General features: G+C 43.3%; 1 pseudogene; it reads right to left on the minus strand.

Annotated features, from left to right (window-relative positions):
• Positions 1–924: 924 nt before the first annotated feature.
• LOC132482898 (ubiquitin-like modifier-activating enzyme 1) lies at positions 925–37,633 on the minus strand (annotated as a pseudogene).
• Between the last annotated feature and the right edge of the window lie 34,456 nt (positions 37,634–72,089).

Genomic DNA, 72,089 nt, shown 5'->3' on the forward strand with positions numbered 1-72,089 from the left:
ATTCAGGCTGTGTTCACACTGCCAACTCCAGTCCTCTCCTTGCGCTTTGACCCAAGCCTGAGTCTCAGCTCCCAGCCCCTTCATGCCCCAGCCGTTGAGCAGACCAGCCTCTTGGTCTGGTGAGTGCCAGTCGGCACCGATACTCTGTGTGGGAACCTCTCTGCTTTGCCCTCTGCACCCGTTGCTGTGCTCTCCTATGTGGTTGCAAAGCTACACCCCTCCACCACCAGCAGTCTCCTCCCACGAAGGGGCTCCTAGTGTGTGGAAGTCTTTCCTCCTTCAGAGCTCCCTCCCACTGGTGCAGGTCCCATCCCTATTCTTTTGTCTCTGTTTTTTTCTTTTTTTTTTTCTTTTGCCCTACACAGGTACGTGGGGAATTTCTTGCCTTTTGAGAGGTCTGAGGCCTTATGCCAGTGTTCAGGTGGTTTTCTGTAGGAGTTGCTCCATGTGTAGATGTATTTCTGATGTATCTGTGAGGAGGAAGGTGATCTCCGTGACATACTCTTCTGCCATCTTCCTGAACTCCCCCTCTATTTCTTTTTAAACAGAGAGGACAAAGGAAAAAATAGCAAACCAATGATTTACCAGAAGAGGTGGATTTAATCTCTTCTCATAAGCTTGGATGTAAGGCAAATTCCATGCTGGTGGGAGCGGCTGAGCCTTTTGCACTATCACCTGTACCTACAGAGCTAAAGAAAGGCTTGTCTTTCCCACAGACAACAAGGTACGGGCCTTTGACAAAAGAAGGATATGACACACTTGGATTAATAACTCTTTATTAAGAATTCCAACTCCAAAGAGTAGAAAGCAGCAACAACAACAAAAAGTCCTCAGAAGAACTTAAGGCTCAACATTTGCAACGACTATAAGAGAAATGGAAATAGATTGACTTGACTGAGAATGAGGTAGATGGGTGTAGAGGGATCAGCGAATGGTGTATCGTACATAGGGTACATCCAAATCATTGCCGCTCTTGTTTTTGCAGCACGGCTCAAGAAACAGTGCTTGAATGAGGTGTCCCAGCTTTTGCTTTGATACTCGTCTCACTATTGCTGTTATCCTGGGGTGAGGAAAAAGAGGGTCTGTGAAGAAGAAATAGAGGAAAGGACTTACAGAGACAATGTTAGGGGAACAGTGAAGGTGTGTTGCATAGCTAGCTGATGCTTCCCACCCCAGGCAGGACCTGTTTCTGTTTGCACACTGACCCAACTCAAGCTTGAATTGATCTTTGATCTTGCTTGCTGTCATGCAAAAGGAGTAGAGCATGGATACACCCTGGAACAGCATGGTGATCTCTAACTTGTGCTCTGGCTGAAGAGGGTGGAAAAGAGGAGGGGCAACAGGGTCACTGGGATGGACAGTACCAGTAACCTGGGCAACCACCACCACAAGTGCAGTGAGTGAAAGGCCCTTACCTTAAAGTAGTCAAGGAATTGCTTGAGGGCCATCTCTTCACCATTAGGCTGCAGCCCCTGTACCTCAAAGCAATCCCACAATGTCCACTGCTGGTTATAGTACTGTGGGACAAAGCACAGAGTAAAGCACCAAGAGAAAAACGGGAGCAAACCCTAATCATATGCTCCTCTTTATTTCACAAACATGCCAGTTCCATTCCTACTTTGCACAGGTTCAAACAATGAACATAGGATACGCAAAATTAAACAAAGCCTCTCACCTGGTATGATGAAAACCAGAGCCAGTTCTACAGAGATAAGATACACACAACCTCTACGCACACACACATACACAAAGCATCACTCACTGATGGGTAACACAAAAGATTTCTATACCAGCAAGCCTTTACCTGGTGACGGTGTGGGGCAAGGGGCTCAGAGAAGCTGAAAAAGGCAGGGCCAAGTTGATGAATCTGTTTTTATAGGACTCAAGCTATTGGTGTCCCTGCACTACCTTGTAAAGCTCCAGACATGCAAGGCCAAATGTAGCTGCTGTGGTTGTGGCAATGGCTGGAATGATCTTCCCTGAAATCAACTTGCTGTGTAACACAGAAGGTGAGGCATAGATGTAGTGGTTAGAGACATTCAAGGTGTACAGAAGAGGCCAAACGTGGCAGACTCAAACTTGGAAAAGGTTGCAAGGTTAGGTTTAGACTATTGTTACCTTATGCCCGTCAGTGGGGGGAATGTTATAGTTATCTGCCCGGAGACTCAATACAGCCACAATGAAATGCACATGAAAGTTGCTGTCATCATCCTATTGTGAGTGGAGATAGAGGAAGAACAGAAGAGACAGAATTAAGGAGAAAAAGTTTTCTTGGATACTGGGAACTGAGGTATATTCACCTCAATTACCTGCGAGACCAGCCAAATACTAGCCCAGACCACAAAAGATACTTGGGCCATTCCATGCAGGAGAAACGGGTCCGTGCACAGGTCGTGGAAGATCCCACCTGCCAGGGAGCATCTGGGCACAGGAGCCATGTTTGCTGAGCCTTCACATCAGGAGCCTGTGCTCCAAAATGGGAGATCCCACAAGAGAGAGAAAGCCACGTACCACAAAAAAAAATTAAAAAAATAAAAAATAACATAATTACAGTCAGGCCTGTAATCCCCAAAAAAGCTTAGGGTGGCTCAACCATTTCTCATACACGGTTGAGGTCCCCATCACAGCACCTTCTCAAAGCTGATGGGGTAGATCTTGAACCCAGGGAAGCTCTCTGGTTGGGCAGCATGTCCTTGAGCTCCTGCAGGTAATTATCAACTGCAGAAAGGGAGGAAGTACACGTTAGTCCTTAGATACATGTTAAATCCCAGTTCACGGTCTGAGGTGCAAGCAGGAGTCCAGGGTGGGGCAGAGATGTTCAGGCAGATAAAGGATTTGAAAAGGAGAGACATCGTGGGAAAGAGAAAAGAAGGGGGAAAGATAGGGCAGAAAACACGTCAGAAAAGTAAAAGATAGGTGTGTGGGACATGGAGATATGTAGAGACACTGAGGGCAACAGGTAAAGCCACTAAGAAAGGATATAGACAGCAGCACTAATCATCACAGACAAGAGGTGAAAGCACAGAAGTTATTCACTGCTGAATGAGTGGACAGAAAAATGTGATCTATCCATCCAATGAAATATTAAGCCTTAAAATCCACTCAATTAAATATTAAGACTTCCAAACTGGAAGTCTACTATATTTAAAGATGGTAACTCCTTTGGTTTCTTACCACAATTAAAAAAAAAGGAAGTCAATGAGAAAATACTGCAAGAGAAAGACATAGAGAGAGATGGGGAGACATGAAGGAAGATACGAGGGAAAACAAGAGACAGAGGGTTAAGAGATACAGAAAGGGGCATAGGGGGAAAGTATACAGACAGCAAAGAAGAGAGTAATATGAAATGGGATAGAGCTGAAAAACTTTGAAGAGGGAGACCAAGGAGAATAAATGTGAAGATTAAGAGAATGTTCAGAGAATGAGAAAGTACAAAACACCTGAAATGGAGACACGTAGAGAGATAAATAAAGAAAATATACAAAGAGGAACATGAAAGAGTAGTTATTTCGGAAAGGAAATGCAGGAGATACATCAGGAGGGGAGAGATATACAGACGAAGAAACTGAAGGATATATACAAAGAAAATGAAATGTAGAGGAAGACTTACAGAGCATGAGACAGAATACGGTAGAGGGAGGGAAATTTGAGTTGGGGGGTAGTTAGAGATGGAGAGATGAGGAGGGCTGTCTAGAGAGGGAGATGAGGAAGATATATGGAGGTTAAAAATAGGTGAGGCTTCCCTGGTGGCCCAGTGGGTGATAATATGCCTGCCAGGGCAGGGGACACGGGTTTGAGCCCTGGTCTGGGAAGATCCTACATGCCGCAGAGCAACTAGGCCCATGAGTCACAACTACTGAGCCAGCGTGTCTGGGGCCTGTGCTGTGCAACACGAGAGGCCACAACAGTGAGAGGCCTGTGCACCGTGAAGAAGATAGGCACCCACTCACCGCAAATAGAGGAAGCCCTCACACGGAAACAAAGAACCAACACAGCCTAAATAAATAAATAAATCAGTGAATAAATAAATAAAAATAGGGTAAACAGGCATACCAAAGAAGGTGGGGAGGTGGATGAGGAGATCTATAATGAAATGAAACAGGGAAGAAATCAAGGCAGAGAGACTACTGGTAAAGATCATATCCATTTGTCCCTGTAATGGACACAAAAAGAAACAGAGAAAGAACAAAACAAAGCAAACATACACACAGTAAAGAGATGGACAACTGGTGCACCTGAGGGAGAAACAGTGGGAAGAACAAAGTAGTAGCACATCAGAGAACTTGCCTCAACCAACTAACCTTATTTTAAATTGGAAGAAGCAAGGACCAAAGGACAGTGTGGATTAATCTCAGGCCTGAGATCTCAGAGCAGAGCCAGTAGCAAAACACAAGTACAAGGGAGGCTTGCATAGGTAGGTGATAAGTAGGATGCTACCTTAGGCCAACTAGATAAACATCCTCACCAACACACGTAGTGGTCTGCAGCTCCCGGTCAGAAACATGGATCTTGACACCAGACTTCAGGGTGAACTCAAGGACCTGCACAGACTGAATGAGTATTGTCACAGAAGCTCGGTCCTGAGAACCCCTCAGCCCATAGGCCTGGGCAAATAGGGTGGCAGCCATTATCACGTAGTCCAGATGCAGGGGCTAAGAGAAGGCTAGGTATGGAGGGGTAAGCATATCAGTACTCACCTAAGGAGCTGCAGCCTCCTTCCCATCCACGTACCCACATTTGACCCAACTGTAGGAGACGTGAGGGAGGAGACTTCATTGCTGACATCAGAGATGAGTGGCTGTGCACAGACAAGAAAGGGGCTCCTGAGCTTGTAAGCTAGGAAAACAGAAAGATGTGGGAGAGTGAGACCTGAGAGGAGAGGTGTTTCTCATAATTGTAACTCCTCATTTACAAGCCCGGACGTCCCAAATTGGTATATCGCTGGGCATTCACTTTGTGCCAGACACAGAGCTATTTATGAAACTTTTATGGATTGCCAGTCGTGTACTAACATACTTAATTTATTAACTTAGTAAATATAAATTAACCCTCATAGAACTCTCATGAAATTAGGTCACCATTATTCCAACTTCCTACATGAGGCTACTAAGGCACAGAGAGGAAATACATGATTAGTCCCAATATCAAATGCAGTTGAGTCTTGAAGCCACATAGGTCCTGTGCTCTTAACACCAAAATTTCTCTTCTACAATCTCTATAGCCCTGACAGGGAATCTGGAATGACTCATGTCATATCTAAGGGAAATAGGTACCAAGTATCTTGCTTGAGAGAACAGGGCTGGGCAGGTAGAGGAGAGAGGTCAGGAGGAACAGGTGTTTGACTTCAAAAATCACTTGCTTAATCATTTAATGAGATCTCTGGGACTTGGTGGTCTTTCCACAACTGGACTAACTGCAATGATTCATGTCAAAAGCGTGTAGCAAACTGCTTCCAGTAAGCCTATTCTGACAAATGGACCCCACAAGAGTGTAATACCTGTTTCGGAGGAAAGCTGTGCAGCAGCTGTCTGATGCTGTTGGAGCACTGGGTGTGCCAGTGCTAGTAAGCCCACGTCACACAGTCAGCCCATGTATGTGGCCGCTGAAGCACCAGGCTGAGCTGAACAGCCTCCAGCACCTCTAGGGTTTGGGTGCCTGCCAGGTGCAGTTTTTGCTCCACAAACTTTGAATCCCTATCAAGAATTAGAGGGGACACAAACTCAGAGTTACACAGTGATCCCAGAGGGAGCTTAACAGCATGAAAAGTCAGTGCTGACTCCCAAATGTATAAGGCCCAAGGAATCATTAGATTATTTGAAAAGTAGGCCGGGTCCTAAGTGTTACACTGGTTACAGAATGCTTTGACTGACACGCAACGGACACGGTGAACGAGGAATGGATAGAATTACTCACATTAGGTACTGGTTGACGTTTTCTGCTGGCTGCTTGAAGAGACCTTCAAACTCATCCAGAGCCCACTGCAGACAGAGCAAATCAACACTACGTGGGTTATGGGAAACAAATAAGTTTCTGTAGGCCTTAGGAACACCATCAGGAAATATAGCAAATAGGAAGAGCATGGCTGTTATGGGAGAACAGAGGAAGGAAACCCTCCCAATATATCTCCTCAAACTTGTCAAGCCCTCACCACTTCAATGTAAAAAACAATGATCTTAATCTGGGAAGAGGTTTACACACAAGTGTACATTCATGCAGAATTTATTAAGATGTACACATTACCCTACGTATGTCATGCATCAATTCAAGAAAAAGTTCACACCAAGAATAAAACATGAACGATCTCTATGCAGGTTCTGGGGACTGGGAAGAAAGTAAGATAGAGGTTTGACCCCTGTGAATTCGGAGGTCGATAAATAGTCACTGGTGAAGTGACCTGGAGCACCTTGATGCTCGAAATCCAGGTTCAAAGGCCAGCTGTGCCACAGTCTTGTGACAATCAGGTATATCTTTACTTGTGTTTCCTCATTTTAAAGACAAACACTGGAACAGTAAAACTACACCTCATGGAGTTAATAAGAAATCAGCAAACATGTACACATTTAAAGCTTAGTTTGAAAGTCACAAGGGCATATTAAGTATACATGCTTTTCAGAATTCCTGTGAGAGTTACTACTGTCATTCCAATTTTACAGATAAGGAATCTGAAGCATGAAGAGGTTAAGTCCAAGGGCTCATAGTATATTAGTTTTAAAATCCTTTTTATTGGGCGTTCTGCGTACTGGGTAGAGAGAAACACAATAATAGAGCCATAACCTAGTAGAGGTTTTATATGTATAGAAATGAACACACACACACAAACACATCACCGTCTCTCTGTATCTACACATTCACACAGACACACACACACACACACACACCAACATGGGATGCATGGACAGGGAGAAAGACACATACTGAACTGAGTCCACAAGTATAAACTCATCCCTTCTGGAAGGAAAAGTGACAGACTGAACTGTTACTGCTCATTTTCTTCCTGTTCCCATACTTCCTAAACATAGCCTCAAAGACTGGGTTAAGAATCATTTTGATAAAAGGATGGTTATTTGTGGTTTGAAAGGGGACTGTAATTAGGTCCAAGTTCTGAGGGCCAGTTAATGGGGAGCTTTTACTTTGTCAATCTACATGAGAGGTATGCTGTTTTGTATGTACGTGTACTATATAAACAGAACTATGCTGACAAGCTATTAAACATATTTTGGGAAACAATTAGAAAATTATTCCTAAATATGGACTTAATATTGGAGATATTTAAATAACTAGCAGGGATGATATTAAGTTAATTTTGTTCAACAACAAAATAGTATCCTGTACACAAAGAAACATATCCTCACCATTTAGATATACACTTCTTACATAAAGTTTTTCACATGGTATAAATAATACTTCCCTGTATGTTTCCAAAATAAAAATTTCAAGTTAAAAACAATCATTTTGCAAAGCATTAGGCTCCTAGGTTTAAAGTGAGTGAAGGAGAGTTAAGGAAAGGGCAGATATTACATACACTGAGGCTTCATCATCGGAATAACAAGAGTTTGGCAACTGAGACACTGTCCCAGTACATATCTGTTCCACCTCTTTCTCCCTGCAAGGCTGATCACCTGCAAAGTGTGCTCGATGACATTCGGGAAGTTCTTCAGTGTGCACCTGGGGATGGACTTGTCAGGAGGGTCCTGGCTGGAGCTGTATGACTCTGTCAGGAAGGGGATAAACCCTTACACATTACCCTTGGTACACAGTGTGCCTGACTCCTGAAGGGGCTTATGGTACAACACACAGCAGCAGTCCATATATGTGCCTGTGAGAAAGTTGCAGCAGGTGAGGGTGGGGAAAATAAACTCAGGATAAGACACGGTGACACACACTCCCCAAAACACACACATTACTCTCACCTCGTCCTCACCCACCCCCAAAACTCACGGGCATCCACATTGTCCGAGGCATTGTCCACACCATCCAGGTTTTGGAGGAATTTATTATTCATACACATGCTCTGTGTGAGGGCCCACACAGTTCTGATGGCTCATCACAGGGATGTGTGCATTTATCTGGTTCACAGCTACAGTCTGTATCAGACTTCAATTTCTGTGTAGTGATGTAGAAACAGAACTGTCATTCACATAATCACCCAACAAAACTTTAAAGAGCTGTTCTGAAAACTGATTTAAGTAATGATGCACAAGACCTAGGCTCTGAGGTCAGGAGGCTCTGTGGTCTATGACAAATGCCACACAGCTTGGGCTGGGACAAATGAGGAATAAGGTGAATAAAAAAGGAAAACATTGATACAATAGGAGACAATGGGTTGAGTATCTGTTCTTTTGTCTACCGAACATCCACTGTTTTTCGTTACTAGCACCCCGAGTTGGAGTGCATTCACGCAAAGAAAACCAAGGTCCTCTGAACTTACAAAAACAAAAAGGATCCTCTGAAAGTCCAAGTCAGATCACATTCCTCTCCTCAAAGCCCTCTATTGATTCCCACTTTCACTAAGGGTGAATTGAGCTGGTCCCTATTCCTTTGACAACCTTCTCTCTTACCATGATCTGTCTCTGTCTCTACTCCTTAAACATAGCAGTCATATTCCAACCTCGGGGTTTTTCTCACACTGTTAACTTCACCTGCCATACTCTTCCCTGAGATTTCTTCCTGTTCTCGTATATCATCTTTAATTCTCTGTGGATATACCACCTTTCCAATGAGGATTTCCTTTACCACACTGCAAACCGCCCTCTCATAGCACTTCCAGTTCTATATCTTGATTTTCATTCTTGCCCCTACACAGTATTTTTCACCTTGTTATGTTCTAACCACATACGGTGCTATTGTATTTATTATTTGCTCTAGCAGTTGTCCAAAATGATGTTAAAACAAAGTTTGTGGGGGTTTTTTTATGTGATGCAAAGCTATCAAGATTTCCTACATTAGACATTTAATCTGAGAACATTTAAAAACATTATTACTCCATTTAAAATTGGAGGGGCTTCCCTGGTGGTGCAGTGGTTGAGAATCTCCCTGCTAATGCGGGGGAAATGGGTTCGAGCCCTGGTCTCCGGAGATCCCACATGCAAAGGAACACCTAGGCCAGGGCCACAACTACTGAGCCTGCGCATCTGGAGCCTGTTCTCCACAACAAGAGTGGCTGCACTAGTGAGAGGCCCGCGCACTGCGATGAAGCATGGTCCCCGCTTACCACAACTAGAGAAAGACCTCACACAGAAAGGAAGCCCCAACGCAGCCAAAAATAAATAAATAAATAAATTAATTAATATGGAATAATTCCATTATATAGTACAAACAGTATGAAAGAATCTCCAATACAAAGCGTTAATGACAGGAATCAATCTGTATTTATACTTTTGCAAATTTTACTTATATAATGTCTTAGAAGATAGCTGAATTTTCATTATCTACTGACTTTAATGTTATACATGTTTTGCTTGAAAGATGTAAGTGATATCCAGCCTCACAGAAAAAATATTTCAATAACATTTTCAGATGACTGTTGATTTTTTTTAAATATATCAAAATTTGACAAGTGATATTTCTTTAAAGTTTAGTTGGAAGGTGAAATGATGATCCACATCAATACCCACTGTCTTTCTCTGTATTTTGAATGGCTCTTTAGTTAATGCACAGTTCTGTATCATCATGAATTGGTCTGGTTATTTGGAAAATACTGTGTTTTTGGGTTACGGACAGCCTCCTAGAACAGAGTGGAAAATTACTCTTTCACCTGATAAAATGAGGATAAAAAGGACATAATGTCTTAGTATTCTTAAAAGAGTTGTGATCTTTTGGACTTGAGGAAAGAGTGCTGCCAACCTCCACTGCATTAGAGAATCTCTCGTTTACTATGTCTTCTCACTAGACAAAAGCAGAAACCTTTTATTTGCTATCTTATATATTCTAACTACTTATGTAGTACCTAGTATTTGCATGATAAAATGAAAGGAAAGATAAACACTGGGCAGGCAAAATAACACTGAACTTTACAGAGACTCCCCAGATAGATCCTTCTATAATCTAGCTTCCAGAGTTCCACATTAGCCGTAATCAAAAACCAAAGAAAAAAAAAGATGGCTGGGGACAGGTTTAAACTCACAAAGGAAAGATGTAACAAGTTTTCAATAAATATCTGCTGGAAGAAAGACTGAGTGGTAGAGAAAAAGAAATAAGGTAAGAACTGAAGGAAAGAGACAAACAAAAAAGTCCTATGGTGGGCTTCACTGGTGGCGCAGTGGTTGAGAGTCCACCTGGTTTTTCGGGGACATGGGTTTTGTCCCAGTCCAGGAAGATCCCACATGCCGTGGAGCGTCTGTGCCCATGATCCATGGCCGCTGGTCCTGAAGTTCCAGATCCTGAGCTCTTCTATGGCAGAGGCCACAACAGTGAGAGGCCCATGTACCAAAAAAAAATAATAATAAGTCCAAAGGCAATAAGACAAATAACCAGAAAAAGACAGGAGAAAACTGAAAAACAAAGCTCAACTACTTACCATATCCATTCCACTCACCTTGATATCCCAAGGCCGGAACAGAAACTGTCAATTCAGATTGGATTTTATTATGGTGTCCATGTCTGTAATGGTGATTGCCCCACTCTCCACACAGCCTAGTCCAGTCATGGCAAAGGTCTTGAGCAGCTCACAGCCAACAGCCCCTGCACCCAACTGGGAGGTGGCCAAGAAGAGAGACAGAAGATGGTTAGGGTCACTGGGTAACAAACCCACTCCTCAGTCCTCTCTCCCCTTGGAGATGGCAAGAGAGGGTAAGAGGATCTACGACTGCATATTTAAGTCACAGTGTCATAAAAATCCATGGTTCTCTAAGGAAAGAGGCACAAGACCAGGATATAAAGGACCTGGTGTGAAGAAAATGGAAGAGGGATGAGATGAGGGTACAAGCAAACACCATCCCTTGTACACCAAGAGGAGACTCCAGAAGAGGTGGCCAGAGCCTAGGGGACCTAAAGGTAGCTTTTGACCACAGGGTTCTCTCACCAAGAAGTATCTCTGCTTGCCCAGCTTCTTTTGCAGGCCAGAGCCAAATACAGCCACCTGCTCATCTTAAGGGTTCTGGCACTGAGTCATGTGAAGGGAAGAGAGGGTTAGGGAAATGCCAACTTAAAAAGATCCACGATAATGTCTTCTCCATGGGCCCAAATCACATACTGGAAGACACGTGTCCTCTGTAAAGGCCTCTTTGTCCTCAGGGAGTCACTCAATGGCATCAAAGTACAGCTACTGTATAAAAGGCATAAACTTTCCAGAGCAGCCCTGAGGAGGCGGTTAGAAAGAGGATGTGATCACTGGTTAATCAGAGCTGGACAGCAAGCAGCAGGGCCGGAAAGGAAACTGGCTCACGCCCAGCACTGTCCGTCTCCACTCGCGATGACCTTCATAAACTCCTGGGCAGCTACGCAACCAGTGAAGGAATTGATGGGTGCCAGATCCCCAGGGGCCATATAAGCTGGCTTCCGGATGAGGTCTTCATCCAGACTGTTTTGCTGCACTGCTGGCAGAGCTTGAGAATTCAAGCCTGTGCTAGGGTCACCAGTTCTGTTGCGTCCTCCTGGAAAGAGAAAAAGAACAATCACACAACTGTGGGGAGAGGGAGAGGTAGAAAAACTCAATAGATGAAAAGGCATAGAGGAGCTTTGGTTCATGGACCTGGCTTGCTTGCCCACCCATCTACCTCATTGTGGGGCTGATGGGTCTGGTCATGCTGGGCACAGAACTGGTGCAGGGCCTGGAAGCCAATGTGTAGCTGAGGAGAGTGAGAATACTTGGGAAAATCTGTTATCACAAAGTCCGGCTCTGCCTGTGAAGACGGCAAGTGTTCTGTGGAGAGCAAGATATCAGAACCAAAAAAGTAAAAAACGCAGAGATGCCTGGAACCCTACAACACACCCTCCTGCTCATACTCACAAAGCTTATCCTTTTAGTTACTTTCACTTGACTGACAATGCCTCCACAGATGTAGTCAGAGAAATTGGAGGTATCACAGATACTAAAGGTGTAGGGACCTGGGGGATGAAAAGAATGAAGGGTTATCTGTCAATTCATTCCCTCCCAAGATCAACAGCACTATCAAAACAGGAATATGAAAACCTCCCACCTTCTTCCTCACCTAACACCCTCCCCCATACAGTGGGAGTTTGGAGTTAACAGATATAAGCTATTATATATAGAATAGGTAAACAACAGGGTCCTACTGTAGAGCACACAGAACTCTATTCAGTATCCTGAGATAAACCATCATGGAATAGAATATGAAAAAGAATGTATATATAGATAACTGAGTCACTTTGCTGTAAAGCAAAAAGTAACTAAATATTAAATCAACTATCCTTCAATTAAGAAATGAAAATAATGTATCATACATCATAAAACAAAAACAAAAACAAAAACACAATGCTGATTTCTTCAGACAGCACAGGTATTCTATGTCTAAATGCCACTCTAGAGAAAAAGAAGTAAGCCCTGAAAGGATCAGATGGCAACTACATAATTTCTCTAGAACAGACTCAAAAATATTAAAGGAACACAAAACGCAACTCCAAAACGCTAACATTCACAATTACCTTCCATCCATCAACACTTACCAGAAACTTACCAGCAACATCTGTGGCTTTAGTTTTCATTAAATTTGTAATTATTTGGCAATTATTTCTTCAAAAACTCTTTTGGCCCACCCCTTTCTTGGGAATTTCTTTGAAATGTGAAATATATTTATAATAGATGTTTTAATGTTCTTGACCTGTGATTTTACATAACAGATGTGATTAACAAATTAACACACAAGAAAAAATTAGGAAATTTAACAAAGTAGAAGAAACTATGCAAAATACAACAAGTTGGGGGAAAGTCAAACAAGTCTAGTCCCTTAATATACATGTACTTGGAGTTCTGGAAAGAGATAATGGGGTGGCAGTGAGCTCTGAAAGTAATATTTTCAAAAAATATGTGCGCAGAAATTTTCCCAATTTGATAAAACTATAAACCCAAATTTAATATATATTCAATAAACTGCAAAAGAGACATGGAGAAAACTATACAAGTGTATATAATGTATTATATATATATATATATGTATGTCTATATTCCTCTGGGTTCTGCTTTTGCCGAATCCCATATTTTGGTATGTTGTGTTTTCATTTTCATTCACTTCAGAGTATTTTCTAATATGCCTTGGACACTGTTTGACTCTTTTATTACTTTGGAATGTGTTCTTTAATTTCCACATATTTACAAGTTTTCACAAGTTCCTCCTATTATTGATGCCCATTATTCTTTCCTTTGTGGTCAGAGAACAATTCGGTGTGATTTAAATTATTGACACTTGTTTTATGGCCTAACGTGAAGTCTATCCTGGAGAACATTCCTAGTTCAAGTGAAAGGAGATTGTATTCTTCTGTTCTTGGGAGGAATGTTGTGTACATGTCTGTTAAGTGCACTCGGTTTATATCATAGTTTTGTTTAGGTCTTCTCTTCCCTTGGTGATCATATGTTTTGTCATTTATTTGGATATGCTGTTGAACCTATTTATCTCTCTCTCAAATTTTGTAAGTTTTTGATTCAGGTATCTGGAACTTTTTTGTTAGGTGAGCATTTGTTTATAATTCTTGTGTATTTCAACAGATTTACCCTTTTATCAATAATATATTATTAATCTAATATAATAATATAGTAATATATACTGTCCTTTGCCTCATAATTTTTTTTTATTTAAAATTTGTTTTGTCTGTTGTTAGTATAGTCACTATAGCTCTCTTTCGATTTTTGTTGGCATGAAACTTATCTTTGCAACATTTTACTTAAAATCTATTTGTTTCACTCTAAGATTTGTCTCTTTAACAACATATAGGTGGTCACATTTTTAAAAAATCCATACTTACAATCTGCTTTCTAATTGGACATCTTCTAGTGAACCACTTTTATGGTTATTTGTTATTTCTTTTACTATATACATTTTAGAGCCATTTTATTAGTGGTTGCTCTGGAGTTAGGTTGTTATAAAGTAAACTGACAGTTTCTAACAACCTAGTTCACATTAATACCAACTTAATTTCAAAATATGAATTTTTGCTTTTATCTAGTTTATCCTTTTTCTTGTGCTGTTCTTATCATAACTTACATCTTTATACACTTTATACATCAGCACCAATTAATTTTTTTTTCCTATGGAGTAATGTTATAAATCGGGTAAGAGAAACAAGTAACTGCATTAGTTTACTATTGTTGCTGTAACACATTTTCAGGAATTCAATTTTTTAAAACTTTACAAATTGTTCTTTCAAAATACTACATGTTACAAACCCCAAATCCATTTTACTGGGCTAAAGTCAATATGTTGGCAGGATTGGTTCCATCTGGAGGTTCTGCTGGGAGAATGTATTTCCTTGTCCTTTTTTTGCTTAGTGGTTGCCAGTATTCCTAGGCTAGTTACCCCTTCTACTACCTTCAAATACATCAGTTCATTTTCTACTTCTGTCATCACATTAACTTATCCTCTGTCACTGAAATCTCCTTCATTCCTCTTATAAGAAACATTTTGATTAGATGCACCTAAGGTAACCCAAGAAAGTTTCGCATCTGAAGACTCTAATATAATTATATATGCAAAGTTTTCTGCATAAAATAACATACATGCCCTGGGAATTAAAATGTGGGCACATTGGGGGACTATTATTCAGACTACAAACATACACACAAAAAATTCGTTTAAATTATCCTCTGTATTTACCTATATAATTACTTTTACTGATGTTCTTTCTTTCTCTGGATTTGAGTTATCATCAAAGTGACTTTTATTTTTGTTTGGACTCTCTCCAGGAATTATCTCATCTTGTAGGGCAGATAGTTAGCAATAAATCCTCTCCGTTTTGTGCTTATCTGGAATTTTCCTAATCTTGTCCTCAGTTTCAAAAGATGGTTTTGCTGCATATAAAATTCTTGGTTGAAAGTATTTGGTTTTTTTTCTTTTAACACTATGAATGTATCCAAGTGTCTTCTGCCCTGCATGTTTTTTGATGTGCAGTCTTTGTTTTTGGCTTAATTGAGAATCTCTTACATGCCATGGGTTGCTACACAGGGCTTTCACAATTCTCTCTTGGTTTTTGGCTTTCAGTAGTTTGATTATGATATGTGTTGCTATGGATCTCTTTGAGTTTACCCTGCTTTGAGTTTGTTTAGCTGGGCGAATCTGTATAATGATGTTTTGCATCAAATTTGGGATGTTTCTTGGCATTAATTCTTAAAACTTTCTTTCTGCCCCCATAATTATTTTGACAACTCCCCAGGTTAAAGTATATTTGCACTGGGTGAGCTCCAAATTATGTCAAATATAGACAGTCTTGCAAATGCAGTCTTCCAAGGAACATCTCAGTCACATCAGATAATGATAAATCTTTGGAGATGAGGTTCTGAAAGAATTCTCACTTTGTTCTTCTCCTTCTGGTGGCTACTCGGATGCAAAAGGAATGCATACTCTTTCAATATGTACTATTATTAAGCTGGAAAAAAGGAGGGTGTGAGTTTGACCAATTAAAGTCTCTAGAGCTTGCTGATCTTACTAAGATTCAGTCATTTTTAAACACGTAAATACTTCCCTAGTTCCTGTGTAATTTTGTCAATTTCCAGAATTCTGAAAAAGTTGAGTCTGAAAACTTTGTAGGTTTGTAATGTAGAGAATTTTTGGAGGGCCTTACTCTATCATCTTCTGACATAACTCATTAGCTGTCCTTTCTGAGGAAGAAACAATGATCCTTTCATGTTTCAGCTCACAGTTGACACAAGAGAAGTGTTGGACCCTCACAGTAATTCTTTCCATGATTACCAGCTGTGTGACCTGAAGACAGGGACCTCACTTCTCTGGGCCATCTATAAAATGAGGATAATGATTGTAACTTACGCCATTAGTAGAGTTTAAATGACTAAATATGAATAAAGGGCTTAAAAAAGAGTGTGACACACAGTAAGTACTACCTAATTACTATTAGTAGCTGGAGTACTATTAAATTACCTGGTGTATTATGACACCTGATAAAGACTTACATTCCCCACACTGTAAAGATCATGTAAGTATTTGCTCTTCTTCTTATCATCATCTTCATACCACCAATGGATGCTGAAAAAAAATTGCCTGTGATCACACAGCTGGGAAAGAACAATGCTGGATTATTCATTTAGAAACTTTGCAGGTATCTGACATACTGGACCAGAAGGCTTTCCCTTCCTCATATACAGAAGTATCTACTTCTTCGCTAGACGTAAGGCTCACAACTCTGTAATCCATTAGGGAAAATTATACATGGTTTATGTACATGAATGAGCAAAGACCATACTCTTCATGATAGATGTACAACTGTCCTAAATAGAGCCTCTTTAAAATGGGGCTATACTCTCCCTCATGAATAAACAATTCATGTAATTTTGCATGATAATATCTGTGTCCCAGCAGCACAACTGTTCTTTCTCCATTCCTGACAAGAAGGATGCCATATGTTCATGAATGGTAGTAAAACTATAGAAAATGAAGTCCTAATGGTACCGTGTTCCTCCCCAGATCCTAGTTGACTAGGCTCCAGTATCCTTTCTTAGCCTGAGTTGAAGACTATCTTTATGAAAAAAGTGATCCCCGATGAATCGAATCTTATTGACACAGATCTCCAAATGCTTGGAGGACCCTATAATGGAACTTGGGTCACAAAGGCCATTCTGGCAAGATCCCAACATTTGTACTAGGACACTTACTTAAACAATATTCCTCAAATCCTGCCTTGATTAGCAATCTCCAATTTTACCCAAATCCACCTCCCTTTGGAGAACATTGCAAATACCATGTGCTATCGAAACATGGCCACCAATGACCATCCGACAAATATTCCTAAGCCCTGTTGCAAAATGATATGCCCCCAAAGAGGCATCCAAATCCCTCCCCTCAGTCCCTAAACACCACCTCCTATAGGTCCCCTCCAGAATAGACATCCCCTAAATGGCACCATGGGCCATAGATGCAAAGACATACCTCAGGGGATACCTGAAGTTTAGATCCTTCTACAAATGACGTGTAGTCTTTTAGACACCTTGGACTCCTCTTGACTCGTTGAACAGAGCAGAAGGTGAACTTTCTGTTGGAGATAAGACAGAGCAGTTGAGCAGTAGCTAATGGTGTCACCCTGTCAGCAGGAAAAACTCTTATTTACCATTGCAACAAAAAGAATAGGAATAAACCTACCCAGGGAGAGAAAAGAGTTGTATGCAGAACACTATAAGACGCTGATGAAAGAAATGAAAGACGATACAGATGGAGAGATATGACATATCCTTGGGTTGGAAGAATCAACATTGTAAAAATGACTATATTACCCAAATCAATCTACAGATTCAATGCAATGCCTATCAAGCTACCAATCGCATTTTCCAGGGAATCAGAAGAAAATATTGCACAATGTGTATGGAAATAAAAAGACACCGAATAACGAAAGCAAACTTGAGAAAGAAAAACGGTGCTGGATGAATCAGGCTCCTGCACTTCAGACTATACTACAAAGCTACAGTCCTCAACACAGTATGGCACTGACACAAAAACAGAAATATACATCAGTGTAACAGTATAGAAAGCCAGGAGATAAACCCACTCACATATAGTCATCTTAATTTTGACAAAGCAGGCAAGCATATACAATGGAGATAAGACATCCTTTTCAACAAGTGGTGCTGGGAAAACTGGACGGATACATGTCCAAGAATGAAATTAAAACACTCACTAACACCATACACAAAAATAAACACAAATGGATTAAAGTCCTAAATGTAAAGTCAGACATGACCAAACAATTAGAGGAAAACTTAGGCGGAACACTCTATGACATAAATCACAGCAAGATTCTTTTTGACCCACCTCTTAGAGAAATGGAAGTAAAAACAAACATAAACAAATGGGACCTAGTGAAATTTAAAAGCTTTTGCACAGCAAAGGAAACCATAAAGAAGACCAAAAGACAACCCTGAGAATAGGAGAACATATTTGAAAATGATGCAACTGAAAAAGGATTAATCTCCAAATTTTACCAACAGATCATGCAGCTCCAAACCAAAAACACAAACAACAATCCAAAAATGGGCAGAAGATCTAACTATACAGTTCTCCAAGTTTGATATACAGATTGCCATAAAACACATGAAACGTTGCTCAATATCATGAATCATTAAAGAAATGTAAATCAAATCTACAATGAGGTATCACCTCACATTAGTCAGAATGGCCATCAACAAAAACCGTACAAACAATAAATTCTGTAGAGGGTGTGAAGAAAAGGGAAACTTCTGGCACTGTTGTTTGGAATGTAAATTGTTACAGTCACTATGGAGAACAGTATGGAGGTCATAAGAAACTACTACTAGAACTGGCATATGACCCAGCAATCCCACTACTGTGCTTGTACCCTGAGAAAACCATAATTCAAAAGGAGTCATGGAACACAAAGTTCATTACAGGTCTATTTACAATAGCCAGGACATGCAAGCAACTTAACTGTCCATGGACAGATGAATGGATAAAGAATGTGTGGCATATATATACAGTGGAATATTACTCAGACATAAATGAAATTGATAGAACTGTTAAACAAATTCACTAATGTTGTTGGATGTGAAACAAAAATACAAAATTAGTTGCATGTCTATACACTAACAAGAAAATAGCTGCCAGAAAAATAAAGAAAACACGTCCATTTACGGCATTACCAAAAACAATAAAATGTTAGGACTACATTTAAGCAAGGAGACAAAAACATCTCTACACCTACAAATATGGCATTTTCAAAAACTGAAGAAGACACATGTAAATAGAAACCTATCCCATGTTTCTGAATTGAAAGAATGAATACTGTTGAAATGTTCACGCTACCTAAAGCCATCTATAGTTTCAATTAAAACCCAATAAATTTTCAATGGTAATTTTCCTAGAAATAGAATATCAATCCTAAGAATTGTACAAAACAAGAAAGGACCCTGAAAATAGACAAAGCAATTTTCAGCAAATTAAACAAAGCTGGATGCAACTCACTTCCTGGTTTCAAACTATTATACAAAGTTACGGTAATCAAAATAGTGTGAAATTAGCATAAAAACAGACAATAGACCAATAGAATAGGACTGAGAGCCCAGAAATAAACTCAGCCATGTCCAGTCAACTAACATTTGACAAGGATGACAAGAATAAACAATGGAGTAAAAATAGACTTTACCCTGAGTGGTGCTGGAAAAACAGGATATCCACACGGAAAAGAACAAAATTGAACACCCATCTTAGACGATTCAAAAATTAACACAACACGAACAGAAATCACAAAATCCCTAGAATTAAACAGAAAAAAAATCTCCAAAGCATTTGTCTCAGCAATGATTCTTTTGGATATGATACCAGAAGTAGAAGGAAGAAAAAGAAAATTCAACATGTGTGATAACATCAAATTAAAAAGCCTCTGCACAAAAAGAAACTTGAACAGAGTGAAGAGGCACTGAACAGGAGGCATAGGAATTCTCCTATGGAATGGGAGAAAAGATTTGCCAACAACATGCCAGCTACGGGACTAATGTCCAAACATTAAATGATTCAATTAAAAAAAAGTTGAATAATCTAATTAAAACGTGGACTGAACAACATATCAGATATACTACCTTCATAGGAGACCTACAAATGACCAGGAGACACACAAATATTTGGTCAACATCTGTAATAGTAAGAGAAATGCAAAATAAAACCACAAAGAGATGTCAACTCACACATTTCATAGTGGTTATTATGAAAAAGAAAAGACAAAAAAGTGTAGTCAAGCATGTAGAAAACAGGGAAAACTTACAAACTGTTGGTGGGAATATACCTTAGTACAACCACTACATAAAATAATTAGGATGTTCCTCAAAGTACTAAAAATAATACCACCATAGAACCTAGCAATTCCATTTCTGAATATACATACTTCAAGGAAATGAAATCAGTTACTTTACTGAGATATTTGAACTCCCATGTTCACTGTATTAATATTTACCAAAATATGCAAGGCGTAGACACTAACTGTTTATCAATGAATAAACGGATTAAGAACTGTATATATTAACACAATGGATATTATACAGCCATATAAAGAAAATTCTGCAATTTGTGACCACATGAAATCAACTTGCGGGCATTATGCTTAATGAAAAAATCAGAGACATAAAGACAAACTGTGTGGTCCCACTTATTTATTAAATCTCAACGGCAGAGCTCATCAAAACAGAGAGTGGATATGTATTTAATAGGTGTGGGGTTGGGAGAAATAAGGAGATGATAGTCAAAGAGTACAAATTTCCTGGTATAAAATGTGTAAATTCTTGAGATCTATGTTACAGCATAGTGACTTAGTTACCAACAGTTTATTGCATATTTCAAGGTTACTAGGAAAGTAGATCTTTAATGTTCTTACAGCACACACACAAATATGGTAACTTTGTGAGGTGATAGAAGTATTAACTAACATCATTATCACATTGTGTCACAACATAGATGTAAGTCTAATCATTATGCTGTGTACCTTATAATTACCAAAGTTATATGTCAATTATATCTCAATAATGCTGGGGAAAATGTATTAAAGATAGGACCGAAATGTTTCAAAGCCCTTGAGAAAAGATAAGGAACAAACTTCTCAAGATAGGTCTTGGCAATAATTTCTTGACTATGACAGCAGTAGAGAAGGCTACAAAATCAATAGTTAAGTGAAGTGAAATTGAACTGAAACATTCCTACATAATAAAGGAAACAATCAACAGAATTAACAGGCAATCTACAGAATAGTATAAAATATTTACAAACACGTACCTTAGAAATGGTTAATATCCAACATACATTAGGAAAGTGCATAACCTCAGTAGTGCGATATCACCTCATATCTATTAGCTTTGCTATTATCAAAAAAGAGGAGACAGCAGGCATGACAAAAGGGAACCACCTTACACTCTTGTTGAGAATGCTGATTGGTGTAGCCACTCTAGAAAAGAGTTTGGAGGTTCCTCAAAAAGCCAAAAATTAGAACAACCAAATCATCCAGAAAAAAAATATTTGGTTATTTATGAAATGGAAGGAAGAATGCTGTCTCTAAAAAATACCTGAATACCATGTACCATGGTATTCACCATCATTCTCAAATGCCATACCAGTATAGCTACACACTTAGCCTGAAGAGATGGATAAAGGAAATGTGCCCCAGTAAATTATTTTGTGTGGCAGGAAAAAGAAGTGTCACAATAAAACTATACTCAGGCATAGTAGAAGTAAAATGGTGCCATTTGTAACAAAATGGGTGCACCTTAAGGGCACTATGTTAAGTCAACATCTCTAATAGTAAGAGATGTTGAGAAGAAGTATGATGAAATAAGAAGTAAGAAGTACTTAAGAAGTAAGTCAGACATATAAAAACAAACATGGTGTAATCTCACTTATAGGAAAAGTAAATTAATCTTCGTTGCAGGTTTTTCTCCTTCATTACTTTAAATATATCCTGCCAGTCCCTTCTCGCTTGGAGAGTTTAACAACTGTCCTTCACAATCACTTCCAAAATACAGCAGAGGGAAAACACTCCAAAACTAATTCTACGGCACCACCATCACCCTGATACCCAAACCAGGTAAAGATATAATTAAAAAAGAAAACTTCAGGCCAATATTACTGATGAATATAGATGCAAAAATCCTCAACAAAATAATATGAAACCGAATCCAACAGCTCATTAAAAGGATAATACACCATGATCAAATGGAGTTTATTCCAGGAATACAAGGATTCTTCAATATATGCAAATCAATCAACATGATACTTCATATTAACAAATTGAAGGAGAAAAACAATATGATCATCTCAATAGATGCTAGGAAACTTTCGAAAAAATTCAACACCAATATATGATAAAAACCCTCCACATAGTAGGCATAGAGGTGAGTTTCCTCAACATAATAAAGGCCATATATGACAAACCCACAGCAAACATCATCCTCAATGGTGAAAAACGGAAAGTATTTTCATCAAGATCAGGAACAAGACAAGGTTATCCACCCTCACAGCTCTTTTTCAGCATGGATTTGGGCGTTTCAGCCACAGCAATCAGAGAAGAAAAGGAAATAAAAGGAATCCAAATCAGAAAAGAAGAAGTAAAGCTGTCACTCTTTGCAGATGACTTGATACTACACATAGAGTATCCTAAGGATGCTACCAGAAGATGAATAGAGCTAACCAATGAATTTGGTAAAGTAGCACGATACAAAATTAATGCACAGAAATCTCTGGGATTCCAATAGGCTAATGATGGAAAACCTGAAAGAGAAATTAAGGAAACACTCTCATTTACAATTGCAACAAATAGAATAGGAACAAACATACCCAGGTAGACAAAAGACCTCTATGCAGAAACCTATAAGATGCTGATGAAAGAAATGAAGGAGGATACAAAGAGATGGAGATATATACCATGTTCTTGGGTTTGAAGAATCAACATAGTGAAAATGACTGTATGACAAAACACAATCTACAGAGTCAATGCAATCCCTATCAAAGTACCGATGGCATTTGCGAGGGAACTAGAAGAAAAAAATTCACAGTGTGTATGGAAACAAAAAACACGCCGAATAGCCAAAGCAAGCTTGAGAAAGAAAAACAGAGTTGGATGAATCAGGCTCTTGGACTTCAGACTATACTAAAACAACAGTAATCAAGGCAGTATGGTACTGGCACAAAAACAGAAATATAGATCAATGGAACACGGTAGAAAGCCCAGGGGTAAACCCACAGATATATGGTCACCTTATTTTTGATAAAGGAAGGAAGAATATACAATGGAGATGAGACATCCTCTTCAACAAGAGGTACTGGGAAAAGTGAAAGGCTACATGTACAAGAATGAAATTAGAACATTCCCTAACCCCATACACAAAAATGAACACAAATCGATTAAAGGACTAAATGTACGGTGAGACAATATCAAACACTTAGAGGAAAACATAGGCAGAACACTCTATGACATAAATAACAGCAAGATTCTTTTTGACTCACTTCCTAGAAAAATGGAAATAAAAACAAAATTAAAGTAATGGGATGTAGTGAAACTTAAAATTTTTTCACAGGAAAGGAAACCATAAACAACACCAAAAGACACCCCTCAGAATGGGAGAAAATATTTGCAAATGAAGCAACTGAAAAAGGATTAATCTCCAAAATTTACCAACAGCTCATGCAGCTGTAAACCAAAAAACACCAACAATCCAAAAATGGGCAGAAGACCTAAATAGACATTTCTCCAAAGATGATACACAGATTGTAATAAAACACATGAAAGTTTGCTCAACGTTTCATGTTGAGCATGAATCATTATAGAAATATAAATGAAATCTATGATGAGGTATCACCTCACACTAGTCAGAGGAGCCGTCATCAAAAAATCAATATACTATACATTCTGGAGAGAGTGTAGGGAATACGAAACCCTCCGGCACTGTTAATGGGAATGTAAATTGTTACAGCCACTATAGAGAACAGTATGGTGGTCATTAAGGAACTAAAACTAGAACTAATATATGACCCCGCAATCCCACAACTTTGCATATACCCTGAGAAAGCCACAATTCAAAAAGAGTCATGGACCACACAGTTCATTACAGGTGTAATTCCAAACACCAGGATAGGGAATAAGCTAAGTGTCAATCGACACATGAATTAATAAAGAAGGTGTGGCATATATATACAATGGAATGTTACTCAGAGATAAATAGAAATTAAATTGAGCTATTTGCAGTTAGGTGGATAGACTTAGAGTCTGTCGTACTGTGTGAAGTCAGAAAGATAAAAAGAAAAACACTTTGCTAACACATATATATGGAATCTAAAAAAAGGGTTCTGATGAAGGTAGGAGCAGCACAGGACAAAATATTCAGATGTAGAGTATCGACTTAAGAACATGGGGAGTGGAAAGGGTAAGCTGGCACGAAGTGAGAGAGTCATATGTACATATATACACTATGAAATGTAAAATGGATAGCTAGTGGAAAGCAACTGCATAGCACAGGGAGATACGTTCAGTGCTTTGTGACCACCTAGCTTGGTGGGATAGGGAGGGTGGGAGGGAGATGCAAGAGGCAGTGGATATGGGAATATATGTATACCTATAGCTGATTCATTTTGTTATACAGCAGAAACTAACACAACATTGTAAAACAATTATATTACCATATGAATGATAAAAAAAACAATATGTTGTCTACAAGAGCAATTTTAACTTTAAGGACACACATAAGCTGAAGATGAGGGAATAGAAACTGATAGTCCAAACAGTTTCCAAACAAGAGCAGGACTGGCTCCCCCAATCTCAGGTAATACAGACTTTCAGTCAAAATAGTTCACAATTGATATAGAAGGTCAGTATACAATGATAATAGATCAATTTATCAAGAGGTTATAATAATTGTAAATATATATGTACTGAACGTTGTAGGATTAAACAAATATATAAATCACCCATTAACAGATCTGATAGGAGATATCAACAGTAAAACTAATAATGGTAAGGGACTATATTATCCGACTGTATACCTTAGAAAATTGATAAAGACACTGAATGTACCCAATAAAATTATATAGAAGTTCCATCCAACAGAACCAGAATCCACATTATTCTTAACTGCAGACAGAGCATTCCCTAGGATAGAACCTGTCGTGGAATATAAAGCAAGCGTTAACAAATTTAAGAAGATCAAAACCACATTAAGCAACCTTTTTGATCATAATGTTATGAAGCTAGAAATCAATAACAATAGAAAAGGTGCAAAAAACCTAATACGTAGAATTATACAGCACACACTGGAGATATCTAAGGGTCAAGAAAGAACCCAAAAGGGAATTCTGAAACTACCTTCAGATAAACAAAAATGACAATATACCCAAACTTTAGGAATGTACAAAAATCAGTCTAAAGAATGAATTATTTTTAGCAATCATAAATTCTTATATTAAGAGAAAGGAATGATTTAAAATAAAGGACTTAACCTTATGCCTGAAAGACTAGGAAAAATGAACAAATTAAGCACCAGGAATAAAAGGAAAAAGTAAGAAAGATTCAAATGGAAATGCATAAAACGAATATCAGATAATTAGGAAAAACTGAATCCAAGTGATGGCATTTGGAAAGGATAATAAAATTGACAAACTTTAGCTAGACTAACAAAGAGAAAAAAGAGCTTAATAAATAAAACTTTAACTGAAAGTGGAGAAATTGCAACTGACATCATAGCACACAAATCATTATAAAGAATGATAAAAAACCGGGTCACAAAAATGGATAAATCTCCAACAACTCATATATAAAATGAAGCAAGACAATCACAAAGAAGCAAAAAACAAACAAACAAAAATTATCATGATCATACAAATAATGACTTAGGAAATTGAAGCAGTATTGAAAACTCACCCAATAAAGAGAAGCCCAGGATCAGTTAGTTTCACTGGTGAATTCTACTGAACATTTAATGAAGATTTATTGCCAGTCCTTCCCAAACTCTCCCAAATAACTACAAAAGAGGAAACATTTCCAAACTCATTTTATAAAACCAGCATTTTCCTGATTAACAAAGCCAGATAAGGAAATAACAAGGGAAACACAAAACAAAACAAAACAAAACAAACATACAAACAAACAAAGGAAAATGAGAAAACTTTCAGGCTAATATCCTTTTACATATAGAGGCAAAAATTCTCAACACAATTCTAGCAAACCAAATTCAATAGCACACTAAAATGTTCAACATGATAAGGTCGGATAATTCCTGGTGATGCAAAGGCAGTTAACATTTTTAAATCAACAATTTTAATTTATGACACGAATAGCATGCAGAAGAAATGTTTGAAAGAATTTTCTAAATTTTCGTGATTAAAGCTTTCAACTACCTGGGGAGAGAAGAAACATTTTAAATGTAATAAAGTTCATATATTATCAAGGCCCCAGCTAACATCATATTCATGTGAAAAGCTGAAAACCTTTCCTCTAAGACAGGAACAAATAAAAAATGCCCACTATCACCACCCCTATTCAACAGAATACTAGAAACACTAGCCAGAACCATTTGGCAAGAAAAACAAATAAAAGGGATCAAAACTGGAATGGAAGAATTAGAAATGTCTCTGTTTGAAGATCACATATTCTGTATGCAGGAAATCCTAAAGACTCCACCAAAAACCCCATGAAACTGTTAAAACTAATAAATGAATTCAGTAATATTGTTGGATATGAAATAAAAATACAAAATTAGCTGCATTTCTATACACTAACTAGAAAATAGCTGACAGAAAAATAAAGAAAACACTTCCTTTTACAGCAGCACCAAAAACAATAAAATCTTAGGAATACATTCAAGCAAGAAGACGAAAACATTTGTTCACCTAAAAATATGACATTTTCAAAAACTGAAGAAGAAACATGTAAATAGAAAGCTATCCCATATTTCTAAATTGAAAGAATGAATACTGTTAAAATGTTCATGTTACCTCAAGCTGTCTATAGTTTCAATGGAATCCCAATCAACTTTTCAATGGCAATTTTCCTAGAAATAGAACAATCCTAAAAATTGTACAAAACAAGAAAGGACCCTAAAAATAGACAAAGCAATTTTAAGCAAGATAAACAAAGCTGGATGAAACTCACTTCGTGGTTTCAAACCATAATACAAAGTTACGGAAATCAAAACAGTGTGAGACTAGCATAAAAACAGACAACAGACCAATAGAATAGGACTGAGAACCCAGAAATAAACTCAGCCATATCCAGTCATCTAACATATGAAAAGGACGACAAGAATAATTAATGGAGTAAAAATAGACTTTACACGGAGTGGTGTTGGAAAAACTGGATATCCACATGGAAAACAATAAAATTGAACACACATCTTAGAAGATACAAAAATTAACACATCATGGATAGAAATCATAAAATCCATAGAATTAAACAGAAAAATTTTTTCCAAGGCATTTGTGTCAGTAATGGTTCTTTTGGATATGATACCAAAAGTAGAAGGAAGAAAAAGAAAATTCAACATGTGTGACAACATCAAATTTAAAAGCCTCTGCACTAAAATAAACTTGATCTGAGTGAAGAGGCAATGGAATAGGAGGCATTGGAATTCTCCTATGGAATGGAAGAAAATATTTGCCAAGAGCATGCAAGCTACAGGAGAATGTTTAAACATAAAAAGTCTCAATTTTAAAAAAGCGAAAAATCTAATTAAAAGGTGGGCTGAAGATCTTAGCAGATATATTCCCCTCATAGGAGACATACAAATTACCAACCGACAAATGATTATTTGCTCAATGTCTGTAATAGTAAGAGAAATGCAAAATAAAACCACAATGAGATATCAACTCACACATTTCATAGTGGATTTTATGAAAAAGAAAACAGAGAAAAGTGTAGTCAAGCATGTAGAACACAGGGAACACTTACAGACTTTTGGTGGGAATGTAACTTAGTACAACCACTATGGAAAATAATATGGATGTTCCTCAAAATACTAAAAATAATACCACCGTATAACATAGCAATTCCATTTCTGAATATACATATGTGAAATAAATGAAATCAGTTAACTTACAGAGATATTTGCACTCCCATGTTTACTGTATAAATATTTACCAAAATATGCAAGGCATCTTCACTAACAGATTATCAATGATAAAAGGATTTAGAAATGTATATATTACCACAATGGATATTATACAGTCATATAAAGAAATTCCCGCAATTTGTTACCCCATGAAATCAACTTGCGGGCATTATGCTTAGTGAAACAATCAGACATTAAGGTAAACTGTATGGTCCCACTTATTTATGAAATCGAAATGGTGAGTTCATCAAAAAGAGAGTTCATACATATTTAATAGGTGTGAGGTGGGGAGAAACAGGGAGATGATTGTCAAAGAGCACAAATTTCCTGTTATAAAATGTGTAACTTCTTGGGAACTAAATTAAAGGATAGTGACTTAGTTACCAATACTTTATTGCATGTTTAAAAGTTACTGGGAATGTAGATCTTCAGTGTTCTTACAGTACACACGCAAAATTGGTAACTATGTGAGGTGATAGAAGTATTAACTAACATTATTATCCTATTATTTCACAACATAGATGTAAATCTAATCATCATGCTGTGTACCATAAAACTACCAAAGTTATATGTCAATTATATCTGAAAAATGTTGAGGAAATTGCTTTAAAGATAAGACCAAAAAGTTTCAAATACATTGAGAAAAGATAAGGAACAAACTTCTCAAGATTGGCTTGGCAATAATTTCTTGGCTATGACAGCAGTAGAGCAGGCAACAAAATCAAAAGTTAAGTGAAGTGAAATTGAACTGAAACATTCCTATATAATAAAGGAAACAATCAATAGAATTAAGAGGCAATCTACAGAATAGCATAAAATATTAGAAACAAATACCTGATAAGTGGTTAATGATGAACATATATTAGGAAAGTGCTAAACCTCTGTAGTGGAATATCACCTCATATCTATTAGATTGTCTATTATCAAAAAAGAGAAGATAGCAGGCATGACAAAAGGGAACACTCCTACATTCTTGTTAGGAATGCTGATTGGTATAGCCGCTCTAGAAACCAGTTTGACGATTCCTCAAAAAGCTAAAAATTACAACTACTAAATCATCCAGAAAAAACTCTTTGGGTATTTTTATAAAGGAAAGAAACACACAAAATCATAAAAACACCTGCATCCCATGTGCACTGCACCATCATTCTCAAATGCCATAACAGGAAACAACATACTTAGGATGAATAAATGGAGAAAGAGAATGTGGCACAGAAAAGTACTTTGTGTGGCAGGAAAAAAAAGGTATCACAATAAAAATATATTCAGGCATAGTAGAAGGAAAATGCTGCCTTTTGTAACAAAATGGGTGCACCTTGAGAGCACTATGTTAAATCAACATCTCTAATAGTAAGAGATATTGAGAAGAAGTACAACAAATTAAGAAGTACTTAGAAGTAAGTCAGACATATAAAAACAAACATGGTGTGATCTCACATATTTCAACAAAAATTCATCTTTGTTGCAGGTTTTTCTCCTTCATCACTTAAGATGTCCTGCCAGTCATTTCTGGCTTGGAGAGTTTAACACCTGTCCTTCTAAAACTCTTCCAAAAGGTAGCAGAGGGAGGAAAAGTCCAAAACTAATTCTATGGAGACACAATCACTAATACCAAAAGCAGACAAAATATCAAAAAAAATAATAATAAAACATAAAACTGCAGGCCAATATTACTGATGAATATAGATACAAGAATCCTCAACAAAATAGTAGCAAACAGAATCCAACAGCACATTAAAAGGAAAATACACCATGATCAAGTGGGATTTATTCTAGGAATAGAAGGATCATCCAATATATGCAGAGCAACCAACTCGATACACCATATTGACAAATTGAAGTAGAAAACACATATGATCATCTCAATAGATGCAGAGAAAGCTTTCGAAAAAAATCAACACCAATTTATGATAAAAACCCTCCACATAGTAGGCATAGAGGGAAGATTCCACAACATAATAAAGGCCATATATGACAAACCCACAGCAAACATCGTCCTCATTGTTGAACCACTGAAAGTATTTTCACTAATATCAGGAACAAGACAAGGTTGCCCACCCTCTCAACTCTTATTCAACATAGTTTTGGATGTCTCAGCTACAGCAATCGAGAAGAAAGGAAATAAAAGGAATCCAAATCGGAAAAGAAGAATTAAAGCTGTCACTCTTTGCAGATGACATGATACTACACATAGAGAATCCTAAAGATGCTACCAGAAAACGACTAGAGCTAATCAAGGATTATGGGAAAGTAGCAGGATACAAAAGTAATGCACAGAAATCTCTGGGATTCCTATAGGCTAATGATGAAAAATCTGAAGAGAAATTAAGGAAACACTCTCATTTACCATTGCAACAAATAGAATAGGAACAAACACACCAAGGTAGACAAAAGACCTGCATGCAGAAACCTATAAGATACTGATGAAAGAAATGAAAGAGGATACAAAGAGATGGAGAGATATTCTATGTTCTTGGGTTGTAGGAATCAACATAGTGAAAATGACTATATGACCTAACACAATCTATAGAGTCAATGCAATCGCTATCAAATTACCAATGGCATTTTCCAGGGAACTAGGAGAAAAAAATGCACAGTGTGTCTGGAAACAAAAAAGACACTGAATACCAAAAGCAGTCTTGAGAAAGAAAAACTCAGCTGGATGAATCAGGCTCCAGAACTTCAGAGTATACTACAAAGCTACAATAATCAAGACAGTATGGTACTGGCACAAAAACTGAAATATAGATCAACGGAACAGGATAGAAAGCCTAGAGGTAAACCCATTCACATATGGTCACCTAATTTTGATAAAGGTGGCAAGAATATACAATGGAGATAAGATATCCTATTCAACAAGTTGTGTTGGGAAAACTGAACAGCTACATGTACAAGAATGAAATCAGAACACTCCCTAACACCATACACAAAAATAAACACCAATGGATTAAAGGCCAAAATGTAAGGTTCTGCACTATGAAACACTTAGAGGAACATATAGGCAGAACACTCTATGACATAAATCATAGCAAGATTCTTTTTGACCCACTTCCTAAAGAAATGGAAATAAAAACAAAATTAAACAAATGGGAACTAATGAAACTTAAAACATTTTTCACAACAAAGGAAACCATAAACAAGACCAAAAGACAACCCTCAGAATCAGAAAATATTTGCAAATGAAGCAACTGAAAAACGATTAATCTTCAAAATTTACCAACAGCTCATACAGCTCTAAACGAAAAAACACAAACAACAATCCAAAAGTGGGCAGAAGACCTAAATAGACATTTCTCCAAAGATGATACACAGATTGCAATAAAACACATAGAAGGTTGATCAATATCATGAATCATTAAAGAAATATAAATCAAACTACAATGAGGTATCACCTCACACTAGTCAGAATAGCCATCAACATCAAAATTCTACAAACTCTAAATTCTGGAGTGGTGTATGGAAAACGGTACCCTCTGTCACTGTTAGTGGGAATGTAAATTGTTACAGCCACTATGGTGAACAATATGGAGGTCATTAAGAACCTAAAACTTGAACTAATATATGACACTGCAATCCCGCTCCTTTGTATATACCCTGAGAAAAGCATAATTCAAAAAGTGTCATGGACCACAAAGTTCATTACAGGTGTAATTACAATAGCCAGGACAGGTAAACACCTAAGTGTCAATAGACAGAAGAATGGATAAAGAATGCGTGTCATATATATACAATGGAATATCACTGAGCCATAAATAGAAATAAAATTGAGCTATTTGCAGTTAGGTGGATAGATTTAGAGTCTGTCATACTGTGTGAAATGAGTCAGAAAGAAAAAAAAGACAAACTTTTTGCTAATACATATATATGGAATCTAAAAAAAAACATTCTGATGAATGTAGGGGTTGGACAGGAATAAAGATGTGGATGTAGAGAATACACTTGAGAACATAGTGAGTGGAAAGAGTAAGCTGGCATGAAGTTAGAGAGTCCTATGTACATATATACACTATGAAATGTAAAATAGGTAGCTAGTGGAAAGCAGCTGCATAGCACAGGGAGATACGTTCAGTGCTTTGTGACCACCTAGCTTGGTGGGATAGGGAGGGTGGGAGGGAGATGCAAGAGGGAGTGGATATGGGAATATACCTATAGCTGATTCACTTTATTATACAGCAGAAACTAACACAACAGTGTAAAACAATTATATTGCCATATAAATGATAAAAAAAAACAATATGCTGTGTAAAAGAACCATTTTATCATTAAGGACACACATAAGCTGAAGGTGACGGAATAGAAACTGAAAGTCCAAACAGTTTCCAAACAAGTACAGGACTTGATCTCCCAATCTCAGGTAATACAGACTTTCAGTCAAAGTAGTTCTCAAGTGATAAAGAAGGTCAGTATACAATGATAATGGATCAATTTATCAAGAGGAAATAATAATTGTAAATATATATGTACTGAACGTTGCAGGATTAAACAAATATTTAAATCAACTATTAAGAGATCTGATAGGGGCCTTCCCTGTTGGTGCAGTGCTTGAGGGTCCACCTGCCGTGCAGGGGACACGCCTTCATGCCTGGGTCCGGGAAGACCCCACATGCCGTGGAGCGGCTGGACCCGTGAGCCATGGCCACTGAGCCTGCGCGTCCGGAGCCTGTGCTCCACAGTGGGAGACGCCACAACAGTGAGAGACCCGCATACCACCACCCCCCCCCAAAAAAAAAAAAAACAGATCTGAGAGGATAAATCAACAATAAAACAAATAATAGTAAGTGACTATATTATCCCACTTTCTACCTTAGAAAATTAATAAAGAAACAGAATGTACCTAATAAACTTATAGAAAACTTCCATTCAACAGTACCAAAATCCATATTCTGCTTAAGTGCTGAAGGAACATTTCCCAGAATGGACACTGTCTTGAAACATAAAGCAAGCGTTAACAAATTTAAGAAAATCAGAATCACATAAAGCATCTTTTTTGATCATTATGTTATGAAGCTAGGAATCAATAACAATAGAAAAAGAAAAATCCCTTGTATGTAAAATTGTACAACACACACTGGAAATATATGTGGGTCAAGGAAGAAGTCAAAAGGGAAATCTGAAACTACCTTCAGATAAACGAAAATGACAACATACCAAAACGTTTGGAATGTAGAAAAATCAGTCAATGGATGAGTTAATTTTAGCAATCATAGATTCTTCTAAAAGAGAAAAGAATGATCTAAAATGATCTAGAAAATGATCTAAATGATCTTATACATGAAGGACTAGGAAAAATGAACAAATTAAGCACCAGGAATAAAAGGAAAAAATAAGAAAGATTCAAATGGAAATGAATAAAACAAGTATCAGATAATTACGAAAAACGGAATCCATGTGTTGGTATTTGGAAAGGATAATAAAATTGACAAGATTTAGCGAGACTAACAAAGAGAAAAAAAGAGCTTAATAAATAAAACTTTAACGGAAAGAGGAGAAATTGCAACTGACACCATAGCATACAAATCGTTATAAAGAATGCTAAAAATCTGGGTCACAAAAATGGATAAATCTCCAAAAACTCCTATATAAAACATAGCAAGACGATCAAGAAGAAGCAAAAAACAAAGAAGAAATATCCTGATCATACAAATAATGACTTAGGAAATTGAAGCAGTATTCAAAACTCTCCCAACAAAGAGAAGCACAGGATCAGTTAGTTTCACTGGTGAATTCTACTGAACATTTAATGAAGATTTATTGCCAGTCCTTCCCAAACTCTGCCAAATAACTAAAAAAGAGGAAACATTTCCAAACTCATTTTATAAAACCAAGATTTTCCTGATTAAAAAAGCCACATAAAGAAATAAGAAGGGAACACAAAACAAACAAAAAGCAAAGAACTTACAGGCTAATATCCTTGTACATATAGATGCAAAAATTCTCAACAAAATTCTAGCAAACCAAATTCAATAACACACTAAAATGTTCAACATGCTAAGGTGGGATAATTCCTGGGGATGCAAGGGCAGTTAACATTTTTAAATCAAAAAATTTAATTTACGACACGAATAGCATGCAGAAGAAATGTTTGAAAGAATTTTCTAAATTTTCGTGATTAAAGCTTTCAACTACCTGGGGAGAGAAGAAACATTTTAAAAGTAATAAAGATTATATATTATCAAGCCCACAGCTAACACCATATTCATGGTGAAAAGCTGAAAACTTTTCCTCTAAGACAGGAACAAATAAAAAATACTCACTATCACCACTCCTATTCAACATAATATTAGAATCCCTAGCCAGAACCATTAGGCACGGAAAAGAAATGAAAGGGATCCAAAGTGGAAAGGAAGAATTAAAAATGTCTCTGTTTGAAGATGACATATTCTGTATGCAGGAAATCCTAAAGACTCCACCAAAACCCAATGAAACTGTTAGAACTAATACATGAATTCAGTAATTTTGTTGGATTTGAAATAAAAATACAAAATTAGCTGCACTTCTATACATTAACAAGAAAGTAGCTGACAGAAAAATATAAAAACACTTCCATTTACAGCAGCACCTAAAACAATAAAATGTTAGGAATACATTTGAGCAAGGAGAAAAAACCATCTGTACATCTAAAAATATGACATTTACAAAAACTGAAGAAGACACAAGTAAATAGAAAAGTATCCCATATTTCTAAATTGAAAGAATGAATACTGTTAAAATGTTCATGCTAACTCAAGCTATCTATAGTTTCAATGGCATCGCAATCAACATTTCAATGGCAATTTTCCTAGAAATAGAATAATAATCCTAAAAATTGTACGAAACAACAAAGGATACTGATAATGGACAAGGCAATTTTCAGCAAGATAAACAAAGCTGGATGCAACTCACTTCCTGGTTTCACAATATTATACAAAGTTATGGTAATCAAAATAAAGTGAAATTAGAATAAAAACAGACAATATACCAATAGAATAGGACTGACAGCCCAGAAATAAACTCAGCCATGTCCAGTCAACTAACACTTGACAAGGACGACAAGAATAAACAATGGAGTAAAAATAGACTTTACACTAAGTAGTGTTGGAAAAGCTGGATATCCACATGGAAAAGAATAAAATTGATCATCCATCTTAGACGACTCAAAAATTAACACCACGTGAACAGAAATCAAAAAATCCTTAGAATTAAACAGAAAAAACAATCTCCAAGGCATTGTGCCAGCAATGATTCTTTTGGATATGATACCAAAAGTAGAAGGAACAAAAGGAAAAATCAACATGTGTGAAAACATCAAATATAAAAGACTCTTCACAAAAAGAATCTTGAAAAGAGTGAAGAGGGAATGGAACAGGAGGCATAGGAATTCTCCTATGGAATGGGAGAAAATATTTGCCAACAACATGACAGCTACAGGACTAATATCGAAACATAAAAAGACTCAGTTTTTTTTAAAAAAGTTGAATAATCTAATTAAAACGTGGCCTGAAGATCTTAGCAGATATATTCCCCTCATAGGAGACATACAAATTACCAACCGACACATGAACATTTGCTCAACATCTTTAATAGTAAGATAAATGCAAACTAAAACCACAATGAAATATCAACTCACACATTTCATAGTGGTTATTATGAAAAAGAAAAGACATAAAAGTGTAGTCAAGCATGTAGAAAACAGGGAACACTTACAGACTTTTGGTGGGAATGTAACTTAGTACAACCACTATGGAAAATAATTTGGATGTTCCTCAAAATACTAAAAATAATACCACCATATAACCTAGCAATTCCATTTCTGAATATACATAATTGAAATCATAACGTGCATGATGTTGTAAATAAGATCATCAGAAGATGGATCAGGATTACTCAGTCATGCACATATTTTTGTGGTATCCTGTATGGGAATATCTATTCTTGAAGAATATATACAATAATTCCATGTAGGAAATCTGATATTGGTATCTACAGCATCCCAGTTACTATCCAATTGGTCTTCCGGAGATTGTAATATAGATGATTGTACTCCTGTATGAATACCATAAGGAGGATTACAAGGAGGAAATTTTAACGATGAGAGGAAGGTTGATTATAAGTTGGATCTTCTCCAGGTGCTAGATAAATCAAAGACCAAAGAAGTCTCTTATTAGATTGACTCGAAGGAGAAGCAGTAAGCTGTCCTTTAAGAAAAACAGTATACATACATCCTTACGAGAGGCTACTGAATTATTAATTGATGGAAATATAAAACATATAGGATGGAACGCTGATTTTCCATGAAAAGTAAAATTATTATTTGTTTTAAATTTATTATATGGATAGGAGCTTATGGCTCCTCCCATTAACCTGGGCATAGTAGTAGACACTGGTATACCCTCATTATCCCAGGCTACAGTTTGTAAAATCGGTGGATCAGGGAGATAAGTCCAATAAGATTTACCCAAAGCATTTCCCCTAGTTACCTGGCAGGCCAATATAGCAAGCATAGCAACAAAAAGATTTCCAGGTGTTAAGGTAGCTCCCTGGTCTGTTACCACATTCTCGGTGTCATCAGCAAGTCATTTAATCTGACCTCAAGTTGGTGGATTCGAAGTTCTCGTAGAGATGGCCTGTCTCTTGCGAGGTCTTGGGTGTGGACGTGGCAGACAAAGAATTGGTCTCTCTCCAATGGTGAGGTTTTGTATCTGCTGCAGCAGCGGTTCATTAGCTGATGGTGATTCATCAGCTGACGTCTCCGGCTCTGGTGGCTTGTGCCTGACTGGAAAGTGGTTAGGAGGGGTCAGAGGGCCCGACATGTCTGATGAGACTGTCAGGCACTCACAACGGTGAGTCAGCGTCCTGTGGAAATACACAAGCATAGCCTCTGCCGCTGGTTAGAATATATCAGGTCCTTTCCATTGACGAGTGAGCAGATCCTTACATTTCACCCTAGGTTTAGGTTTATTAATATCGGGATTCCAATGTCTCATCATGGCAGTATTACCTTGTGAATCAGTCTTCAAATTATTTAATACAAATAGTGTGTGTTGAAGAATGTAGTGTGGAGAACTGTACTTGAATTCTCCTTGCTGTAATTTTGTAATTTGAACTTTTAAAGTATGATGGGCTCTTTCCACTATTGCATGACCCTGAGGATTATAGGGGATTCCCGTAGAATGGGAAATATTAAATTTTTCACAAAAGTCTTTAAAAGCCTTAGAAACGTAGGCAGGAGCGTTATCAGTTTTTAGAGCTTTTGGAATGCCTAGAAAGGCAAAACAGAAAAATAAGTGTTGCATAACATCCTTAAAAGCTTCTCCGGTTCTTGCTGAGGCAAGAATTACATGAGAATAGGTATCCACAGAAACATGTACATAAGATAGCTTTCCAAAAGTTGGCACATGAGTTACATCCATTTGCCATAACATATTAGGTAATAATCCTCTAGGGTTGACCCCCATGGGCAAACTGGATGAATAAATTGGACAATGTGGACAATTTTTAATTATAGATCTGGCTATCTCCTGGGGCAGTTGAAATTGACATCACAGAGCTGCAGAATTATGATGATGCAAATTATGTGAAGCTTGTGCCTCCTCAATACAAGGGAAAGCGTCAATTCGTGTCAAAAGGTCAGCTTGGCGATTACCTTCACATATGCTTCCAGGCAAGTTAGAATGTGACCTTACACGACCGACATAATAAGGTAAAGAACGTGCCCAAACTTGTTTTTGTAAACAAGCTCACAGTGATAGTGCCCATGGTGGCAGTGCCCACGGTGACACTGCCCACAGTGACCATGCCCATGATGACGGTGCACATGGAGACAGTGCCTATGGTGACATTGCCTATGGTAACAGTGCTCACAGTGACAGTACCCATGGTAACAGTGACCACGGTGAGAGTGCTCATGGTGATAGTGTCCATGGTGGCAGGGCTCATTGTGACAGTCGGCATGGTGCCAGTTCCCATAGTGACAGTGCTCATAGTGACAGTGCCCATGGTGACAGTGACCACGGTGAGAGTGCTCACGGTGCTAGTGCTCACAGTAATAGTGTTCATGGTGACAGTGCCAATGGTGACAGTGCTCACGGTGACAGTGCCCATGGTGATAGTGCTCATGGTGAGAGTCCGCCCATTGATAGTGCCCATGGTGGCAGTTCCCATTCTGAAAGTGCTCATGATGACATTGCCCATGTTGGTAGTTCCCATGGTGACAGTGTTCACGGTGATAGTGACCATGGTAACAGTGCACGTGGTGGCCGTGCCCTTGGTGACAGTGCCCATGATGACAGTACTCATGGTGACAATTCTCACGGTGATAGTGCCCATGATGACATTGCACATGGTGGCAGTGAAAAATTGTGACAGTGCCAATGTTGACAGTGCACACGGTGACAACCCATGCAGACAGTACTCACGGTGATATTTCTCATGGTTGCAGTATCCATGGTGACAGTGCTCACAGTGATAGTGCACATGGTGGCAGTGCCCATGATGACAGTACCCATGGTGACACTGCCCACGGCACCATCGTCTATGGTGACAGTGCTCATGGTAACAGTGCCCATGGTGAGAGTGCTCACAGTGATATTGCCCATCGTGACAGGGCTCATGGTGTCAGTCCGAATTGTGCCAGTACCCAGGGCAAGAGTGCTCATGGTGACAGTGACCACACTGAGAGTGCTCACGGTGATAGTGCTCATGGTAATAGTGCTCTTGGTGACAGTGAAAATGGTGACAATACCCATGGTGACAGTACTCATGTTGAAAATACCCATGGTGGCAGTTCCCATCGTGACAGTGCTCCTGGTGACAGTGCTCATAAAAGCAGTTCCCAAGGAGGCAGTGCTCGTGGTGACAGTGCTAATGGAGACATTGCACTTGGTGGCAGTTCCCATGGGGACAGTACCGATGGTGACATTGTGCATTGTTACAGTGCTCATCGTAACTGTGCTCACAGTGATAGTGCACATCGTGACAGTGCCCCTGGTGGTAGTTCACCTGGTGACAGTGCTAAATAGTGACAAGGCACATGCTGACAGTGCTCATGGTGATAGTGCCTATGGTGACAGTACACACGGTGATAATGGACATTGTTACAGTGTTCATGGTGACAGAGCCCAAGGTGGCAGTGACCATGGTGACAGTGCCCACAATGACAGTGCCCATGGTGAAAGTGCCGACAGTGACAGTGCCCATGCTGACACTTCTAACGGTGACAGTGCCCATGGGGACAGTTAGCATAGTGAGATTTGTCACCGTGATAGTGCCCTTTGTGACAATGCTCACAGTGACAATGCCCATGGTGCCAGGGCCCATAGAGACATTCCACACGGTCACATTTCTCACGGTGAATGTGCCTATAGTGATATAACCCATCTTGACACTGCACATGGTGGCAGTGCAAAATGGTGACAGTGCCCATGGTGACACTGCTCATGGTGAATTTGCTTACATTGATAGTCCTACGTTCACAGTGTGCATGGTGACACTGCACAGAGTGACAGTGTTCATGGTGACAGTGTTCACGGTGATAGTTCCCATTATGAGAGTGTCCATGGTGACAGTGCCCATAGTCACAAATCTCATGGTGTAGTACTCACAGTGACAGTGCCCAAAGTGAAAATGCCCAGGGTGACAGTACTCATGGTGAGAATGCCCATGGTGACAGTGCCCATGGTGACATTGTCCATGTTCACATTTCTCACAGTGATAATACCTATGATGAGAGTACCTAGGGTGACAATGCCCATGGTGACAGTGCCCATGGGGTCATGCCCATGGTGACAGTGCACATGGTGACTGTGCTCATGTTGGCAGTGCCATAAATAACAGTGCTCATTGTGGCAGGGCTCATGGTAACCATGCTCATGGTGACAGTGCCCTTGTATACAGTGTTTATGGTGATAGATGTCACGGTGTCAGTGCCCACGGGGACAGTGCCCACGCTGACAAAGCCCATGGTGATACTTCCTATTGTGACAGAACCCACCCTAACAGTGCCCATGGTGACAAGGCCCATGGTGACAGGGCAAATGGTGACCTTGCCAATGGTGACAGTGCCAATAGTGACAGTGCTCATGGTGAAACTGCCCATGGAGACATTGCCCATGGTTATAGTGCTCATTGTGGCAGTACTCATGGTGACCGTGCTTATGGTGACAGTGCCCATGGTTACAGTGCTTATGGTGAAAGATATCACGGTGTCTGTGCCTACGGTGACAGTGCCCACACTCACAAAGCCCATGGTGATACTTCCCATTCTGACAGTGCCCACGGTGACAGAGCCCACGGTGACACTGCCCAAGATGTCAGTGCCCATGGTGAGAGTGCCCATGGTTACAGTGCTCATGGTGACACTGCCCATGGTGGCAGTGCCCCTGGTGACAGTGCACACCATGAGTATGCACATGGTGACCGTGCCAATAGGGACAGTGCCCATGGTGACAGTATTTATGATGATATTGCTCACAGTAGCAATGTTCATCATAATAATGCTCACGGTGGCAGTGCCCACAGTGACAGTGCTCATGGACAGTGCCGAAAGTGACAGTGCCCATGGTGACAGTTCTCACGGTGACAGGGCCCATGTTGACATTGCCCATGAGGAGAGTGCCCATGGTGAAAGTGCTCACCTGGAAAGTGCCCATTAAAACATTACCCATGGTGATAGTGCCCATGGTGAGAGTGCCCAAGGTTACAGTGCTCATGGTGACAGTGTCCATGGTGACAGTGCCCCTGGTGACAGTGCACACCGTGAGAATGCGCATGGTGGCCATGCCCATGGTGACAGTTCTTATCATGATAGTGCTCACAGTAGCAGTGTTCATGATAATAGTGCTCAGGGTGGCAGTGCCCACAATCAGAGTGCCAAAGGTGAGAATACTGACTGTGACAGTTCCCATGGTGACTTTTCTCTCTGTGATAGTGCCCTTGGGGAGAGTTAGCATGGTGAGATTTCTCACGGTGATAGAGCCCATTGTTTCAGTGCTCATAGTGACAAGACCCAGGGCTCCAGTGCCCATCATGGCATTGCTCATGGTGATAGTTCTCACGGTGACAGTGCCCATGTTGATATTACCCATGGTGACATTATTCAGTGATAAAATGCTCATGGTGACAGTGCCTAAGGTGATAGTGCACATGGTGGCAGTGCAAATGGTGACAGTGCCCATTGTGACATTGCTTAATGTGATAGTTCTTGTGGGGATAGTGCACATGGTGACACTGCCCACCATGACAGTGCACTTGTTGACAGTGCTCACAGTGATACTGCCACTGTTGGAAGTGCCCATCGTGAAAGTGCCCATGGTGACATCTCTTATGGTGAGAGTGGTCAGAGTGGCAGTGCTCATGGTGAAAGTGCCCATGGTGACAGAGCTCACGGTGACAGTGCCCATAGTTATAGTGTCCATGGGGACAGTACTAACAGTGAAATTGTCCATGGGGACACTGCCCATGGTGACAGTGCCCATGGTCACAACCCTCACGGTGAATGTGCTCACGGTTACAGTTCCCATTTTGACATTGGCGACGGTGACTGTTCTAACAGTGATTGTGCCCATGATGACAGTGCTTATGGTGAAAGTCCACATTGTGCCAGTGCCCAAAGTGACAGTGCCCATGGTGACAGTGCTCATGGTGACAGTCTGCATTGAGGCTCTGCCCGTGGTGACAGTGCTCAGGGTGATAGTGCTCACGGTGATAGTACTCACGGTGACAGTACCCAAGGTGACAATACCCATGGTGAGAGTAATCATGGTGAAAGTGCCCACGGTGGCAGTTCTTATAGTGACAGTTCTTGTGACAGTTCTCATGGTGGCAGTGCACATGGTCAAGATGCATCTGGTGGCAGTGCAAAATAGTGACAGTGCCCATGGTGTTATTGCTCAAGGTGATAGTGCCCATGGTGACAGTGCCCCTGGTGACAGTGAACACCGTGAGAGTGCACGTGGTGGCCATGCCCATGGTGACAGTTCTTATCATGATAGTGCTCACGGTAGCAGTGTTCATGGTAATAGTGCTTACGGTGACAGTGCCCACAATGAGAGTGCCAATGGTGAGAATACTGACTGTGACAGAGCCCATGATGACATTTCTCTCTGTGACAGTGCCCTTGGGGACAGTTAGCATGGTGAGATTTCTCAAGGTGATGGTGCCCATTGTTTCAGTGCTCATAGTGACAAGACCCATGGCCCCATCATGGAATTGCTTATGGTGATAATTCTCACGGTGACATTTCACCACGGTGAAATAACCCATGGTGACAGTACTCAGTGATAAAGTGCTCATGGTGACAGTGCCTAAGGTGATAATGCACATGGTGGCAGTGCAAAATGGTGACAGTGCCCATAGTGATATTGCTTAATGTGATATTCCTTGCGGTGATAGTGCGCACAGTGACAATGCCCACCGTGACTGTGCACTTGTTGACAGTGCTCATGGTGATAGTGTCAATGGTGGAAGTGCCTATCATGAAAGTGCCCATGGTGACAGCTCTTATGGTGAGAGCGGTCAGAGTGGCAGTGCTCATGTTGAAAGTACCCATGGTGACAGAGCTCACGGAGACAGTGCCCATAGTTATAGTGTCCATGGTGACAGTACTAACAGTGAAATTGTCCATGGGAACACTGCCCATGGTGACAGTGCCCATGGTCACAACCCTCATGCTGATAGTGCTCATGGTGACAGTGCACATGGTGACAGTGACCACGATGACAGTTCTAACAGTGATTGTGCACATGATGACATTGTTCATAGTGACAGTCCACATTGTGCCAGTGCCCAAGGTGACAGTTCTCACGGTGAAAGTGCCCAAAGTCACAATACCCATGGTGACAGTGCCCAGGCTGACAGTTCTCATGGTGATAGTGCCCATGGTGACAGTGCACATGGTGATACTGAGAATGGTGACAGTGCTTATGGTGACAGTGATCATGGTTTCAGTACCCATGGTGATAGTGCTGAAACTGACAGTGCACTTGGTGATACTGCCCATGGTGAGTGTGCTCATGATAATAGTGCCCATGGTGGCAGTTCCCATTGTGAAAGTGTTCATGATGACAGTGCCGATGTTGGTAGTTACCATGGTGACAGTGCTCACGGTGATAGTGACCATGGTAACAGTGCACATGGTGGCTGTGCCCTTGGTGACAGTGCCCATGCTGACAGTTCTCATGGTGACAGTGCACACGGTGACAACCCATGCTGACAGTGCTCATGGTAACAGTACTCATGGTTACAGTTCTCACAGTGATAGTGCCCATGGTGGCAGTGTCCATGGTGACACTGCCTATGGTGACAATTCCCATGATGACAATGCCTATGGTGACAGTGCTCACAGTGACAGTACCCATGGTAACAGTGACCACAGTGAGAGTGCTCATGGTGATAGTGTCCATGGTGACAGGACTCATTGTGACAGTCCGCATTGTGCCAGTACCCATAGTGACAGTGCTCATGCTGACAGTGCCCATGTTGACAGTGACCATGGTGAGAGTGCTCATGGTGGTAGTGCTCACAGTAATAGTGCTCATGGTGACAGTGCCAATGGTGACAGTGCTCACGGTGACAGTGCCCATTGTGATAGTGCCCATTGTGAGTATCCGCATGTTGATAGTGCCCATGGTGGCAGTTCCCATTGTGAAAGTCCTATGATGACAATGCCAATGTTGGTAGTTCCCATGTTGACAGTGCTCACGGTGATAGTGACCAAGGTAAGAGTGCACATGGTGGCCGTGCCCATGATGACAGTACTCATGGTGACAGTTCTCAAGGTGATAGTGCCCATGGTGACATTGCACATGGTGGCAGTGAAAAATGGTAACAGTGCCCATTTTGACTGTTCTCATGGTGACAGTGCACACGGTGACAACTTATGCAGACAGTACTCACGGTGACAGTTCTCATGGTTTCAGAACCCATGGTACAGTCCTCACAGTGATAGTCCCCTTGGTGACACTGCCCATGATGACAGTGCCCATGGTGACAGTGCCCACGGCGCCATTGCCTTTGGTGACAGTGCTCATGGTAACAGTGCCCATGGTGACAGTGACCATGGTGAGAGTGCTCACAGTGATAGTGCCCATGGTGACAGGGCTCATGGTGCCAGACCGCATTTTACCAGTACCCATGGGGACAGTGCTCATGGTGACAGTGACCACGGTGATAGTGCTCACGGTAATAGTGCTCATGGTGACAGTGCAAAGGGTGACAATACCCATGGTGACAGGTCTCATAGCGACAGTTCTCATGGTGATTGTTCTCAAAATAGGAGTTCCCAAGGAGGCAGTGCTCATGGTGAGAGTGCTTTTGGTGACAGTTCCCATGGGGACAGTACCGATGGTGACACTGGGCATTGTAAGAGTGCCAATGGTAATCATGCTCACGGTGATAGTGCACATCGTGACAGTGCTCATGGTGACAGTGCTCATGGTGACAGTGCTCTTGGTGACAGTGTTCATGGTGGCAGTGCCCATGGTGAGACTACCGATGTTGACACTGCCCATGGTGACAATGCACATGGTCATGGTGCATCTGGTGGCAGTGCAAAATAGTGACAGTGCCCATAGTGATATTGCTCATAGTGATAGTGCCCATGTTGAGAGTGCCCATGGTTACAGTGCTCATGGTGACAGTGCCCATAGTGTCAGTGCCCCTGGTGACAGTGCACGCTGTGAGAGTGCCTATGGTGGCCATGCCCATGGCGACAGATCTTATTGTGAGAAATCTCACCGTGCTAACTCTCCCCAAGGGCACTGTCACAGAGAGAAAAGTTACCATGGGCACTGTCACAGTCAGTATTCTCCCCTTTGGCACTCTCATTGTGAGCACTGCCACCGTGAGCACTATTTCCATAAACACTGCTACCATGAGCACTATCATGATAAGAACTGTCACCATGGGCACAGCCACCATGGGCACTTTTATGGTGTGCACTGTCACAAGGGGCACTGTCACCATGGGCAATGTTACCATGAGCACTGTAACCATGGGCACTCTCACCATGGGCACTATCACGATGAGCAATATCACCATAGGCACTGTCACCATGGGCTGTGTCACCGTGAGCACTCTCTCTATTGGCACTATCACCATCAGCACTCTCAGTATTGGCATGGTCACTGTGAGCACTTTCACAATGGGCGTTGTCACACTGGGTGCTGTCACCATGCACACAGTCTCAGTTATCACTCTCACCATGGGCATTGTTATCTTGGGCACTGTCACAGTGGGAAGTATCACCATGGGTTTTGTCAACGTGGGCACTGTCACTGTGGGCACAGCCACCGTGACATCGATCACCATAAGCACTGTAACCATGGGCACTGTCAGCATGAGCATGGTCACCATGAGCACTGACACAATGAGCACAGTCACTTATGGCACTGTCCACATGAGCAGTGTCACCATGGGCAGGACACCCTGGGTTTGTCACCAAGGGCACTGTTACCATGAGCACACTTAGCATGGGAATTGTCACCTTAAGTACTGTCACCATGGGCACTGTCACCATGAGCACTTTTACCATGAGCTCTGTCACCCTGGGTAATATCACCATGGGCAGTTACCGTGAGCATGGTCAATATTAGAATTATCACCATAGGCTCTGTCATCGTGAGAACTGTCACCATGGTCACATTCAATGTAAGAACTGTCAAAATGGGGACTATCACCATTGGCACTGTCACTGTGGGGTTGTTACCAAGAGCACTAGCACCATGGGCAATGTCTCCATGGGCAGTTGCACCATGAGCACTGTCACTATTGACACTCTCACCATTGGCACTGTCACAATGGGTCACCGTGAGCAGTGTCACCATGGGACTTGTCACACTGAGTGCTGTCACCATGGGCACTTTCACAAAGGGAAGTATCACATGGGCTTTGTCAGCATGGGCAATGTCCCCGTGGGCACAAACACCATGACATCTATCACCATAAACACTCTAAACATGGGCACTGTCACCATGAGCATGGTCACCATGATCACTGCCACAATGAGCACTGTTATTTATGGCACTGCCAATGTTAGCACCGTCACGATGAGCACTGTCACCATGGGCATGGCACCTTGGGCACTGTCACCATGGGCATTGTAACCCTAGGTACTCAAACCATAGGCATTATCACTGTGAGAATTCTGAACATGGGCACTGTCACCATGGGCACTATCACCCTTAGCACTGTTAACATGAGTGCTGTCACCCTGGGTATTTTCACCATGGGCACTGTCACTATGAGCACTACACCATGAGAATTGTGACTATGGGCACTGTCACCATTGACACTGTCACCATGGGAATTATCACCATAAACACTGTCACCATGAACACTGACACTGCGTGCAGTGTCATCATGTTCACTTTCAGTGTAAGGACTATCACCATAAGCAAAATCACCATGAACAATGTCTCCATTGGCACTGTCACCCTTTTGCACTGCCACCATGTGCAGTGTCACCATGGGTAATATCACGATACGCACATTCACCATGAAAAATATGACCATGTGGAATGTCTCTATGGGCACTGGCACCATGGGCATTGTCACTGTGAGAAATGTCACAATGGGCACTATCACCATGAGAAATCTCACCATGCTAACTGTCCCCATGGACACTGTCACCGTGAGAAGTGTCACCATGCACACTGTCAATGTCGGCACTGTCACCATGGGCACTGTCATTGTGGGCACTGTCACCATGGCCACTGCCACCTTGGGCTCTGTCAACATGAACACTGTAACAATGCCCATTATCAACGTGTGCATTGTCACCATGGGCACTATCACCATGAGCACTGTCAGCATGTGCACTGTCACTATTTAGCACTGTCACCAGGTGAACTACCACCATGGGCAATGTCACCATGGGTATTGTTACCATTTGCACTGTCACCATGAGAACTGTCACTATGAGAACTGCCGCTATGAGAACTGCCACCATGGGTATTTTCACATGAGTACTGTCATCATGGGTATTGTGACCATTTGCACTGTAACCATGAGCACTATTACCGTGAGCAGTATCACCGTGAGCACTCTCACTGTGGTCACTGTCACCATGAGCACTGTCGCCATGGGTACTGGCACAATGTGGACTGGTACCATGAGCCCTGTCACCATGGGCAGTACCACTGTAAGCACTCTCACCATGGTCACTTTCACCGTGGGCACTGTTACCATGAGCACTGTCACCATAGGCAATGGCACCATGGGCACTGTCATCATGGGCAGTGTCACGATGGGCACTGTCACCATGGGCACTATCACTGTGAGCACTGTCACCATGGGTACTGCGACCATGAGAACTGTCACCGTTAGTACTGTCACCGTAAGTACTGTCTGCATGGGTTGTCACCATGTGCACTGTCACCATGACAACTGTCAACATGGGCACTGTCACCATTTTTCACTGCCACCATGTGCAATGTCACCATGGGCACTATCACCGTGAGAACTGTCACCATGTGTACTGTCATCATGGGCACTGTCACCATGGGCACGCCCACCATTTGCACTCTTACCATGGTCACTATAACCGTGAGCACTGTCACCAAGTGAGCTACCAATATAGGCAATGTAATCATGAGCACTTTCACAATGGGAACTGCCACCATGGGCACTATCAACGTGCGGTCTCTCACCATGGGCACTATCACCATGGGTACTGTCACAGTGAGCACTGTCACCATCGGCACTGTCACCATGAGCACTATTACTGTGAGCACTACCACCGTGAGCACTCTCACCGTGGTCACTGTCACCATGGGTACTGTCACCATGAGCACTGTCACTATGGGTACTGGCACAACGCGGACTGTCACAATGAGCCCTGTCTCCATGGTCACTATCACCATGAGTGTTCTCACTGTGGTCACTGTTACCATGGGCACTGTCATCATGAGCACTTTCACAATGGGAACTTCCACCATGGGCACTATTAACGTGAGCACGCTCACCTTGGGCAGTATCACCAAGGGCACTGTCAGTTTCAGCATTATCACCATGGGTACTGAAACCATGACCACTGTCACCATAAGCACCATGAACATTCTCAGTATCACCATGTGCACTGTCACCATGGGCACTATCACCATGAGAACTGTCAGCCTGAGCACTGTCACCATGAGTATTGTGACTTTGGGTACTGTCACAGTGAGAACTGTCACCTTGGGCACTGGCACAATGTGGACTGTCACCATGAGCACTGTCATAATGGGCACTATCACCGTTAGAACTGTCAACATGGTCACTGTCACCATGGGTACTGTCACCGTGAGCACTATCACCGTGAGGGATGTGACCATGGGCACTGTCACCATGGGCAGTGTCCCCGTGGACAATTTCACTGTTAGTACTGTCACCATGGACACTATAACTATGGACACTGTCACCGTGAGCTCTGTCACCATGGGCCCTTTCACCATGAGCACTGCCACACTGACCACTGTCACCATAAGAACTGTCACCATGGGCACTTTCACGATGGGCACTGCCAACATTGGCACTATCACTGTGAGCACTGTCAGCAAGAGCACTTTCCCGGTGGGCAGTGTCACCATGCGCAGTGTCACCGCAAGTACTATCACATTAAGCAATGTCACCATGGGCTCTGTCACCATTTTGCACTGCCACCTTAGATACTGTCACCATGAGCACTTTATCACTGAGTACTGTCTACCATGGGTAGTATCACCATGGCCGCTGTCACCGTGAGAACTATCACCATGAGCAATGCCATCATGCGCACTGGCGCCATGTTTCTTGTCACTGTGAGCACCGAAACAATGGGCACTATCACCATGAGAAATCTCACCGTGCTAACTGTCCCAAAGGGCACTACCACAGAGAGAAAAGTCCCCATGGACACTGTCACCGTCAGTATTCTCGCCATTGGCACTCTCATTTTGAGCACTGCCACGGTGAGCACTATTACCATGAATACTGCTACCGTGAGCACTATCATGATAAGAACTGTCACCATGGGCACGGCCACCATGGGCACTCTCACGGTGTGCACAGTCACCAGGGGCACTGTCACCATGTGCACTGTAACCATGGGCACTCTCACCATGGGCACTATCACCTTGAGCAATATCACCATGGGCACTGTCACTATTTTGACTGCCATCAGATGCACCTTGACCATGTGCACTGTCACCATGGGCAGTGTCACCATCGGTAGTCTCACCATGGGCACTGTCACCATGAACACTGCCACCATGAGCACTGTCACAAGAACTGTCCCTATGAGAACTGCCACCATGGGCACTTTCACCATGATTACTGTCACCGTGGGTATTGTCATCTTGGCCCTGTCAACGTAAGTACTATCACCGAGAGCACTATCACCCTGAGCACTGTCACCACGGGCACAGCCTCAATGCAGACTGTCACCATGAACACTGTCACCATGGGCACTATCACAATGAGAACAGTCACCATGGTCACTGTCATCTTGGGCACTGTCACTGTGAGCACTGTCACTAAGAGCATTATCAACATAGGCACTGTCACCATGAGAACAGTCACCATGGGCACTGTCAACAAGGAGACTATCACCTTGAGCACTGTCACCATGAGCACTGTCACCATGAGCAATTTCAATAGTGTCACTTTCACTGTGAGAACTGTCGCCACGGGGACTCTCACCATTGGCACTGCCTCCGAGTGGTTGTCACGATGAGTACTATCGCCATGGGCAGTGTCTCCATGGGCAGTTTCACCGTGTGCATTCTCACTATTGGCACTATCACGAACAGCACTGTCAGCATCGACATGGTTACCGTGAGCACTGTCACAATGGGCATTGTCACACTGGGCACTGTCACCATGGGCACAGTCACCATTAGCACTCTCACCATGGGCACTGTGATCTTGGGCACTGTCACCATGGGCTCTGTCACCATGGGCACTGTCACAATGGGAAGTATCACCATGGGCTTTGTCAGCGTGGGCACTTTCACTGTGGGCACGGCCACTGTGACATCTTATCACCATAAGCACTGTAACCATGGGCACTGTCACCATGAGCACTGCCACAATGAGCACTGTCACTTATGGCACTGTCCACATGAACAGTGTCACCATGATCACTGTCACCATGGGCAGGACACCCTGGGTATTTTCACCATGGGTACTGTCACCATGAGCACATTCACCATTTGAGATATCACCTTAGGTACTGTCACCACGGGCACTGTCACCGTGAGCATTTTTACCATGAGCTCTGTCACCCTGGGTATTGTCACCATGGTCACTATCACCGTGAGACTGGTGAACATGGGCACTCTCACCATGAGCAATATTACCATGAATACTGTCACCCTGTGTATTCTCACTATGGGCACTGTCACCATGAGCACTACACTGTGAGAATTGTGACTATGGGCATTGTAACCATGGGCACATTCACTATCAGCACTATCACCGTGAACACTGTCACCATGAGCTCTGTCACTGTTGCAGTTTCACCATACACACTATCACCCTAAGGACTATCGCCATAAGCAATGTCACCATGAGCAATATCACCATGCGCACTGTCACCATTTTGCACTGCCACCATGTGCAGTGTCACCATGGGCACTTTTACCAAGAGTACTGTCACCATGGGTAATATCACCATGGGCACTGTCACTGTGAGCAATGCACCATAAGAATTGTGACTATGGGCACTGTCACCATGGACACTCTCACCATGGGAACTATCACCATGAACACTGTCACCATGAACACTGTTACTGGGTGCAGTGTCACCATGTGCACTCTCACCGTAAGGAATATCACTGTAAGGAAAGTCACCTTGAGCTATATCACCATGGGCACTGTCACCATTTTGCACTGCCACCATGTGCAGTGTCACCATGGGCAATATCACCATAGGCACATTCACCGTGAGAAATGTGACTGTACAGAATGTCTCTATGGGCACTGTCACAATGGGAATTGTCACTGTGAGCACTGTCACAACGGGCACTATCACCGTGAAAAATCTCACCATGCTAACTGTCCCCATGGGCACTGTCACCGTGAGAAGGGTCACCATGGGCACTGTCACTGTTGGCACTGTCACCAAGGGCACTGTCATTGTGGGCACTCTCACCATGGCCTCTGCCAGCTTGCGCTCTGTTACCATGAACACTGTAACAATGCCCATTATCACCATGTGCACTGTCACCATGGGCACTAACACCATGAGAACTGCCAGCATGTGCACTGTCCCTATTTAGCACTCTCACCAGGTGAACTACCACCATGGACACTGTCACGATGTGCACTATCACCGTGAGCACGATTACCATGGGCACTGTAACGATGCGCAGTGTCACCATCGGTACTGTCCCCATGGGAACTGCCACCAAGAGCACTGTCAGCACGAGCACTGCCACCTGGGACACTGGTATTATGAGCACTGTCACCTTGAGAACTGTCGCTATGAGAACTGCCACCATGGGTATTTTCAGCATGAGTACTGTCACCATGGGTATTGTCACCATTTGAACTGTCACCATGAGCACTATCACCATGAGCACTCTCACTGTGGTCACTGTCACCATGAGCACTGTCTCCATGGGTACTGGCACAATGCGGACTGGCAACATGAGCCCTGTCACCATGGGCACTATCACTGTGAACACTCTCACCATGGTCACTGTCACCATGGGCACTGTCACCATAGACAATTGCACCATGGGCAATGTCAACATGGGCACTGCCACCATGGGCACTATCACTTTGATCACTGTCACCATGGGTACTGCAACCATGAGAACTGTCACCATGAGTACTGTCTGCATTGGTTGTCACCGTGTGCAATGTCACCATGCGAACTGTCAACATGGGCACTGACACCATTTTTCACTGCCACCATATTCAATGTCACCATTGGCACTATCACCGTGAGAACTGTCACCATGAGTACTGTCATCATGGGCACTGTAACCAAGGGAATGGCCACCATGTGCACTGTTACCATGGTTAGTATCACTGTGAGCACTGTCACCATGGGAACTAACAACATGAGCAATGTCATCATGAGCACTTTCACAATAGGAACTGCCACCATGGGCACTATCATCACGCGGACTCTCACCATGGACACTATAACCATGGGCACTGTCACTGTGAACACTGCCGCCATTGGCACTGTCACCATGAGCACTATTACTGTGAGCACTACCACCGTGAGCACTCTCACCGTATTCACTGTCACCATGTGCACTGTCATTGTGAGCACTGTCACTATGGGTACTGGCACAATGCGGACTGTCACAATGAGTCCTGTCACCATGGACACTATCACCATGAGCACTCTCACTGTGGTCACTGTTACCATGGGCACTGTCACTATGAGCACTGTCACCTTAGGCAATGGCACCATGGGCACCGTCATCATCGGCATTGTCACCATGGACAGTGTCACCATGGGCACTGCCACCATGGACACTATCACTGTGAGCACTGTCACATTGGGTACTGCTACCATGAGCACTGTCAGCATGGGTTGTTACCGTGTGCACTGTCACCATTCCTCATATAGAAACCGTTGCTGCAACAGATACAAAACCTCACCATCGGAGAGAGACCAATTTTTTGTCCGCCACGTCCATGCCCGAGACCTCACAAGAGACAAGCCATCTCTAGGAGAACTTCAAACCCACCAATTTGGGGTCAGATTAAACGAATTGCTGATGACACCGAGAAAGTCGTAACAGACCAGGGAACTACCTTAACACCTGGAAATCTTTTTGTTGCTATGCTTGCTGTATTGGCCTGCTAGGTAACTAGGGGAAATGTTTTGGGTAATTCTTATTGGACTTATCTTCCTGATCCACTGATTTTACAAACTGTAGCCTGGGATAATGAGGGTATACCAGTGTCTACTACTATGCCCAGGTTAATGGGAGGAGCCATAAGCTCCTATCCATATAATAAATTAAAAATAATAATAATTTTACTTTTCAAGGAAAATCAGCGTTCCATCCTATATGTTTTATATTTCCATCAATTAATAATTCTGTAGCCTCTCGTAAGGATGGTTGTATACCGGTTTTTCCTAAAGGACAGCTTACTGCTTCTCCTTCGAGTCAATCTAATAAGAGACTTCTTTGGTCTTTGATTTATCTAGCACCCGGAGAAGATCCAACTTATAATCAACCTTCCTCTCATTCTTTAAATTTCCTCCTTGTAATCCTCCTTAAGGTATTCATACAGGAATACAATCTCCAGAAGACCAATTGGATAGTAACTGGGATGCTGTAGATACCAATACAGGATTTCCTACATGGAATTATTGTATATATTCTTCAAGAATTGATATTCCCATAGAGGATACCACAAAAAAATGTGCATGAGTGGAGTAATCCTGATCCATGTAAGGATTATAGATCTTATTTACAACATCATGCACGTTATGGTTGGAATAATTCATTCATTCCTGCTTCTATGCTTGTTAATAGATGGCACACTGGAGGATGGGTGCCTCCTATCCTAACTATGGCTCAAGATAATATGTATTATGCACAGACCCAGCTTTGGAAAGCTATTGCTGCACCATTGCCAGTTATTCTTCAAAGACTTAAAAATATGGGCATTTATTCTATGCAGGCTTGTGTGTCAGCACCTTATGTATTCTTGGTAGCCCCAAAATATGTGGATCTAAATATTTATCATAATACTTCTGATTCTACATTTTGGACACATTGCTTTGATTGTATTTTGACAAGTTGTATAAATTCCCCTATGAATGTACAAGTTTTAATGATTCTTGAATGACCACCATACATTATGTTGCCTGTAAAATTATCCTCTGCCTGGTATGATGACTTTGGCTTACAAGTTTTGCATGAAACTGAAGTTTTATTACATTCAAAAAGATCGTTACAGCTTTAATTCTAGGAATATCTACATTTATAGCTGTAATAGCATCATTTTCTCTTTCAATAAGTTCCTTAGCTCAACAAGTACATACAGCTCAACATGTAAATGAGCTTTTAAAAAATGTGTCTTTAGCTCTGGCTACTCAGGAAGTTATAGACAGAAAGTTAGAAGCAAAGGTGGCTGCCTTAGAAGAAGCAATTTTACACATAGGGCAAGAATTAACTGTGCTCAAAGTAAGATTAGCTTTGAGGTGTCATAAAAAATATAGATGGATTTGTGTTACTCCTCTAAAAGTGAATGCATCATTATATTCTTGGGAACAAATTCGTACTCATATTATGGGAGTTTGGAACCAAACAGATGTTAGTTTAGACCTTACTAAATTACATCAAGAGATTCATGACATAGGAAATACAAACTTAGATTTATCTCCGACACAGTCTGCTCAGAATTTCTTTTGAAAGTATTAAGTCATTTGTGTCACATACAACCTTATACTCAATGCTCATTAATGGAGGAATCATTGCAGGAGTTGTACTAATTCTGATATTTTTACTTCCAGTCATTGTCAGAATAATTATTAAAAGCATCAAACAACTTTTCGGGGAGCTACCTACTGCACTTTTAAGAAAATGAAAAAGGTGGAGATGTTGGAAGCCATCCTGGAGCCATTGCACCATGACAAAGTCATGGAGCAATAGAAGGCGAAACTGCAAGGCAGTGCCATGCCAGGAAGGTGGACTACAGCTCTGTTGTTATGTTTTATGAAAATAAATTTACATATAGGGGCAATTTTGTGGGGATGTTGCTCCACATGAAAGAAAAATTCCTCTAGGACTTCCCCTCCTGAAACTACAACAGAATGGGAAGTACCCACTAAAGCCCTGGGGAAATGGGTAAAGAATTAAGAGCCTGGCACTAAAGGGATGTTTTTAGAAAAACGCCCTCTAGTATGGAGTTATGGCCATGGGCCAGAGTTCCTGATGACATAAGAAATTTATGGTTCTATTATAAAGGAAGATTAATTATAGAAAAGCAAATGACTAGAGCAGAATTGGTTGTTAGGATAGGGAGAAAACACTGTCTCAGTTGGAGGAAACAACAAGAAAGGGAATGCAGGGTATATTGTAAATATTTTCATGGAACCCTTGTAAAAGGCTGCCCATGCAAGAAGATAAATAGGAACAAGTAGCTCCAACTTTTACAATTAAAATAATCATATAACTGCTTGGCTTGGTTACTAAGAAATAACCTGTGATTAATGGGAACTTGGGGAAATATTTTAATAGGACATCTAGAAACTAGGGGATATTTTTTAAAAACAACCTTTATAGAATATTTTGAGGTTTGATTGTGCTAAGACTGTTTGGCCATGTACCTGGTAATGGAATAAACAACAATATATAAACCTGTGATTGTAAACAATAGAAGAAGAATAAAGAATAAAGACGTGAGAAAGAGAAACATGCAATGCTGATACTTTAAGAAGTGTAATAGAATTATTTCCTTTGCCGACGCTATCCATCCCTCGGGTATCCCTGGACTCATTGGAGCTGGACTCCGGCAAGTGCACATGGTAATACTGCCAATGGTGACAGTGCTCATGGTGATATTGCCCATGGTTGCAGTACCCATGGTGACATTGCTCAAACTGACAGTGCCCATGGTGACACTGTCCACAGTGACCATGCCTAGGATGACTGTGCCCAAGGTGACAGTTACCATGGTGACATTGTCTATGGTGACAATGCTCATGGTGACATTGCCCATGGTGACAGTGACCACAGTAACAATGCTCACGGTGATGGTGCCCATGGTGACATGGCTCATGGTGAGCCTCCGCATTGTGCCAGTGCCCATGGTGACAGTGCTCACAGTGAAAGTGCCCATGGTAACACTGCTTACGGTGACAGTGCCCATGGTGAAAATACCCATGGTGATAGTACTCATCGTGAGAGTGCCCATGGTGGCCATGCCAATGGTGACAGTGCCCATGGTGAAAGTACTTATGATGATAGTACTAACGGTTACAGTGTTCATGGTAATAATGCTCACTGTGGCAGTGTCCACAGTGACAGTGCCCATGGACAGTACTGACAGTGACAGTGTCCATGGTGACAGTTATCACAGTTACAGAGCCCATGGTGACAGTTAACATGGTGAGACTGCTCACTGTGATAATACCAATTCTGACAGTGCTTATAGTGACAAGGCCCATGGCCCCAGTGCCCATTATGACATTGCTCACGGTGATAGTTCTCATGGTGACAGTTCCCATGGTGATAGTATCCATGGTGACAGTCCTCAATGATAAAGGGCCCAAGGTGATAGTGCACATGGTGGCAGGGCCAAATGGTGACAATGCCCATGGTGACATTGCTTACGGTGATAGTCCTTATGGTGATAGTGCACATGGGGACACTGCACACAGTGACAGTGCTCATGGTGACAGTGCTCATGGTTGCAGTACCCATGGTGACAGTGCTCACAGTGACAGTTCCCATGGTGGCAGTGCCAATGATGACAGGGCCCATGGTGATAATGCCCACAGTGACATTGCCTATGGTGACAGTGCTCATGGTGACAGTGCCCATGGTGACAGTGAACACGGTGAAAGTGTTCACAGTGATAGAGCCCATGGTGACCAGGCTCATGGTGAAAGTCCGCATTGTACCAGTGCCCATGGTGACAGTGCTCATGGTGATAGTGCTCACGGTAACAGTGCTAATGGTGACAGTGCAAATGGTGCCAATACCCATGGTGACAGTACTCATATTGAAACTACCCAAGGTGGCAGTGCTCGTGGTGACAGTGTTCTTGGTGTCAGTTCCCATGGGGACAGTACCGATTGTGACACTGCACATTGTGACAGTGCCCATGGTAACTTTGCTCACGGTGACAGTGCCCATGTTGAAAATGCCCATGGTGAGAGTATTCATCGTAAAAGTTCCCATGGTGGCAATTCTAATAGTGACATTTCTCAGAGTGACAGAGCTCATGGTGACACAACAAATGGTGTCAATACCCATGGTGACTGTACCCATAGTGAAAATACCCATGGTGGCAGTTCTCATGGTGACATTTCTTATGGTAACAGTGCTCATAATAGCAGGGCCCAAGGTGGCAGTGCTCATGGTGACAGTGCTCTTTGTAATATTGTTCACGATGACAGTTCTCAGGGTGACAGTGGCCATGGTGATATTACCCCTGGTGGCAGTACTCAATGATAAAGTGTCCAAGGTGACAGTGCCCATGGTGATAGTGCACATGCTGGCAGTGCAAAATGGTGACAGTGTCCATGGTGATATTGTGTATGGTGACATTGCTTAAGGTGATAGTCCTTGTGGTGATAGTGCACATGGTGACAGTGTCTATGGTGATATTTTGCATGGTGACATTGCTTAAGGTGATAGTCCTTGTGGTGATAGTGCACATGGTGACAGTGCAAATGGTGACAATACCCATGGCGACAGTACTCATGGTGAAAATACCCATGGTGGCAGTTATCATAGCGACAATTCTCAGCATGACAGTGCTCATAATAGCAGGGCCCAAGGTGGCAGTGCTCGTGGTGACAGTGCACTTGGTGACAGTTCCCATGGGAACAGAACCGATGGTGAAAACGCACTTTGTGACAGAGCCAATGGTAAGCTTGGTCTCGGGGATATTGCACGTGGTGAGCATGCCCATGGTGACATTGCCCATGGAGACATGGCTCACTGTGACAGTGCCCATGGTGACACTGCTCATTGTGCCAGTGCTCATGGTGACAGTGCGGATGATGACAGTACTTGTGGTGATAGAGTTCACAGTGGCTGTGCTCATGGTGATAGTGCTCACGGAGGAAGTGCCCTCAGTGACACTGCTCATGCTGGCAATGCCCACGGTGATAGATGCATGGTGACAGTGCCCACCATTGCAGTGCAATGGTGAGAGAGCTTAGGGTGACAGTGAAACTGGTGACAGTGCCCACGAAGACAATGGCCATAGTGACAGCACCCATGTGCCAAGGCCCATAGTGACAGTACCCACGGTGACACTGACCATGATGTCAGTGTCCATGGTGATAGTGCCCTTGGTGACAGTGCCCATGGTTACAGTGCTCATGGTGACACTGCCCATGGTGGCAGCGCCGCTGGTGACTGTGCACACCATGAGTATGAACATAATGGCCATGCCAACTGTGACAGTGACCATGGTGACATTATTTATGATGATGCTGCTCACGGTAGCAGTGCTCATCATTATAATGCTCACGGTGGCAGTGCCCCCAGTGACAGTGCCCATGGACAGTGCCAAAAGTGACAGTGCTCATGGTGACAGTGCCCATGGTGACAGTGCCCATGATGACAGTGCCCATGGTGAAAGTGCTTACCTGGAAAGGGCCCATGATAACATTACCCATGGCAGTAGTGCCCCTGGTGACAGTGCCCATAGTGACAGTGCTAATGGTGAGAATGCCCATGGTGACAGCACCCATGTGACAAGGCCCCTGGTGACAGTGCCCACAGTGAAACTGCCCATGGTGACAGTGCCCATGGTTACAATGCTCATGGTGACACTGCCCATGGTGGCAGTGCCCCTGGTGACAGTGCACACCATGAGTATGCATATGATGGCCATGCTAATTGGGACAGTGCCCATGGTGACAGTATTTATGATGATACTGCTCACGGTAGCAGTGTTCATCATAATAATGCTCACGGTGGCAGTGCCCACAGTGACAGTGCCCATGGACAGTGCCGAAAGTGACAGTGCCCATGGTGGCAGTTCTCACGGTGACAGGGTCCATGGTGACACATACCACAGTGAGACTGCTCATGGTGATAGTGCCCATTGTGACAGTGCTCATAGTGACAAGGCCCATGGCGCCAGGGCCAATCATGTTATTGCTCATGGTGATAGTTGTCATGGTGACAGTGCCCATGGTGATATTACCCATGGTGAGAGTACTCAATGATAAAGTGCCCATGGTGACAGTGCCAACAGTGACAGTGCTCTTTCTGACAGTTCTCATGGTGATACTGCCCATGGTGAGAGTGCACAGGGTGATACTGCCAATGGTGACAATGCTTATGTTGACAGTGCTCATTGTTGCAGTGTCCATGGTGACATTGCTCAAACTGACAGTGCCCATGGTGGCAGTGGTCCTGGTGACAGTGTCCACGGTGATAATGCTCGTGGTGATACTGCCCTTGGTGACACAGTGCTCATGGTGAAATTGCCTTTGGAGAGAGTACCCATGTTGACAGTACCCTTGGTGACGTGCTCATGTTGACAGTGCTCACAGTGATAGTGTCCATGGTGAGATTGCTCATGGTGACATTGCTTAAGGTGATATTCCTTGTGGTGATACTGCTCATGTTGACAGTGCAAATGGTAACAATACACGTGGTGACAGTACTCATGGTGAAAATGCCCATGGTGGCAGTTCTCATAGCGACAGTTCTCATAGTGACAGTGCTCATAATAGCAGGTCCCAAGGTGGCTGTGCTCGTGGTGACAGTGCTCATGGTGACAGTGCGCTTGGTGGCAGTACCCATGGGAAAAGTACCCATGGTGACACTGCACATTGTGACAGTGCCAATTGTAACCTTGCTCTCGGTGATAGTGCACATGGTGATATTGCCCATGGTGGCAGTGCCCATGGTGCCAGTGTCCACAGTGACAGTGCCCATGCTAACAGTTCCCATGGGGATAGAGCCCATGGTGACAATGCACATGGTGATACTGCCAATGGTGAAATTTCTCATGGTTGCAGTACCCATGTTGACAGTGCTCAAACTGACTGTACCAAAGGTGGCAATGCACATGGTGACAGTACCCACAGTGACAGTTCCCATGATGACAGTGCCCTAGGTGCCAACGGTGACATTGCCTATGGTGACACTGCTCATGGTGACATTACCCATGTTGACAGGGCTCATGGTGAGAGTCCACATTGTGCTAGTACCCATGGTGAGAGTGCTCAGAGTGAAAGTGCTCACGGTAATAATGTTCACGTTGACAGTGTCCATGGTGAAAAAAACATGGTGACAGTTCTTATGGTGACAGTGCCTAAGTTGAAAATGCTCATAGTGACAGTGCTCATGGTGACAGTGCCCATGGTGATATTACCCATGGTGACAGTACTCATGGTAAAAGTGCCCATGGTGACACTGCACATAGTGGGAGTGCAAAATGGTGACAGTGCCCATGGTGATATTGCTCATTGTGACATTGCTTATGGTGATAGTCTTACAGTCATAGTGTGTATGGTGAAACTGCACACAGTGACAATGCTCATGGTGACAGTGTTCACGGTGATAGTGCCGATGGTGAATGTGCCCATGGTGACAGTGCCCATGGTGACAGTACCTAAGGTGAGAATTCCCATGGTGAGAGTGTTCATGGTGATATTGCCCATGGTGACAATACCCAGGGTGTCCTGCCTAAGGTGACAGTGATCATGGTGACACTGCTCATGTGGACAGTGCCATAAGTGACAGTGCTCATTGTGTCAGTGCTCATGGTGACCGTGCTCATGGTGACAGTGCCCATGGTTACAGTGCTTATGGTGATAGATGTCAGGGTGACCATGCCCATGGTGAAAGTGCCCACGCTGAAAAAGCCCATGGTGATACTTCCCATTGTGACAGTGCCTACGGTGAAAGGGCCAATGGTGACAGTGCCGAAGATCACAGTGCCCATGGTGACAGTGCTGATGTTGACAGTGCCCCTGGTGACATCGCTCAGTGTGACAACGCCCATTGTGACAGTGCTCATGGTGACCGTGCTGATGCTGACAGTGCCGATGGTGATAGTGCCAATAGTGAGTGCTCACGGTGAAACTGCACATGGAGACACTGCCCATGTTGATAGTGCTCATCGTGACAACCCTTTGGAGGAAGTGTCAATGGTGAGAGTCCCCGTGGTGACAGTTCTCATGGTGAAAGTGACTCTGTTGAAATTGCTCATGGTGAGAGTGCTCATGGTGACTGTGCTCAAGGTGATAGTCTCCATGTTGACAGTGCCCATGGTGACTGTTCTAACAGTGACAGTGCCTATGGTGATAATGCTCTTAGAGACAGTGCTCACGGTGAGATTACCCATGGTGACAGTGACCACGGTGACTGTTGTCACCATGATAGTGCCCATGGTGATTCTGTTCATGGTGACAGTCTGCATGGAGGCTGTGCCTGTGGTGACAGTGCTCAGGGTGATAGTGCTCACGGTGATAGTACTCACGTTGACAGTGCCCAGGGTGACAATAACCACGGTGCCATTTATCATGGTGAAAGTGCCCATGGTGGCAGTTCTCATAGTCACAGTTCTCATGACAGTGCTGATGGTGGCAGTGCTCGTGGTGAAAGTGCTCTTGGTGACAGTGCTGATGGTGGCAGTGCCCATGGTGAGACTACCGATGGTGACACTGCCCCTGGTGACACTACACATGGTCATGGTGCATCTGGTGGCAGTGCAAAATAGTGAGAATTCCCGTGGTGATATTGCTCATGGTGATAGTGCCCATGGTGAGATTGCCCATGGTTACAGTGCTCATGGTGACAGTGCCCATGGTGACATTGTTTAATGTGATAGTCCTTGAGGTGGTAGAGCACATGGTGACACTGCCCACTGTGACAGTGCTCTTGTGGACAGTGCTTACAGTGATAGTGCCATTGTTAGAAGTTCCCATCGTGAAAGTGCCCATGGTGACAGTTTGTAAGGTGAGAGATGTCACAGTGGCAGTGCTCATGGTGAAAGTGCCCATTGTGACAGATCTCATGGTGACAGTGCCTATAGTTATAGTGTCCATGGTGACAGTACTAACAGTGAAATTTTCCATGGGGACACTGCCATGGTGACAGTGCCCATGGTCACAACACTCACGGTGATAGTGCTCACGGTGACATGGCCCATGGTGACAGTGACCACAGTGACAGTTCTAATGGTAATAGTGTCCATGATGACAGTGCTCATGGTGACAGTCCACATTGTGCCAGTGCCCAAGGTGACAGTCCTCACAGTGACAGTGCCCTAAGTCACAAGACCTATGGTGACAGTGCCCAGTCTGACAGTTCTCATGTTGAATAGTGCCCATGGTGACAGTGCACATGGTGATACTGAGAATGGTGACAGTGCTTATGGTGGCAGTGGTAATGGTTGCAGAACCCATGGTGATAGTGCTGAAACTGACAGTGCCCTTGGTGATACTGCCCATGGTGAGTGTGCTCACGTTAATAGGGCCCATGGTGGAAGTTCCCATTGTGAAAGTGCTCATGGTGACCATGCCCATGTTGGTAGTTCCCACGGTGACAGTGCTCATGGTGATAGTGACCACGGTAACAGTGCACATGGTAGCTGTGCCCTGGGTGACAGTGCCCATGATGACAGTACTCATGGTGACAGTGCTCACGGTGATAGTGCCTATGGTGACAGTGCACATTGTGGTCGTGCGTATGGTGGCAGGGCAAAATGGTGACAGTGCCCATGCTGACAGTTCTCATGGTGACAGTGCACACAGAGACAACCCATGCTGACAGTGCTCATGGTAGCAGTACCCGTGTTGATACAGCTCACAGTGATAGTGCCCATGGTGACAATGCCCATGATGACAGTGCCCATGGTGACAGTGCCCACAGTGTCATTTCCTATGGTGACAGTGCTCACAGTGACAGTACCCATGGTAACAGTGACCACAGTGAGAGTGCTCATAGTGATAGTGTCCATGATGACAGGCCTCATTGTGACAGTGCGCATTGTGCCAGTACCCATAGTGAAAGTGCTCACCGTGACAGTGTCCATGTTGATAGTGACCATGGTGAGAGTGCTCACGGTGGTAGTACTCACAGTAATAGTGTACATGGTGACAGAGCTGGTGGTGACAGTGCTCACAGTGACAGTGCCCATGGTGATAGTGCCCATGGTGAGATTCTGCATGTTGATAGTGCCCATGGTGGAAGTTCCCATTGTAAAAGTGCTCATGATGACATTGCCCATGTTGGTAGTTCCCATGGTATGAGTGCTCACGGTGATAGTGACCATGGTAACAATGCACATGGTGGCAGTGCCCTTGGTGACATTGCCCGTGATGACAGGGCTCATGGTGACAGTTCTCATGGTGATAGTGCCCACGGTGACATTTCACATGGTGGCAGTGAAAAATGGTGACAGTGCCCATGTTGACAGTTCTCATGGTGACAGTGCACACGGTGACAACCCATGCAGACAGTACTCAAGGTGACGGTTCTCTTCATTGCATTACCCATGGTGACAGTGCTCACAGTGATATTGCGCATGGTGGCAGTGCCCATGGTTAAAGTGCCCATGGTGACACTGCCAATGATGACAGTGCCCATGGTGACAGTGCCCATGGCGTCATTGCCTATGGTGACAGTGCTCATGGTAACAGTGCCCGTGGTGACAATGAACATGGTGAGAGTGCTCACAGTGATAGTGCCCATGGGGACAGGGCTCATGTTGCCAGTCCGCATTGTGCCAGTACCCATGGTGACAGTGCTCATGGTGACAGTGACTGCAGTGAGACTGCTCACGGTGACAGTGCTCACAGTAATAGTGCTCATGGTGACAGAGCAAATGGTGACAATACCCATGGAGACAGTCCTCATAATGACACTTTTCATGGTGACAGTGCTCATATTAGCAGTGCACAAGGTGGCAGTGCTCGTGGTGACAGTGCTAATGGTGACAGTGCTCTTGGTGGAAGTTCCCATCGGGACAGTACTGGTGGTGACACTAAGCATTGTTACATTGCCCATGGTAACCACGCTCACGGTGATAGTGCACATCGTGACAGTGCCCATGGTGTTAGTTCACCTGGTGACAGTGCTAAGTAGTGACAGTGCACATGCTGACAGTGCTCATGGTGAGAGTGCCCATGGTGACAGTGCACACAGTGAAAATGGGCATTGTTACAGTGTTCATGGTGACAGAGCCCAAGATGGCAGTGGCCATGGTGACAGTGCCCACAATGACAGTGCCCATGGTGAAAGTGATGACAGTTACAGTGCCCATGGTGACACTTCTCATGGTGACAGTGCCCAAGGGGACAGTTAGCATGGTGAGATTTCTCACGGTGATAGTGCCCATTTTGACAGTGCTCACAGTGACAATGCCCATGGTGCCAGTGCCCATAGAGACATTCTGCATGGTCACATTTCTAACGGTGAAAGTTCCTATGGTGATATTACCCATGGTGACACTGCACATGGTGGCAGTGCAAAATGGTGACATTGCTCATGGTGACTTGCCTTACGGTGATAGTCCTTATGGTGAGAGCGTGCATGGTGACACTGCACACAGTGACAGTGTTCATGGTGACAGTGTTCACGGTGATAGTTCCCATGGTGAGAGTGTCCATGGTGACACTGCCCATAGTCACAATTCTCACGGTGTAGTGCTCACAGTGACAGTGCCCATGGTGAAAATACCCAGGGTGAAAATACCCAGTGAGACAGTGCTCATGGCGATAGTGTCCATGGTGACAGTGCCCATGTTCACAATTCTCACAGTGATAATGCCTATGGTGAGAATACCTAGGGTGGCAATACCCATGGTGACAGTGCCCATGGGGTCATGCCCATGGTGATGGTGCTCATGGTGACAGTGCTCATGTTGGCAGTGCCATAAATAACAGTGCTCATTGTGGCAGAGCTCATGGTGACCATGCTCATGGTGACAGTGCCTACGTTTACAGTGTTTATGGTGATAGATGTCACGGTGTCATTGCCCACAGTGACAGTGCCCACTCTGACAAAGCCCATGCTGATACTTCCCATTGTGACAGTGCCCACAGTGACAGTGCCCGTGGTGACAGCACCTAGGGCAACAAGGCCCGTGGTACCAGTGCTCACGGTGACAGTGTCCATGGTGACATTGTCGATGGTGAGAGTGCCAATACTGACAGTGCTCATGGTGAAACTGCCCATGGAGACATTGCCCATGGTGATAGTGCTCATGGTGACAACCCCACGGTGACACTGCCAATGGTGATAGTCCCTGTGTTGACACTTCTTTCGTTGAATGTGACCATGGTGACATTGATGATGGTGGCAGTGCTCATGGTGACAGTGCTCAAGGTGATGGTCTCCATGTTGACAGTGCCCATGGTGATAGTTCTCATGGTGAGAGTGCCTATGGTGAAAATTCTCATAGTGACAGTGCTCACGGTGACAATGCCCATTGTGATATTACCCATGGTGACAGTACTCATGGTAAAAGGGCCCATGGTGACACTGCACATGGTGGCAGTGAAAAATGCTGAGAGTGCCCATGGTGATATTGCTCATGGTGACATTGCTTACAGTGATAATCCTTATGGTGATCGTGTGTATGGTGAAACTGCACACAGTGACAGTGCTCATGGTGACAGTGTTCATGGTTATAGTGCCGATGGGGAATGTGCCCATGGGGACAGTGCCCACAGTCACAGTTCTCAAGGTGTAGTGCTCACAGTGACAGTGTCCATGGTGACAATACACAGGGTGACAGTAGTCATGGTGACATTGCTCATGGTGATAGTGTCCACGTTGAGAGTGCCCATGTTCACAACTCTCAAGGTGATAGTGCCCATGGTGACACAACCCAGGGTGACAGACCACACGGTAAAAGTGCTCTCAGTGACAGTGCCCATGGTGAAAGTACCTAAGGTGACAGTCCTCATGGTGACAGTGCCCATGGTGACAATACCCAGGGTGTCCTGCCCATGGTGACAGTGATCATGGTGACACTGCTCATGTGGACAGTGCCATAAGTGACAGTGCTCATTGTGTCAGTGCTCATGGTGAACATGCTCATGGTGACAGTGTCCATGGTTACAGTGCTTATGGTGATAGATGTCATGGTGGCTGTACCCATGGCGACAGTGCCCAAGCTGACAAAGCCCATGATGATACTTCCCATTGTGACAGTGCCCACGGTGACAGAGCCCATGGTGACAGTGCCGAAGATCACAGCGCCCATGATGAGAGTGCTAATGGTGACTGTGCCCATGGTGACAGCCCCCAGTGTGACAAAGCCCATTGTGAGAGTGCTCATGGTGACCATGCCGATGCTGACAGTGCTGATGGTGATAGTGCCAATAGTGAGAGTGCTCACGGTGAAACTGCCAATGGAGACACTGCCCATGGTGATAGTGCTCATTGTGACAAACCCTCGGAAGTATTGCCAATGGAGAGAGTCCCCGTGGTGACAGTTCTTATGGTGAAAGTGACCCTGTTGAAATTGCTCATGGTGACAGTGCTCATAGTGAGTGCTCAAGATGATAATCTCCATGTTGACAGTGCCCATGGTGACTGTTCTCACGGAGACAGTGCCTATGGTGATAATGCTCTTAGTGACAGTGCTCACGGTGACAGTGCCCATGGTTACAGTGAACACAGTGACTCTTCTCTCTGTGATAGTGCCCATGGTGACAGTGTTCATTGTGACCGTCTGCATTGAGGCTGTGCCCGTGGTGACAGTGCTCACGGTGATAGTACTCACATTGACAGTGCCCAAGGTGACGATACCCATGGTGACAGTAATCATGGTGAAAGTGCCCATGGTGGCAGTTCTCACAGTGACAGTTCTTGTGACAGTGCTCATGGTGGCAGTGCTCGTGGTGACAGTGCTCGTGGGGACAGTGCTCATGGTGGCAGTGCCCATGGTGAGACTACCAATGGGGACACTGCCCATGGTGACAGTTCCCATGGTAACAGTGACCACAGTGACAGTTCTAACAGTGATAGTGCCCATGATGACAATGCTCATGGTGACAGTCCACATTGTATCATTGCTCAAGGTGACAGTGCCCATGGTGACAGTGACCACGGTGAGAGTGCTCACGCTGGTAGTGCTCACAGTAATAGTGCTCATGGTGATAGTGCCAATGGTAACAATGCTCACAGTGACAGTGCCCATGGTGATAGTGACCATGGTGAGAGTCCGCACGTTGGCAGTGCCCATGATGGCAGTTCCCATTGTGAAAGTGCTCATGATGACATTGCCCATTTGGGTAGTTCCCATGGTGACAGTACTCATGGTGACAGTTCTCACGGTGATAGTGCCCAAGGTGACATTGCACATGGTGGCAGTGATAAATGGAGACCGTGCCCATGTTGACAGTTCTCATGGTGACAGTGCACATGGTGACAACCCATGCAGAAAGTACTCACGGAGACACTTCTCATGGTTGCAGTACCCATGGTGACAGTGCTCACAGTGATAGTGCCATTGATGCTAGTGCCCATGGTAACAGTGCCCATGGTGACAATGCCCATGATGAGAGTGTCCATGTTGCCAGTTCCCACGGCACATTTGCCTATGGTGACAGTGCTCAGGGTAACAGTGCCCATGGTGACAGTGACCATGGTTAGAGTGCTCAGAGTGATAGTGCCCATGGTGACAAGGCTCATGGTGACAGTCCTCATTGTACCGGTACCCATGGCGACAGTGAGCACTGTGAGAGTGCTTACGGTGATAGTGCTCACGGTAATAGTGCTCATCATGGTGACAGTGCAAATGGTGACAATACCCACGGTGACAGTACTCATGGTGAAAATACACATGGTGGCAGTTCTCATAGCGACAGTTCTCATGGTGACAGTGCTTATATTGGCAGTGCCCAAGGTGGCAGTGCTCGTGGTGACAGTGCTAATGGTGACAGTGCTCTTGGTGGCAGTTCCCATGGGGACAGTACTAATGGTGACACTTTGAATTGTTACAGTGCCCATGGTAACTGTGCTCACGGTGATAGTGCACATCGTGGCAGTGCCCATGGTGGTAGTTCACCTGGTGATAGTGCTAAGTAGTGACAGTGCACATGCTGATAGTGCTCATGGTGATAGTGCCCATGGTGACAGTGCACACGGTGATAATGGTCATTGTTACAGTGTTCATGGTGACAGAGACCAAGGTGGCAGTGGCCATGGTGACAGTGCCCACAATGACAGTACCCATGGTGACAGTGCCGACAGTGACAGTGCCCATAGTGACCCTTCTCACAGTGAGAGTGCCAATAGGGATAGTTAGCATGGTGAGATTTCTCATGGTGATAGTGCCCGTTGTGACAGTGCTGACAGTGACAATGCCCATGGTGCCAGTGCCCATAGAGACATTCCGCATGGTCACATTTTTCATGGTGAAAGTGTCTATGGTGATATTACCCATGGTGACACTGCACATGGTGGCAGTGCAAGATTGTGACAGTGCCCATGGTGACATTCCTCATGGTGACTTTGCTTACAGTGATAGTCCTTACGGTCACAGTGTGCATGGTGACACTGCACACAGGGACATTGTCCATGGTTACAGTGTTCACAGTGACAGTTCCCATGGTGAGAATGTCCATGATGACAGTGCCCATAGTCACAATTCTCATGATGTAGTGCTCACAGTGACAGTGCCCAGGGTGAAAATACCCAGGGTGACAGTACTCATGGTGATTGTGCTCATTGTGATAATGCCCATGGTGACAGTGCCCATGTTCACAATTCTCACAGTGATAATGCCTATGGTAAGAGTACCTAGGGTGACAATGCCCACGGTGACAGTGCACATGGTGTCATGCCCATGGTGAGAGTGTTCATGTTGACAGTGCCATAAATAACAGTGTTCATTGTGGCAGTGCTCATGGTGACTGTGCTCATGGTGACAGTGCCCATGTTTACAGTATTTATGGTGATATATGTCACGGTGTCAATGCCATGGGGACAGTGCCCACGCTGAAAAAGCCCATGGTGATACTTCCCTTTGTGACAGTGCCCACAGTGACAGTGCCCATGGTGAAAAGCGAACAGTGTGACAAGGCCCATGGTGACAGTGCTCACGGTGACAATGTTCATGGTGAAACTGTCCGTGGAGACGTTTCCCATGGTGATAGTGCTCATGGTGACAACCTCACGGTGACAGTGCCAATGGTGATACTCCCTGTGGTGACAGTTCTTATGTTGAATGAAACCATGGTGACATTTCTCATGGTGACAGTGCTCATGGTGACATTGCTCAAGGTGATGGTCTCCATGTTGACAGTGCCCATGTTGACAGTTCTCACGGTGACAGTGCCTATGGTGAAAATTATCATAGTAACAGTGCTCACAGTGACTGTGCACATGGTGGTATTACCCATGGTGACAGTATTCATGGTTAAAGTGCCCATGGTGACCCTGCACATGGTTGCAGTGCAAAATGGTGACTGTGGCCATTGTGATATTGCTCATGGTGACATTGCTTACGGTGATAGTCCTTAAGGTGATAGTGTGTATGGTGAAAGAGCACACAGTGACAGTGCTCATGGTGACAGTGTTCATGGCTAGAGTGCCGATGGTGAATGTGCCCATGGTAACAGTTCCCATAGTCACAATTCTCACGGTGTAGTGCTCATGGTGACAGTGCCCATGTTTACAGTGCTTATGGTGATAGATGTCAGGGTGGCATTGCCCACGGTGACAGTGCCCACGCTGATATAGCCCATGGTGATATTTCCCATTGTGACAGTGCCCACGGTGACAGAGCCCATGGTGACAGTGCCCAGGATCACACTGTCCATGGTGAAACTGCCAATGGTGACTGTGCCCATGGTGACAGCGACGAGTGTGACAACACACATTGTGAGAGTGCTCAAAGTGACCGTGCCGATGTTGACAGTGCCAATGGTGATAGTGCCAATAGTGAGGGTGCTCATGGTGAAACTGCCCATGGAGACACTGCCCATGGTGATAGTGCTCATTGTGACAACCTCTCAGAAGCAGTGCCAATGGTGAGAGTACCGGTGATGACATTTCTCACGGTGAAAGTGACCCTGTTGAAATTGCTCATGGTGACATTGCTCATGGTGACAGTGTTCAAGGTGATAGTCTCCATGTTCACAGTGCCCATGGTGACTGTTCTCACGGTGAGAGTGCCTATGGTGATAATGCTCTTAGTGACAGTGCTCACGGTGACAGTGCCCATGGTGACAGTGACTGTTCTCACTGTGATAGTGCGCATTGTGACAGTGTTCATGGTGACAGTCCTCATTGAGGCTGTGCCCGTGGTGACAGTGCTCAGGGTGATAGTGCTCACAGTGATAGTACTCACGTTGAGAATGCCCAAGGTGACAATACCGACGGTGACAGTAATCATGGTGAAAGTGCCCATGGTGGCAGTTCTCATAGTGACAGTTCTTGTGACAATGCTCATAGTGGCAGTGCTCGTGGTGACAGTGCTCTTGGTGACAGTGCTCATGGTGGCAGTGCCCATGGTGAGACTACCGATGGTGACACTGCCCATGGTGACAGTGCACATGGTCATGGTGCATCTGGTGGCAGTGCAAAATAGTGACATTGCCCATAATGATATTGCTCATAGTTAAAATGCCCATGGTGAGAGTGCCCACGGTTACAATGCTCATGGTGACAGTGCCCATAGTGACAGTGCCCCTGGTGACAGTGCACACCGTGAGAGTGCCCTTGGTGGAGGTGCCCATGGTGACAGATCTTATCGTGAGAAATCTCACCGTGCTAACTGTCCCCAAGGGCACTGTCAGAGAGAGAAATGTCACCATGTGGACTGTCACAGTCAGTATTCTCCCGTTTGGCACTCTCATTGTGGGCTCTGCCACCGTGATCACTATTACCATGAACACTGCTACCGTGAGCACTATCATGATAAGACCTGTCACCATGGGCATGGCCACCATGGGCACTCTCACGGTGTGCACTGTCACCAGGGCCACTGTCACCATGGGCACTGTCACCATGGGCACTATCACCATGAGGAATATCACCATGGACACTCTCACTATTTTGCACTGCCACCAGATGCACCATGACCATGTGCACTGTCACCATGGGCAGTGTCACCATCGGTAGTCTCACCATAGGCACTGCCAACAAGAGCACTGTCACAAGAACTGTCAGTATGAGAGCTGCCACCATGGGCACTTTCACCATGATTATTGTCACTGTGGGTATTGTCACCTTGGGCACTGTCAACGTGAGTATTATCACTGTGAGCACTATCACCCAGAGCACTGTCACCATGGGCACAGCCTCAATGCAGAGTGTCACCATGAACACTGTCACAATGGGCACTATCACGGTGAGAACAGTTACCGTGGTCACTGTCTACCAAGGGCACTCTCACCGTGAGCACTGTCACTAAGAGCATTATCACCATAGGCACTGTCACCGTGAGAACAGTCACTATGGGCACTGTCAAAATGGAGACTATCATCATGAGCAGTGTCACCATGAGCGATTTCAACAGGGTCACTTACACAGTGAGAACTGTCACCACGAGGACTCTCAACATTGGCACTGCCTCCGAGGGGTTGTCACGATGAGCACTATCACCATGGGCAGTGTCTCCATGGGCAGTTTCACCGTGAGCACTCTCACTATTGGCACTATCACCATCGGCACTGTCAGCATCGGCACAGCCACCGTGAACACTGTCACAATGGGCAATGTCACACTGGGTGCTGTCACCATGGGCACAGTCACTGTTATCACTCTCACCATGGGCACTGTGATCTTGGGCACTGTCACCATTTGCTCTGTCACTGTGGGCACTTTCATAATGGGAAGTATCAAAATGGCCTTTGTCATTGTGGGCACTGTCACCATGGGCACAGCCACTGTGACATTGATCACCATAAACACTGTAACCATGGGCACTGTCACCAGGAGCACAGTCACCATGAGCACTGCCACAATGAGCACTGTCACTTATGGCACTGTCCTCATGAGCAATGTCACCATGATCACTGTCACCATGGTCAGGACACCCTGGGTTTTGTCACCATGGGCACTGTTACCATGTGCACTCTCAGCATGTGAATTGTCACCTTAGGTAATGTCACCATGGGCACTGTCACCGTGAGCATTTTTACCATGAGCTCTGTCACCCTGGGTATTGTCACCATGGGCACTATCACCGTGAGAGTTGTGAACATGGGCACTCTCACCATGGGCACTATCACCATGGGCAATGTCACCAAGAATACTGTCAAACTCTGTTTTGTCACCATGGGCACTGTCACCATGAGCACTACACCATGAGAATTGTGACTATGGACACTGTCACCATGGGCACATTCACCATCGGCACTATCGCTGTGAACACTGTCACCTTGAGCACTGTAACTGTGTGCAGTTTCACCATACACACTATCACTGTAAGGACTATCACCGTACGCAATGTCATCATGATCAATATCACCATGGGCACTGTCACCATTTTGCACGGCCACAATGTGCAGTGTCACCATGGGCACTTTAACCATGAGTACTGTCACCATGGGTAATATCACCATGGGCACTGTTACCGTGAGCACTGTCACTATGAGCATTTTCAACATAGGCTCCATCACCGTGAGAAATGTCACCATGGTCACATTCAACGTAAGAACTGTCACCACGGGAACTATCACCATTGGCACTGTCACCGTGTGGTTGTCAACATGAGCACTTTCACCATGGACAATGTCTCCATGGGCAGTTTCACCATGAGCACTGTCAGTCTTGGCACTCTCACCATTGGCACTGTCACCATGGGCACTGTCACC

The sequence above is a fragment of the Mesoplodon densirostris genome, chromosome Y, assembly GCF_025265405.1.
Source record: "Mesoplodon densirostris isolate mMesDen1 chromosome Y, mMesDen1 primary haplotype, whole genome shotgun sequence".
NCBI lineage: Eukaryota > Metazoa > Chordata > Mammalia > Artiodactyla > Ziphiidae > Mesoplodon > Mesoplodon densirostris.